Consider the following 72,089-nt stretch of genomic DNA (forward strand, 5'->3'; position numbering starts at 1 on the left):
ATTTTATACCTGTCGTGTAATAAACTATTTACACTTGCAAGATTAAAAAAATTATATAGATTTTTGGCTGCATAAGGATGCCAAATAAGACCTTAGTAAAACTTTAGCAAAATTAAAAATATGACTAACCGACGGATACCTTTAATAAGAATTATATTATTTACAATAAAATAATAAAAGTGCAAAATAACTTAATGCTTAAAGATAAAAAGGATGCGATTTCAAAAGAGGCGTTTATTGTGTTTTTCCATACATTTGTAACATATACAGAATGGCACAAAAATTATGGCACAAACAACATAAAAAATAAATAACACTTTGTTCAATAAAAAAATGCAAAATTTCTTTGGTTTGTCAACTATTACAAAGTTTTAAGTGCTTGAACTTTTTTGAAAATATAAATGACAGAAGATTTACCAGTCCTTTGATCACAATAAATACAGTTTTAAGGCTTCTTGCGGTGCAAAATTTTGAATTATTTCATTTTAAAATTGTGACTTTTAACACAGGTCCTTATGGAAGAACTCACAATAATGTTCATTGTACAAAAATTAATCGACGAATGAGCTGCAACAATGTTTTCATCATGAAGAAAGTTTAAAACAGATTCTGTTTATTCTATTTTATTACATTAGCGTCATACAAATTGCCTAATTTACGATATTTTTAGAGCATTTTATTACACTTACGTCATACAAATTGCCTAGTTGACTAGGTGACTAGTCACGTGACGGCCGGACTACTTTCAAAAAGTTATTTTTGGATATAATTTTTGAAATTTATATATTTCGAAATCATCAATATTTATATAAACTGAAATATGGAATGATAAAAAATTATTTTGTGAATATTCTTAGAAACATCAATCTACTAAAGCGTAATAAGATCCGTCATTAGAGAAGAAAACAAAAATATGAAAAGTTCATTAAACGCGACATTATGAATCGTATCTATTATAATATAGGCAATTTGTATTACTTCACAGCTAAAAAAATTGCCTATATGAGTAAAACAGAGTTGAAAAAAAATTACCAAAGAATAAAATTGGAATTAAAAAATGAATTTCTAATTTTCTTTTATGATTTTATTAAACCCGAATGTGAGGCTGCGAGTAGTTTCAGCTATAGTATTTAATTAACTAGAAATATAATTTTATCAATACTAAAAAATAATTTGTAAATTGATCCGAAAGTGATTTGAATATCCACCCCCTAAATTTTTTATTACAGATCTGATATTAATTTTTAATTATTAATTAGTTGAAATTCAACTAATGAACAGCAGAAATATACTTTTTGATTAAAAAATGTTGTAAACCAATGTAATTCTAAGTAGAAATAAAAAAAATATGTTTTCAATAAAATTTTGTGTTTTAATTGTTTTAAATATTGTTGAATTTTCATGGACATTTAATTCATTGGATGTAAGACGGTAAGTTCTGAAATTTTTTTTAAGCCTTTGAGCAAATTAATCATAAATTATGAGATACTTTATATAAATCCATGAATTACCTTAAGTCTATATATTGATGTTATTTATAGCCCAAAATTTGTAACGACTGATGGAAATTTAGATATAATTGGTGCATGGGATCGAAATATTACATTTAAATCATCTGGATCTGGTTATATTAATATCAATGGAGAAAATTTATTACAAGTTACTCATATGGTAAGAATATTTCGCAAAAAGTTATTAGATTAGATTTGAATTTTTGCAAAAGAATTTAAAAAATGTTACATCTCAGTATCTTTAGTAGTTTTTACATGAAACACATAAGTCACTAAACTAAGAAGAGATATGCTTTTATGCAAATATTATTCGTAAATCTTAATTAACAATAAATTGTTGAGAAAATGAAATGGCTTTACGAATTATATTTAACACCTTATTGTACTTGTTGAATAGATTAATAAAAAATTATATTTAGGCATACAATGCATCATTAACGATAAATCGATTGAAGTCATCATACTTGGATCGTATTGATGCCGAGATCAAACGATTATCCGCTATAGTAGAAAATAATAATGGATCATCGATAAATTCGAATATCTCTCCAACTTCACCGTTATTTTCTGTAAGTGTTGTTTCCATCGATATTTGTTAATTTTGGACCGAATTCTGATTTTATTTTTAAATTAATATTTATAGCCAACACTAATGAATCGTCGAATTATTGCATTACGACGTCGAATTGCCAAGCTCGAAGTGGACTTTGCTACATTAAAATCGAATATAGAAAAAGATGAATGTGTTAGCAATCCATGTCGAAATGGAGGACGATGTCAAGATTTATTTAATAATTTTCTATGTTGGTGTCCAGATAATTGGGAGGTATTATTTCTCTTTCGTAATTTCTACTGTTCTGTGGCTAAGCTAGAGGATCCTCGAGAGATGGACGGAATAAGACTTCTTTCGAATGATAAATTTCTTCAATATTTCCCATAATTTTATCGATTTTTAAAAGTTTATATAAGACAAAGTCAGGTTGATTTTAGATTTTGATCCAAAAAGGGTACATAATAATTTTGGATTTCGATAAAAAAAAGGATACCTAATGAAACATGTGTACGAATGAACATACTTTAACTTCAATATAAACATATAAATACCGGTTTTAATAACTATCGCTTATAATGACCAAAATTTTTGATATGTTAAATGTCCGTCAAAACTGCGATTTTGACTTTGGAAACAAAAAACTTTTTTTGTCGGCTTGTGGAGTTATTTAGCGACGTCACGAACTTGTAGACTTATTTTAAGTGTTTTTAAGAAGTGACTTCGAAATATAATGGAAATAATTTTTTAGGGTCCACAATGTGATGTAGACGTAAATGAGTGTACGAAATTTATTGGAACTGATTTAGGATGCCAGAATGGTGGAACTTGCATTAATAAGGCAGGATCTTATGAGTATGTAATATGCCAAAAATATATTTGAAATTGTGGAGAAATTAAAGGAAATTATATTAGAACTTTCTAGCGTAGTGTAAAATTAACGAAAATTTAAATTTAGAGAATCCTTTGGGATGTATTGGGATGATTCAAAAGAAATATAGATCTCGCCTCCTGTTTTAGACACCTTTTTTCTTTAGGAAACTTTCTAGGGTTCCGAAGGGCAACCACCGGGTTCCTATTACTAGTACTGTGATATCACCGCAATAGTTAAACAGCTGAAAGTTTTACTAATGCCGCTAAAATTAATAATGAAAACACCATGGGGTAGTGGTCGGGGATGGGCCACCCCAGGACAGCCACTCTAGCCTAGCCTAACCTACCTCAAATTTCCATTGATAAACAAGTTTTTCATCTTAGATAGTGAATGTTCCGGACTTTTTCTCCACATTTTAAAGTTTGATTCTATAAATGATTGGCAAAATTATTAACATAATTTTTTGCCATGTATAGATGTATTTGCCCACCAGGATGGTATGGTTTACATTGTACCCGTAAAACAAATGACTGTGATTCAGCATCATCCCAAGAACTATGTGGCAATGGTGTTTGCGTATCCCAGAAAACTGGTTACACCTGTATATGTAATCCAGGATGGAAAACCGATGGTGTACATCCAGCTTGTACGGTTGATATTGATGAATGCGCTGGTGATCATCCACATTGTTCAGTATCACCGCTTGTTAAATGTGTTAATGTTCCTGGTAAATATTATTGCGGTTCATGTCCTGCAGGATACACTGGAACAGGATATTATTGTACGGATGTTGATGAATGTTTACAAAATAATGGAGGATGTAGTATGTTGCCACAGGTGCAATGTATAAATACACTCGGATCCAGTTATTGTGGACCTTGTCCTCCGGGATATCAAGGCGATGGTAGAACATGTACCCAAAATAATGTTGGTATATGTGGAGTGAATAATGGGGGTTGCTCAAAATTGGCAACGTGTGTGGCATTGCCTCGTAAGTAATTTTTTTGTTAAAGGGGGAGTAAACTTACCTTGGCAATCGTACTAGCTTAATATAAAATTTTATTTCGAGTATCGTGGTATTTATTATTGTCTCAATTGGAAAAAAGTCAACAAAAATTCATTCTTATATAAATTGAAACTGGATTTTTTATTTATTTTAGAAATAAGCCCGACTGCCGTACAATGTTCTTGCCCCTTTAATTATGTGGGTAATGGAATCGGTGAAAATGGTTGTGTTTTAAAAGCAAATGCAATTAATATGACAACGGGTCCGTGTGCAACGAGCCCATGTGGTCGAAATGGAAATTGTAAAGTGAAAAATAATGATTATGAATGTACTTGCATCAATTTTTATACGGGACGTAATTGTGACATCCTTGATTCATGTACCCTGTATAATTCACCATGTAAAAATGGTGGATCTTGTCGGAATACAATATTTGGATGGGCATGCGATTGTGATACGTTATATTATGGACAACGTTGTGAATACCAGAAAGAAGGTAAATCCATCCGTACTGGAAATAAATATATTCTAGAACTCAGAATACTTAGTTTGAAATTCAGAAAAATGTGAAAAAAAACTACCTCCGAAAGAAATATTCTGAGTTCTCCTAGAAGACTTTTTCAGAATTAATCAGAGATATTATGAAAAAGTTAAATAAAATAAGAGTAAGACTTTTTCGTTACTGTGGGCCAGATCTGGAGAATACGGTGCTTGCAGAAGCAATTTCAAGCCCAATTCATGCAATTTGCGTGGTAATCTGTGGTTTGTATTGTCTTGTATATCGAGGTAGTTCCTACTTCCAAGAATAGTATTTGGGATTGTAATAAATTATGAATCAACGATAGCATGTTTTACGAGAAAGATTAGTGCCAGCGCCTTTAATTTCTTAAGATTTCCGACCCAGATTTGGTCCAAAATTCCTTTTTTTAGAGTGGGCTACAAAAAGTTTCACAGAAAACCATTTTAATAACTAATCTTGCGGGGTTCTTTAAGGGAATAAATCGACATGGAATGTAACAATCAATCCTGCTTACTTTTAAAATAAATGTGATTTTTCCGTAGAATGCGGTGGATACATAACCAAAGAAAGTGGTAGAATTGACTATCCAGAAAATCGTACTAGCTACGACAGTAATATGAGTTGTGCTTGGACAATTGCTACAACTGCTGAAAAAGTTTTAAATATAACATTTACCAAATTCGATCTAGAAAAAGGATCTGGTTCGACTTGTTTATATGATTGGCTTCAGGTAATATAAATACAAAAAGCAAGCTTTTTTGTTTAACAGCTACATTGAAATAATGTCATATTGTTTTTGAAAGATCCACGATGGTCAAAATTCAGCTGCACATAATCTTGGTCGATATTGTGGTTCAAAACTACCCGGTACTAATGGACATATTCAAACAACCGGTAATAAGGTATATTTATGGTTTCGATCTGATTCACGGACTAATAAGGCAGGTTTCTCATTAACATGGTCATCCAAAACTAGTTCATGTCACGGATTTTACCTTAGTAATTCACATGGAACACTTAAATCACCTGGTAGTCCTGGAAAATATCCACCGAATCGGGATTGTGATTATATTGTTGCAGCACAAAGAGATAAACGAATTAAGTTTAATTTCTTCATTATGGATTTGGGTGATAATCCTGATTGCAATTCGGATTATCTGGAGGTGAGTTTATATGTGTATAAATTTTTGTCGGGATTGATTAACTACAAAACAAGCTATTAGCTTCAAACGATTCACTCTGTATATAATCATTCTGTGCTTATTTTCCAGATATATGATGGTTGGACCAAAAATGATCCCCTCCTTGCGAAATACTGCAAAACTTACAATACACCTCCGGAAGTAATAATGACATCTGGTCGTGTAGCATATCTTCATTTTCATTCTGATAAAGAGGGCAGCTATAATGGTTTTCAAATTACATATTCTGTGGAACCAGGAATACCCGGATGTGGCGGACTATATACAAAACCCACGGGCGAGTTAAGGAATCCACCGTTTCAAGAGACTTCTCTAACAATGAATATCGAATGTGAATATTTAATACGAGTTGCGAATGGATCTCGAATTAAGTTGACATACTTGGAAATGAATTTAAAAGAATCCAGTACATGCGCATATGATTATATTGAAATACGTGAAGGTCCTAATAAATACCCCGAGCAGAAAAATTTTATCACGAAATACTGTGGTAAAAATATACCGCCAACATGGTAAGCAAAGAATCATAATATTCAAGGTCTAAAAAAGTCTTATTTAGAGTTTTGTCAGCAATCTTTATTTTTATCACCATGAAGTTACCCAGTAAACAATATGACGTCTTAGTGAGTGCTTAAAGAGATCTTATTTACGATTTGGACGTCACTAATTGTGTTCGGAATGAACACTTCAAGGCGTCTTAAAGACGTCGAATGCTTCGATTTAAGAACTGTTTACAACTTGGGCAAGAACTCTTTTTACTGACATCTTAAGGCAAAGTCTTCTTATTTAAGACTAATTAATATAGGATAGGATCCTTTGTAGTGAACAATTTATATCACAAATTAAAAACTATTTGTTTTATTGACGTTTAAAATATTTCACTACAATCATTGATTCACAAGAGCTTGCACTAATTTTGATTGTTAACTTGATTAAAATGAACTTATATATTGTATTGTAGTTAACTTGAAGAGTCTGAATTGTTATCTGACTGTATCGCACGCTGTGCGTCGTTTATATAGTTACAGTCAATTATTACCGTAGAGTCTAGCAAACTCTAGAACATTCACGTGTAATCTATTGCATATATTTTACTTGTATATGTTTTCTATCTCTGTTTGAGTAATATAAAACGATAAGTTTTTTTTCTTTTTAGAATTGTCTAGAATTCTAGACAATTCTATAGTATTTCAAAATTACATTTGTTTTTAAGAAAGTTCTAGAGTATGGTTGACTAACCATAGCGAAAAAGTAATTAAGAAAGATATGAATACAACGTGTATTCATAGTCGAAGGTTGTTGCTGTTACCACAGTTGTCCTACAACTTAAAATTTGAGGTATTACTTTTCGACAGAATTAAACCACTTTTTTCACAGACTAAGAGTAAGGCCTAATATTAAATCTCAAAGTTTCAGAAATTTTGATCTTAACGCCTATATAAGTTCCCAATTTTGATCAATTTACGTTAAAATGACAAACTTTAGCATTAATTATCTCGCGTTCTAAACAGTCAAAATTTTTGAAACTTTGTGATACATCATTCATAATTCCCATTGAATGACCAAGCCTTTATATATAATAATATTCTTTCTTCGTAAATAACTCCAGAACCGCAAATTTTTTCTGATATAGGACGAGTACAAGCAATGAAGTGGTAGTAAGATTTCATTCGGATTTCATAAGTATGGATGACGCACGTAATTTTGGCTATCGAATTCGTTATGATACAGTTTGTGGTGGAATATTTAACGATCTAAATGGTGTAATTATATCACCAAACTATCCAAATGATGCATGGAAAATGAAAACATGTGAATATTTGATTTCTGTTCCGATATCGTCAGCCATTAAATTAAGTTTTGTACAATTTAATATTGGTTATAATACATCAGGACAACGTGTTCAACTTCCCCCAAGAATATTTCCACCAAGAATATTTCCACGAATTGTACCAACAGGTAGAATTGTTGGACCGCCAACAAATCGAATAGAAAGTTCTTCACCTACTTGTTCGAAATTTGGAATGAGTGTATGTGATTTTTATTATTTTTTTTATACAAAATATTGAGAATTTAAAGTGGGTTAGTTAAACATTCTTAGAAAATAAAATTATCTTAAAAGAGAGCTATTTTTAAAGAAGCGCCACGTATTGGGACATTTTTTATTATTTCGGATCGATCCGTGAAAATCACATCTTTCAGGCATGTAAAAAACAGAAAATCTTAGTTTTTTTCCGGGGTTTTTTTTAACCATTTTCGGGGACATTGCATTGGAAAAGTTGAAGTTTTCCGATTGTTCTTAGAATTTATATCAGTATGTTTATCAGCTTCAAATATGGGTCTCATTTTTCTAGAATTGTTTTTCAGAACACTGCAAGACTAAATTAGACTATTGGCAGAAAATATTTCCACCTAGGTTATTCCACTTTCGGAAATCTCTCAGGGTACTAATAAATTATAAAAAAATATTTCTAATATTTAGAGTTTTTTTTGGCCTTTGCAGGTATATGATGGTGATAGCAACAAAGCCTTAAAAATCGGTGATTATTGTGGAAGTATTTCCGATGTTCCATATTCAATAACATCAACACATAATCATTTATTTATTGAGTATAGAAATCAGGGTGCACCATTTGGAAGTCGAGGAAGTATAGGACCCATTAATTTTCGATTAAATTATACAACGATTAATTTAGGCTGTGGCGGTATTTTAAAAGAGAATATTGGTGTTGTGAAATCACCGAATAATTTAGCGGGATATCCAACAAATACCGTTTGTAAATGGTTAATAATGGCACCACCTGGATTTATTGTACAATTAACATGGGTCAATTTTGATTTGGAGCAAAGCTATAATTGCTCGGCAGATTATGTTGTAAGTTTTGTTAGATGATTTTAGGGGCTTATTTATTTTTTGCAATTTGAATCAATTTTATGGCCTTAAGGATGTATGAGCATGACAACAATGTTTGATTTAAAGGCTCAAAATTTGTTTGTAGGTAGTCTTTTACTCAAAGAATATGTGGTTAAAATTTCAGCTTAGGTATCCGTGCAAATTTTTAAGAAAAAAGTCATTAAAAATCGATATAAAATACATTGGCTCTTATGGAGGAATCTCAAAAAACGACATATTTTGGAAGTTTTTGATAATTTTCATTTGGAATGAATGAAAACAAATTAAAAAAAAAACTTTTTAATAGAAAGTAAACATATTAGCAATGAATTAGAAAAGAAAAAAACTAAGTGTCACCGTCCATATAAGGGATGTAAGAGCAGGGTAGATTTAGAGTTGAAATTATTTTTATCTTATTTTCAACTTTGATGATGAATTTTGTTATAACTTCATGAATGTAGACGAAAAATAAGAATAAAATTTTTCGATATGTGTCTTGCTTTTCGAAATATCGAAAGCTGAATAATTAAACAAAATTTTCAATTTTCGATATTTTGAAAATTACGCCAGGTATTGAAAAATTTTATTCTTACTTTTGGTCTTATATATCGTCAAGTTAGAATATAATTTATCATCAAAATTGAAAATATATATTTTTTAAATTTGTGCCCCCACTACCGTGCTCATACATCCTTAATAATTACGCAATTTTTATGTATTTTTTACAGCGTGTGTACGATGAAACAATTATTCCCGGTAAAAGTAAGCCACTTGGAACCTATTGTGGAAAGAAATTACCACCGTTAATTGTATCCACCACAAATGTTTTGCATATTGAATTCAAATCGGATACATCGAAAACGGCAGAAGGATTTATTGCGAATTATGTGATGCGTGATGAATCGAAAATATGTGGTCGACCATATTTTGCATCATATGGAGCATTTTCAAGTCCTGGCTATCCTGATGGTTATCCAAGGAATAAAGATTGTGCATGGACAATCACTGTTCCCAATGGTCTACAAATTATGTTAAATATAACCGATTTTGAAATTGAACAGCATTTAGATTGTCGTTTTGATTTTTTGGAAATTCGGTTAGTATTTTTGTCACATACCTAAAAATCGTGAAAGCCGTTTCCGAGATATATATATATATATATATATATATATATATATATATATATATATATATATATATATAATACAAAATCGGCTTATTTGAACTATACAAATTCTAAAGGACTTTTAGACAAGACAGAAAGATTTGATTTTGGGCATTCAACGGGAAATTGCTTGAAACGTACGTTAAAAATACGTAGATCTTCAACTTTTTCATTGCAGCCACCCGGAAAATCGTAAAAACCTCCCCAAAATTACGATTTTCTGTCCTATACATGCTAGAAAGACTGGATTTTCACCAAACGACTCGAAGTCAAGTCAATTTAACAGAATAGCTCGAAAAATTTCATTACCCACAACGCAACCCCCAGGAAAATTGGAAAAACACTCCCAAAATACCTCTTTTCTTATTAACAGGGTGCTTTTTTAAGTTAACATATGCTTGAAACTCGAAAAATAACTTTTATGGATAAAAATGTTGTATGTATAGGCGCACATCTAACGCAGACATAAAACTTGATCTAGGTTTTTAAACTTAATGAAAAGCTCACTTTACTCCATAACTGGTAATCGATAGACGAACACTTTTTTGAAAATTATGTTATTGATTAAAAAGTGTAGAATGGAAAATTATAATATAATTTATTTTTTCTAGAAATGGTGGATATGAGACATCACCATTAATTGGAAAATTTTGTGGGAAAAACATTCCAAAAATAATAACATCACATTCGAATGAATTGTGGATACATTTTAAGAGTGACGCCTCGCGTAGTGCTAAAGGTTTTAGTCTTACATGGGATGGTACAACAACTGGTTGTGGAGGATCATTGACAGCAGCCAATGGTCACATAACATCACCAAATTATCCGAAACCGTATGGACGGAGTACCGATTGCTTTTGGAAGATAATCACAAGTGCTGGTTCATTGTTACAAATTACATTCTTTGATATTGATTTGGAACCAAGTGCATATTGTAGATTGGACTATGTTGAAGTAAGAATTTAGTTTTTTTAAGTTATACTTCTAGCCCTGGATCCCCTGGCAGAAATATTTCCGAGGATTGAAGTTATATTATAAACTGATGTGGCAGATATTTTGGTCAAGTTTTAAGCTGTCGCACCGAGATATTTCGAAAGTATAACTCAAAACGAACAAATTAAAAAAAAAAAGTAATTCCGCAATAAGGGTAAACTTTTATTGACTTTATATACTAACAAGTGAAAACAAACAATTGATTGAGTAAAGTGTTGAAATACCATGCATAGTCAGTGTTGATTTCTTTATCACATAACACATACAAACATGTGACACATACATAACTGATAATCAAGTATAGTACATATTATAAAATTTACGCCTAATTTGCGCCCTCACGGGTAAACAGTGATGTTTACGAAAAAATGTTTCAAACAAAAGTTGTTTAATTTTTGATAAGGAACATTTTTTACATTTAAACTTTTGTTCTATCTCTAACGGTTTACAAGATGGGTCCTACGGACCCAAGACCCAATTGACCTATGATGCTCATTTACGAACTTGACCTCACTTTTTACGTCCTGAGTACGCTGTAAAAATTTCAGTTCGATATCTTTTTCGTTTTTGAGTTAGCGTGTCCACAGACGGACGGACGGACGGACAACCGGAAATGGACTAATTAGGTGATTTTATATTAACACCTATGGCAAAATTTTTTTCCTAGAATCATTATTTTTAAGCGTTACAAACTTGGGACTAAACTTAATATACTATGTATATTTCGTATAGATATACATGGTATAAAAATAGGTGTGACAGACTTTTCTGCCACGAAAAGTCTCTTTCACAATAGTTCTCTGCCACGATAGGATAAACCCTGGCACACCTAGTATATATTGTACCTATCGTTAAATAGCATTGATTCATTTGCGAAATTTCGAAATTCGTGAAAGTGCAATTTTACTGGCAATAATGTAAATAATGTTTTTTTTTTTCAATTTAGATCCACAATGGACTCCACTTAACAAATAATCCAATTGGTAAATACTGTAATAGTTTGAATGTTCCAGCAGTGATTACTTCAAAAACTAATGAATTATTTGTTAAATTCCGTTCGGATGCAAGCTATGAAGGTCATGGCTTTAATTTAAAATATTCAACAGGTAATTTGTTTGCCATCCTAGCACGTTGAGAATTCTCCGAAAAAAGTATACAATCCACGGCCAGAACGTTGGATACCCTGGAGTGTGTGTTTGATATAAAACGCAGCCCTTTATATTAAACAGACCAGTAAATCCAACTTTCTGGCCTAAGTTGCGTTTCTGAGTCAATGTTTTGACTTTCAATCAAAAATTTTGGTAATGTTCAAAATGTAAAGAAAAAGATTTCGAGTTTTCAAAATTTGTAGAAGAAACAACGTTCTCAGTAATTGTTGTACCTTAGCATTTTCATGAAAAATCATTACGAAATTCGAAAAGGGAAACAATTAGAATAAGTGTTCTCGTAACACCCCTTCTCTAAATTGGATTCTATATAATGTGCTTATTTATTTACAGTATGTAACAATGTCATTAAAGGACATAAAGGTGTCTTGGAAAGTCCAAATTATCCAAATGAGTATCCATTTCGTGTGGAATGTGTATGGAAAATCAGTGTACCCAGCGGCAATAAAATTAATATTACTTTTACACACTTCGATTTAGAAGAATTACATTCGCATAGTACAAAATGTGCAAACGTTGATTATTTAGAAATCAAAGAGACTGGTGAATCAGATCAAAAGGAAATTGATATCGTAGAATCGAAAAAATTATGTGGCAAAGAATTACCAGATCCGATAACCAGTTCGTATAATAATGTTTATATACGTTTTAAAAGTGATGCAGCAGTTGGAGGAACTGGTTTCCGATTAGAATGGGTTATAGAAGGTTTGTGTTCATATTTGTCCTTAGAGCGTTTACAGGGTGTAATAAGATAGATATTCTACTATATGTTTGAAAAAGTACTTCAAAATGTTAATTTTTTTTAGTAAAAAGCCACAAAAAATATATATTTCGGCAAAATAAACACGCTTTCTTGACATAAAGTTAGATGAAGTTTTAAACCATTTTAAATTCTAGCTAAAACATCGTCAGCCATTTTGGTGACGTAATATTGGTAAAAACAACAGTCGTGTATGTAATTATTATATGTATATAAATAAAGTTGATGGTAACATAACCTACAATTACTATGAAAGTCATCAACAAATTAATAAATAATGCATATTATTTTTGCCTATATGATGTCACATTATGACGGCTCGTGTTTTAGGTCACGAGATATACATCGTGTTTACTCTAGAAATGTTATAAACATATTATTATATCTATCCATAATCTTGTAAACAAATTATTTCAGGTTGTGGTGGAGAACTTACACATCCACAAGGCAGTATAATATCACCAAACTATCCAAAATATTATCCCTTAAATACAGTTTGCGAATGGGTAATTAAAGTCGATCCTGATTCAAGTGTTCAGCTAACAATACATGAATTGGAAATTGAAAGAATCTACAGCTGTGATTTTGATAATCTTGCGGTAAATTTCTTATATTTATGTTTCTTTTTGTGGTTTCAAAATAATATATACATACTATCCAAACTCAACTGTAGTGATAGACTAATTGCGTATTTTATGTCAGTTCTTTAAATACACAAACACTGTTGAGAGTCAATTCATAGCTGTAATGACTGACTAATAATATGTATAATTTTTTTATACACATTAATCAGACGTTCAGGTTGGATGAGCGGGCTCGCCATTGAATCGCATATTTAATGTTTTGGTGTTTAACTTATCTTTTTGTTTGAGTTATTCGTTGCGTATTGTCATATATGGTATATTAATTTAAGTTCTCACACAATGATTTCTTCATTTATGTAATAATATTGCCTATAAAATTACTAATCATAATGAAACGATTAGAGATTACAATATTTTATTTTCAGATATATAATGGTCCAGATGATACTGCTCCACAGTTAACAAAATTATGTGCAACAAAGAAAAATGTGACTTTAACTAGTTCGGGTAACTTAATGTATGTAAAATTCACCAGTGATGCTTCATTCCAAGGAAAAGGATTTAATATAACTTATAAAAAAGTACCAATCAGTAAGTAACATTTAGAACTCCAAACTCTAGAACATATGCTTTTATAAAGAAAAATTCGCTAAAATCTCTGGCAAAGTCAAGCTGATAACTGCCTTCAAACACCTCTCTTTTACATTCATTTGGAATAATGTCCTAAAGAAACTCGCGCATTCGAGGAGAGATTAAGTCGCAATTCAGTGAACTTTTTTTAATAAAAAATACTCCTACTCTAGTTGTTCTCTACTTCTAGATAAAAAATTTGGAAGACTAAGAATTTAGACCTTTATAAACATTGAGCCTTTTTTTATATTCTTTTAAAACTACGATTTCCCAAATTTTCGACCGGGATTACCTTTCAATACAAAATGTACGAGATACACAATAAAAATGTATTTCTTTAGACAATTCCATTCGCAAATGCTTCGAGGAACTGAACCGAATAGACTGAATAAAACAGCCAGACTGATTTGCGCACCGCGCCACTCTGTGGATAAAAGAAATTGAGCAGGAGACTTGTTAGCACGAGAAGGGTCGTCTCAAACACTCCTTTCATCTGAGAAAGTGGTGTTTCATATATCGTTCCCATAGCAACATGAGAAGAGAAAGAGTCGTTAAGACAAGCCAATTTTGATTACTGGGATATTACGTAGGGCATGCGACCGACCGGTCATAACTACAGCTAGGGCATTATTTCTGGTTGAAACTCACTGTCAATTGAACTACCATCGTCATAATTTGGGGTTCTCAGATGATACCAATTATAGGAAATGTATGGAGGACGATGAAACCACCATACAAGTTATTTGCTTCATCTGCAGGAATCTGCAGATAGTCAGGCTTAAAGTATTTGGGTCCGAAACCTTGGATCCATTAGTCTTGGGAGCAACTCATTCGGAGAAGGTGTTGACTTTTTGTGTGGCGTTATTATTACTTTTATTCTATTCTTAGATCACATGCAATGTTTATCTGATTTTCTATTTACATAGGATGTGGTGGTTTATTTACGGCTAATGAAGGAGTAATTACATCCAGAAATTATCCAAAGAATTATGATAATAACGATGATTGTTATTGGCTGATTTCTTTACCAAAAACATATTTAATACGCTTAGCATTTGATGATTTTGATATTGAAAAGCAACGAAATTGTACACAAGATTATGTAAATGTTTACGATGGTAACTCAACGACAGCGCCTTTATTATTAAACCATTGTGGCAACACGTTACCAGATCCAGTTACATATATTTCTACTGATAATACAATGTTAATTCATATGTCCACAGATGGATTATTTTCAGCAAAAGGTTTTAAGGCTAATTATACAATTGTAAGTAGTTGATAATTAAATTTGGATATTTGATTGGTTGTCCAGCAAAAATTCCAAGCTAAAAATTAACATTTCAAAAAATTTAAAAATTCCCCTACAAAAATTTCGAATACAGAACCGCACTTGAAACATTTTGAAGAACACTCTCCATTAAATAATCTTATTCCTTTAAGCCTTCTCCAAACTGAACCAATTTTGAGGATCATGGTCTATATTATAGTTGTTCCAGATATGGATCCGTTTAGGCACTACGATGCCACAGGCAGACAGACAGACATACACACAGACACACGCTTAGCGGTCAAACTTGTAACAACCTTTTTTTTTTTGATAGCAAAATAAATTTCATAACAATTTCAATTTATGTAAGACCTGGGCTCGATTTCGCCTGGAATGCGCTGGATTCGTTAGGGAAATAAAAAACTGCACTTTGGATAATTTTTTGGGATGACCAGAAAATTTAAACAATCATGAAAATAATATTGAAAATAATGCTTTTACTACAAAATATTTTTGTAATTTAGTATTTTCATGGACAATTATTTGGAATCGGTCCCTCCCTTCGCTAGGGAAGGTTGCCATTTCGGTCGAAGAATACAGCTTACGAAATACTCGAACAAAACCATTTTCATGAACCTTGGTCGTTCCTAAATTCTTTTACAAACGCGCTTTCGTATAATGCATTAATTTCCTTGTATCGAAATGAAACGAATCACATTTTAAAACTTCATTTTTTTGTACCATAATAAAATTTACCTGATCCAGTTTTTATTTTTAGCAATGTGGAGCACATATTGTTACGGATTCATCAGGAATAATTGACTTTACTGAACCAGGAGGAAATACTTTTGGAGAAAATTGTACTTGGACTATAGAATCAAAAAATCCAGGTAAAAACTACCTGTTGGGAAATCAACTTTCCCTTTTAACGTTTTATGATTTTAATAACTGCTCTTTGTTTTCCTAGGAGGTCATATTTCATTAACAATCACTCATTTAGATTTACGAGATGATTATAGCTTCGATGATGGAGAAGATAATTCGTTACATATTTATAATGGATTAGATAATACGTCAGCTTTAATTGGTTCTTATAAAAATCATAAAATACCGCCTACAATCGTTAGCGAAGGATCAGCTTTACATTTGTATTTGCCACTAACTTATAGTACAACTGTTTTTGTAGCATCATATTCTGCGCTCAGTACAGGTAATCATGTTCAAATAAAAACATTAGGGAGAAATTAGGATAAAACCAGGTATATGGCCCTTGTGGAAATAAATCTGTTCTGGAACTCTGAAAGGTCTTTCTAGGAGAACTCAGAATATGTTTTCGAAGGAATCTCAATTTTTTACCATTTTCTGTCATTGAATGACTGATTAAAAATTTATTTGATATTTTCAGACTTTTTCAGAGATAAATTTACTTCACATATTCTTTTTCTGAATTTCAAATTATATATTCTGAGTTCCAGAACAGATTTATTGCCGCAAGGGTTCAGACGTCAAATCCAGAAAAATGATCAACTAAAATCAAAATAAAAACAATTTCTTTTTATGTAAAATCATGTTTTATTAGCTTGCGGAGGTGAATTAACATCTTTAGAAGGTGAATTTGGTTCGGTGGGATATCCGAAAAATTATCCAAATGATATGGATTGCGTATGGCAATTTCATCCTGCAGAAGGGAATCAAGTTTCTGTAACATTTCAATCATTTGATTTGGATGACTCAGAGAATTGTAACGAAGATTTTGTGGAAATACGTGAAGGTTCACCAACTGCAAAAGTAATACAAGTGTTATGTGGTCATAAAGAGTTAAGTGCGCCAATAAAAGCATCAAAACTATGGATTCGTTTTAGAAGTGATAGTGAAGGAACACAAAAAGGATTTTTAGCCTTCTATACGCTAGGTAATGATTCATTTTCTAGAATTGTATAATACAACCAGAGAAAAGAGTGAGGTCTTTCATATTATTGTTCTGGATGGGTCTAAGAAAAGATTGCACGGTACAGGCCTGTGTAGTAAGAGAACATTTTATTCAGTCAAAATGTGATATTCAGTCACTATTTTTCAATAGGCTAATTCTGCAAGCCATATTGGGCGAGGCTAATCGGTTTAGCCGACCTTCAGACATTGTCGAACTAAGGTATGGCGATGAGAGGTTGAAAAGGAGCGTTCATTCGTTGCTGTTGTCACAGACAATACTGCCAGAACTCGAAATATATGGTAGAAGTTTGGACACGCATCTTCATTGCAAATATCATGTGGTTTGAGTGAATTTTTGACGCCCTGTCCGGCAATACGTTTTCGTCAAAGTGGAACTTCGTCGATTCAAATGTTTCAGAAATAGCGCAAGAGTCTTCATCAAAACTTTTATTTTCTTGGGAAAGAGACAAGCTAAATTTTATAAAATATTGGACGGTAGATGGATTGTGATACGGATATTATCTTCAACTAAATCAGTCTGTACATTCGAATGTTGAGTCTATTTTGACGCGAATATAGGCTTATTTAATTCCATGTCGTATTCATTGCAGATTTCCTTCACGAATTAGAAAATTGATCTGAACTCTTTTCCAGCGTTAACTCGGAACACTTTCTCTCAGTGTGAGGGGGGAGATGCTGTCTTTAAGCATAATAAATCAGGGTACAGTTTACTTTCCCGCTTTTGGGATTATAAAGAAGGCAGCGAGTTTAGCGGGTGTTCTTGTCACTTTTTATTGTAAATTCATAATTTTTTCCCCAGAATTTGGTAATGAGAACATAACAGGAACAGAAGGTCGTATACAATCACCATACTATCCAAATTATTACAAAGAATCACAAGAATTAACATGGAAAGTTACCGTTCGAATGTTTAATGTAATACTATTTCGATTTGATGATTTTGCATTCAATTCGTGGGATGATTCTGGCTGTACGGACTCATATTATGGCTTTAAAATATATGATGGTGATAATGATCAAGCAGAACTATTATTAGCGGAATGTAACCGAAATAGTCCACCGGGACCAGTAGTTACAACAAGAAATGTGGCATTTATAAAATTAGTTACAGCTTCCGATTATTGGCGTGGATCATTGTTTGATTTAAAATGGAATGCAATTAGTAGAAGGGATGTATCCAATTATATTACACAGCCAAAAGGTATGTATGACGGACATTCAAAGAATACTTTTAGAAAGTTCTACTATCAAAAAAAAAAAAGGATCGATTATTAAATGGACATGTCAGCGTACAATGTTCTTTGAAAGTAGAATTATTTAAAAGTAAAAATATTAAGTACTTATAAATGTTTGAGATTATAATTATTGGGCCAAAATCTGATTTCAATACGAATGACTCAATTTAGGCCTGGTTGTTATTTCTTCGGTGAGGTTGAGAGTTATTTGTCTCTGCTGAATCTCACTTCTCAAAATATGCCACATTAATAAAGTTTAATTTTTCTTTTAAGCTGCTAATTGTGGATCTGACGAAGTGGTGAATTTAGATTTAGTAAACAATATTACAATTCAATCACCAGGATATCCGTTAGGCTACGATAATAAATTATTATGCACCTGGACATTTACAACAAATTCAAATAATCATGTGGCATTGCAATTTTTGGATATGGATTTAGAAGTTCAACCAAATTGTATTTCAGATTCAGTTACGGTTTATACTTGTAAGTTTCTCTAAGTCTAAAATCTAGCATAAGTCTCTTTTCAATATAATCATATGCATTAATTATATTGTCCATATTTATTGAATGAATTCTTTGCATACTAAAAATAATGATTTTATATAGAAAATAAATATACTTATAGGTTATGTACCAGTAAGAATGCATTCAATAAAAATTATAAATTAAAATATTACATATAATAATTTAATAAAGAATGTAAAAACAAAGTTTTTCTTTTTTTCTAGCATCAGAGAATACAGGTGAAGAACCAAAAACGCTTGGAAAGTATTGTTTGCAAAATGCAACAAATATTAAAGCGATTGAAGGACAAAATTTAATGAAAATTGAATTTAAGACAAATGCATACTACAATAAAACTGGATTTAAAGCACGACTATTTTCAGGTAATAAAATTATAAAAAAAAATTTTACAATTATATTTAACTTTATCGATGGGTTTTTGCAGTTTGTGGTGGTCAAATAAATGGAAGATATGGTACAATTAAAGTGGATATGGATGAATTTGTAAAAGCTCATCCTCGTTATTCGGGCTACCCAGAAAATGTAAGTTAGAGAAACGACTTCAAAGAATAAAACATGAAATTACAATTTTTTGTATGTGTTTATTTCAAGTCAGTTTTTAATTTTTTTTTGTACTCTCACAAAAAGCAAATAAACTTTTAATTTTTCTATACATTTTTCTCTTTTCTCTAAAATAGTTCTATAATTGCAATTGGAATATAACTGTACGACCTGGAAGGCGAATCAAAGTGGCATTTGTACAATTTCATAAAAATGGAACAAGGGCTGATGATGAGTGCCATAATTTTGTGATGGTAGGTGTTTTCTTAAAATTGTATACCAAAGTAACTGTATTAAAATGTTTTATTTATTTATTTAACAGCTAAAAAATGGTTTAGCAAATGATGCACCATTGTTGGGAATAGGAAAATATTGCGAGGCGGATAAAACTTCAGCAGACATACCAGAAACATCTGGAAATACATTGGCAATACGATATAAAGGACATTTCCCATATTCAAATCTGGTAAGTTATATTGAGAACTAGCCAACTGAAGCCGGAAGTAAGGCCGAAATTATAGTATAAATGTTATACGGAGTTATGGGTTGGCTTAAATTGTTTCAAATTTAATATACTTTCAAGAAAATTTTTCATTTTTTCACGGACTATGACGATTATGAAGATAGCAAAACTTTTTTATGCTTGCAAAACGTAGTTTCACATTCTTCTAAGGAGTCCAAATAACATACCAAAAAAGTAGCTTTACATCGCGTTTTGCGATTTTATTTATTATTTTGTAAGATTTAACTGGCGTATTTTTACTCGAATTTGAAGTGGCAAGATTAAAAAGAGACTTTTATGACCTGTGTGACTACCTTTGATGTCATGACCAAAATGACCAGTTACCCCAATTTTATAATTTATAATAACATTAATAACAACAAAAAATTTATTGTAGAATTTCCGTTTGCGATACTCAGAAATTTCTCAATCATGTGGCGATACAATTGTATTATCGAAATGGAACAATGTAACAAATATCTCATCACCAAATTATCCAGAAATACCACATCCATACACAGAATGTGAATGGATCATACGAGCACCGCCTGGTGAAGCCTTGTCCATTAATTTCCTAGAACGTGTAGATATCACATACAGTACGGATTGTTCGAAAGCTGGTATTGAAGTGCGCGACGGAGCTTCGATTCGATCACCATTACTTTTCTTACATTGTCGCTATCATCGACCATCTACGCAATTTTCAACAAGTAATGTATTGTACGTACGATTTTATACGAATGTACCAGAACCGAAAAATGGATTTAAGGCAGAAATAGCTATTGGTAAGTATTGAAGTCCATTTTGTCTTCATAGAACCCCGAACGACATAGCCAACGTAAAGAATGTGTTAAAATATTGCTTTCTAGAGGGAGTAAGTTATGAAGGTTGATGGTCTGTATAATTTTTGGAAGATTTACCACCTATCTATGCTCAAAAGTAGTTACTGGATTGAAGTAAATACTAATGATATTCTTATTTCAAGTAAATATTTCTTCAGCCACCCTTGTGGAAATAAATCTGCTCTGGAAATCAGAATACTTAGTTTGAAATTCAGAAAGAGAATATGTGAAGTAAAACTAGCTTCGAAAAAGTCTGAAAATATTCAATAAATTATTAATCAATCATTTAATGACAGAGGATGGTAATAGATTGAGACTCTTTCGAAAGAAATATTCTGTGTTCTCCTAGAAGACTTTTTCAGAATTTATCCGAGATTTAGCTACTGTGTTCAGACTAACATATCTTCTTGCATCTAGGACTTTTTATTCAGCGTAATTCCTAGATACCTGTTTACGTTTGAATCGGAGACGAAATTTTCTTGGAGCGGAAGATATTTACTTGAGTGCTCACTTAATCCTGTTTTTTTGTGATATGAAAATCACATGCATTTCTTCAATTTTTTGTTTGTTTGTTTTTTAGCAACATGCGGTGGAACAATTCTTCCTACACATAATTTCACCATCACATCACCAAATTATCCAATAATGGGAAGTCTAACGAAAGATTTACAATGTACATGGAAAATAATTGTACCCCTATATCGGGGTATTCAAATTACGTTCAATGATATCAGTTTACCCAAAGCTCAAAATTGTTCCAGGACAGCTCATCTTAATTTTACTGAAACGGGTAAGTTGTGGGGTTATTTCTATTGAATGTATCGCAAGTATTTTTTTTATACATAAATGTATTTGTTTGATTTTAGATTTAGAAACATATCATTTGGGAACAGTTTGTGGATCTACTAATAAGAATACAACAATTACATCATATTCGAATCATATGACGGTTACATTTACTGCTGGTGGCAAACCAGTGAACTACTTTAAAGGGTTTAGCTTCAATATAACACCCACTTATCTTAAAGGTAAAAATAGACGAAACCTCGAAAAAAATTAACGGAATCTAGGATTTTGGAATAATATTGTAACGTTCTACCCCCCGCACGTAAACACCACTAGGTGCATTCTTTGAAAACTTTGCGATATTTTAATGTTTAATACAAAGGTACATTAATTATTCCACACAAAATAAATTTACCAAATCTTGATCTCCAAATAAAATTACAATAACTCGTTTTGTGTTTGCAAATTTTTCCTAAAATTTTCGTCTGATAACTCACTGTAAATTATTTTCAAAATATTCTCAAAATTCATGGTGAGCTGAATCGATTAAAAAGTCGGATTTTATTTTTAGATTGTGGTGGTAAATTATCTGGTCCCGAAGGTGTATTCGAATCACCTAATTATGGAGTAGCTAGACGACGATCACAAGTATGCAAATGGTATATAACAGCACCAGAAGGTCGTCGAATTACAATACAAGTTGTTGATTTTGAAAAAGTTGGCTCACGTACCGGATCAACTGATGTGGGATTATCTGTAAGTGTGAGAAACTAATAATAAATCCGTCAACACATCAAAGATGAAGAACTGTTTTTAGTGTCAATTTTATAACTCCGATTTTTACTTATTTGCTTTGCAGTTCTTTAATCGAGATCGTGAAAATTATATAAAACTCGTGAAATCAGATATATTCACGCCAAATATAACGGTTGAAGCGTCACGAAATTATGTATTCGTGTATTATTGGAGCTTTACAAAGGATCCCCATAGAGGATTCCAAGCAAAATGGACTTCAAATGAACCAACAAGTAAGGATTATAACGATATTTGTCTAAACATTTTACTTTTTGACAATATTCATTTCATACAATATTTTTAATCTATACATATAAAAATAAATCTTTTATTTCTTTGGTCATCGCATCACGCATGGACCGATTGAGGTATTATTTATTATTATTCAAATATTGTGAATAGGTATTTATTAGAACTATATGCGAGCGCACCGAACTCCACTGCCGAAGAACTGCATAATCGATTATTCGACAGTCAAATCTTGTAAGATGTTACTAATATAATTTTTGTTTCTACTATCTAGTATGTGTTGGATCACTGAACGGTAATTCTGGAACAATTTACGAACCCTCACATCATAACCGTCTTTACACAAGATTCAAAGTGTATTATTGTGAGTGGCAACATAAATCCACAAATCCAGAGCAAGAAACTATAGCAATTACTGTGCAAAAATTAGATATGCTAGGAACGCCTCCATCAAAATGTTCTTATGCTGGTAATGTTTTGAAAATTTTCGATGAAAATGGTGGTTATACTAATCCCCTACAAGAATTTTGTGCTACTCTAACACAACCAGAAACAGTTCGATCACCGTACAAGTTGACAACCTTAGCGGTAATTTTTAGAAATCACTATAGCCTTTCACGAACATTTTTTCTACAATTAGGCGAAAGAAGTGCTGTTTTACTGTCACGGGCCTCAAGGCTACTATATGAATAATTGACTGACTCTTTTTGGAAAATTTTCCAATAAATAACATTTTTTTTCAAAACAATCTTAATGTTTCCCTGCATGCTTTTGCATCATAGATATCCTTTTTGGTAGGGAAAGGAGTTCGTGATAGGTTATAGTTTCTATAAAATGTATTCTTTTTATCAATTTCTTATAATTTTGATTATTAGGTCAGTCAAAGTAATCAACAATTCAATTATACAGTTACTTATAAAGTATATAAATGTGGGGGCGAAATCAGTAATCCAGGTGTTACTATGGACATGCATGGGGACAAACAGATTCCTAGTGATATGTCCGAATGTGTCTGGACTGTACAGTATGCCGAAGGAGCTAGAATTCGAGTAAGTTTACACCTTAGTGAAAATATTCAAACATTGAACAAAAGTATTTTTGCTACTAGGGGAAAGTGTTGTATCTAGAATCTACATTGAACCTTATCATAATGTACCATGAGTCACACTCAAATGTACCTAGAATTAACTCCAACATGTATATGAATGAAATAAAAAAAAAACCTTACAAGTTTAGGTTTCAAGCATTCTCATCTTTTTGCGCCTAGTAACAGTTTCTAGCAGTATTTTTATTGACCCAAAGTAAAAAAGATTTCCATTTTTCCACTTATGTTTGGTAAAGTCATAAAAACTAACAATAAAATTTTAAAATTGAATACGACATACATATTACCATACATCAATGGTACATTATGTTGTTAGATTCAAGGTACATGACCTAGCATATTTTAAACTTTAAATCATCAAAATGTAACGTTTTGTTTAAAACTGGAATATGGTATAACGTTATTCAATGGCTATAGCTTGTAAAGCAAAATATTTTACTTTTTTCACAATAAAATTTTATTTTTAGTTCATTCAAAAACAAAACCACATTGACAACTAGTCTTTAGCCTATCGACATCCAAATGAAAGACTCTTTTTCAAAACAAATGCTGTTCTGTAGCTAGGAACGTCTGTGGCGAAACCAATAAATGATTCAAAGTACATTTGATTCTAGGTCTTTTACTCCGAAATTAAAAATTGACACCAAAGCTTCTTTGCTAATGACTTTTTCGAATTTAAGTTCTGACTCAATAGGTCAGTCAACGCACGTTAGGCGTGGTTTACAGAGCTTATTTCGAGAGGCGATTCACTTTATTTACGACCTATATTATTTATTATATGTTTATTTTATTTAGCTAACATTTTTGAGTATGAATCTGGACGAAAATTGTGCAACTGAATATGTAAGTATTAAAAATGGTAATCGTCATAATAGTCCAGAAATTGGTAAATTTTGTGGAAAGAAAATACCAGATGTTATTATATCACAATCGAATAAATTATGGATTGAATTTCATTCGAATAATACATCAAAAGATCGTTCAAAACCAGGTTATGGTTTGAAAATGGATGAAATAGCAGATGGTATGTTTTAGAAGACCCTTGTGAAAAACTTTCTCTGCCAAAACTGAAAATAAGTCCGAGTAACAATTTTTAAGTTATTTCCTTTTTCTTAAAAAGTTTTAAAAAGTCTTATAAACTCGGAATAACTTTTAATTTGACGTAAAACGTCAGAGAATTCGAAGATTTCGGACCCATCCGGAAGTTACTTATTCAGAGTTAAAAGACTTTTTAAATACTTTAAAAAAGTGGTTTTTAAAAATTTGTGCGGCTGTAAAAAGAATTATTTAAGAGTTTATCTGACTTATTTATTCGCTCAACTCTACCTCTCCGCCCTCCTTAAATTTTCAGAATTGATTTAGGCTTAGCCCAACTTTATATTTTAAAAAATCAATCCTTTTATCCAAAATTGCCCTGGCGCTTGTACATGCTTCAAAACTCCAATTGTTAATTATTAATTCCGATCAATCTTAACAATCACCATTTTGCTAAATTCAGGATGTGGTGGAGTCTATCATTCCGATGAAATGATCATAAAATCACCAAATCATCCAAAAGCGTATCCACCCAACACGGATTGTACATGGGAGGTTCGAGCTACCGAAGGTAATACTGTTGGTTTGATTTCTATTGATGCGTTCCAAATTGAAGAAACACAAAATTGTGCTAATGATTTCCTAGAGGTAAATAATGACTTATAATAGGATGGATACTTATCAAAAGTATTAAAGGAACATTTTAAAAACATAAAATTTCAAACAAAAACGAAAACAAACAATTGACTGAATTAACTGTTGAAATAATCTGTATAGAAAGTGTTGAATTATTGAAGTGAAAACTTCTTTAGCGGCGTTGTACACTTTTTTTGTCCTGATCGAAAATTCGTAAGACTATGTCACAGTCAGTACAAAGGTTCGCGTCCGATCACCGAAGTTAAGCAACATTGAGCACAGTCAGTACTTGGATGGGTGACCGCTTAGGAACACTATGCGGTTGCCTTTTTATTAAAAATATAATTTTGTTTTGTTTTTTTTTTTTAAGTCAAAATTTCTTTAACGGCATTGTACACTTTTTGGTAATGAATAAAAAATGTTCGTTCATGAAATTGTCATGTTTGTGTACGATAGCCCAATAAATAAATATTGTATTCTACCACATAAATGATAGTACTTTTATACTGATAATTAAAGCAACTCGTGCAAAATTATTCTGCCGGCACTCCCGGAGTGCAACACGTCCTTTTTTTTTAGTATCTGAATGACCGATAACTTTGATCGGTATTTTCCAAAACTGACATAGCCACACGGACTTCACACTATACAATACATACGAAGCGAACCACTTACAATGTATACTCGCCAATAGACCAGAATGAGTTATATTTTGTAGTTAGTATTAGGAAGATCGATTTTTTGCCCCTGAAACCCTCTGAATACTAAACTTCATGAAAATCGTTGAAGCCATTTTCGAGATTATAGATTTTTTTTTGGTTAAAAAATTTCCTTAAATACTTTTGACGAGTATTATAAGTTCAAAATATCTTGTAAAATAAATTTTTGTGACGTATTTAGGTTTGGGATTATGTTAATGACGATTGGAAACATCTTGGACGATTTTGTGGTCGAGATTTCAAAACCCAAAATTCAACTTCGAATCGAATGAAAATACGTTTTCGATCGAATAATAAAACTCAAGGAACTGGTTTTCAGGTAAGATCAATTTAGATGGTAATTTCAAATTTGTTTTGACTTCTTCAGATACACATATATCCTGACAAAAACTGTAACATTCTTACCCGTCCCATTCACAAGCTCGCGGAGTATTCTCACCGACTTTACTCGCCAAAATTAGACGAAGTGCAAGTGTTATAACACAGCTTTTGAACTGAAATACACAAGTGTCCCTGCTGGAAAAAATATTTGAAGAATAAGTATTAGCTAGTCTTAGAAACGCTGAAAAAGTTTTTGGAACTCTGAATAACTCTAAATTTCTCAACGTTTTTGGGCAGTCCAATTCAAAGTTATACAGACTTATTAACTCTGAATTAGACAATCAAAAAACGTTGTTCAGAGTTATTCAGAGTTCCTAAGACTTTTTTAGAGTTTCTAAGACTTATTAAGACTTATTCTTTCTTCAAATATTTCTTCCATCAGGGTAGAATTGGACAGTACAACAAAAGCTAAAACTATCGTCATTTTGAGAGAAGAAACTTTTTTGCATATAATCTCATTCTCTTTTTAGCTTAAATGGAATGCCAATTGTGGTGGAGTATTCCGTGTGACACCAATGACACAAAGAATTGTAAGTCCTGGATATCCCAAAAAAGGATATGAAAACTTGCAAGTATGCAATTATACATTAATTGCAAAGCATAATGAAGATATTAATTTAGAATTTACGGATTTCTCTCTTGAAGCTGGAAGTAAGTACAGCTTAACAATGAATTTTAAGGGGTTATTAAATATAAAAAATGGTACAAGAATTGGCGACGCTACGAATAAAATTATTTTAAAACACCTGAATTATGGCTATTGTTTATTGAAAGTGGGAGGGAATGAAGCACGCCTAGCACCTTAAAGGAATTTGTTTGTTTGAAGTTGGCAGAACCCCGGTGGGTCTGAAAAAGTCTTAGGAACTCTGAATAAATCTGAATTTCTCAATGGTTTTGAACTGTCTAATTCAGAGTTAATAAGTCTAAATAACTCTGAATTAGATAGTCCAAAAACGTTCAAAAATTCCGAGTTCCTATGACTTTTTCAAAGTTTTTAAGACTTATTCTTTCTTCAAATATTTCTTCCACCAGGGCAGATACTTCGTTCTATATATTTTGCATAGGACAAAGTGAGAGGGACAACGAGACCCACTTCTACTTTCATAACGCAACCTTAAGTTCAATAAGAGAACGTAGAAAACGTTGCCAGATCGAGTACCAAAGAATGCACTGAGATTATTTCAGGATGACATTTTTCAAAATATTTTTCAGGAGACCAATGTAATTTTGATAATGTTACAATATTTTCAAAACGATGGCTGGCAAGTGGTTTCAAAAAGGATTGGGGTACCTACTGTGGGGAGAAAAAACCACCACAATTGAATCTTAAAACTTATGTGGAAATTATTTTCCGAACTGATGTTTGGATAACAAGACGAGGTTTTGCATTCCAATTTTCAACTAGTAGTAAGAATATTTTTTTACTTTAGACCACAAATATCGAATTTTTGCTATATTTTTAATTTTTTTTAAGCTTGTGGAGCTACAATTACACAACCAACAACTATTTCGAGTCCAAAGGACAGAGAACGGAAGACTCATTATGCGCATGATTCAAATTGTTATTGGAATATTACAGCCCCTCCAGATAAATTAATTAATTTACGGTAAGTAAAACTAATAAGCCGGAGGTTAGTCATTTTGTTTAGGTATGTCTGGCTATCTTTCTTTACTTATATGACGTAAAAAAATAAACTATTGCGTAATCAACACTGTCTTTACATGGTATTTCAACAATTAACTCAGACAATTGTTTGTTTTCACTTGTTTTTTTATAGATTCCAGAAATTTGATCTTGAATTTAGTACAATGTGCCGTTTTGATTATATGAATGTTTACGATGGAAATGTTGCTGATGAAAAATATCTGCTCAAAAAATTATGTGGATCTTTGAAGTATCCGATCGTACGTTCAACACAAAATCATATGTTGATTCAATTCCATTCAGATAGTAGCAGCAGTTTTGGTGGATTCGAGGCAGAAATTCTTTTTACTTATGGTATGCTATAATATTCCAAATTGAAAAAAATTTCTGTCAACTCTGATAAAAAAATCCGATTCATGAATCGGAAATTACCAATTCAACCAATCGGAATGAATAGGATTCAATTGTAAAAAAACTATCGATTCATTCCGATTCATTCCAATTGAAACCAACAAAAATTTTGAATCGAAATTTAATTGAAATAAATCGGGTTTAATTGGAAAATAATTTCCAATTCATTCCGATTGAATTCCGATTTAATCCAATAAAACTAATAGGTAATTTCTAATTGGTTGCAATTCATGAAGGGGATCGAATTGGAAACTTCATACTTCATGGGAGTTCTATTGAATTGAATTGGAATGAATTGGAAATCTAATCAGAATTCTATTGGACTTTTTTATCAGGGAAAGTTCTGAGATAACAAGCATAAAAAAAATACAGTCGAATTGAAAACCTTCTCCTTTTTTGAAGTCGGTTAGAAAAATAGCTGGCCACGAATTCGTAAAATAGCTTCTCGAGATTTCAGTCATTTTGAAATACTATCAAATACTACACATAGCTCTTGACCAATTAATGCATGTCGATTAAGAGATAAAAACGTGTTCTAGGACCCAGTCAAGGTTGTGGCGGAGAGATTGATTTATTGAAAAATCATGCATCAATATTAACGCTTAACACTGCGTTAAAGGATTCAAATGGAATGTATCTACCATTTTTGGATTGCCATTGGAGTATTAAAGCACCTGCTGGATATGTTATCAAAGTTGAATTTACTTCGGTACATATATCAATTTGTCCAACGGTCCAAGATGCAGAAACAGCTGCCTTAAAGAATAAAACAAGCACAGCTGATAAGAAATGTACTTGTGATTTTATACAATTAAATGATGGTCCGAGTGATGCTGCGGACATGATTTACAAACATTGTGGGCACACGTTACCAAATACCGTTACCACATCCACGAATCATGCATGGCTACGATTTGTATCTGATGGTGATGTGGCCAGTACTGGATTTGTGGTGAATTTAAGTCTTGAGAAATGTAAGTAATTAAATTTTAGCTCAAATAATCAACAATTTCTTTCCAAAGTCAAACACTAAAAAAAAACAAAGATGTAGTGGGACACCCGGTAAAAAATTTCCATTTTTAGTATCTCTTAACTGTAAAACCCAATGCCAGACGTCTTCAAGACATAGAAACAGATCCAAGCATGCCAGATATTTTTGTTTGTCCACGTTTCAAATTTTACTAAATTCTCATTAATGTTCCGGCCGTTATGTTTCAGCAATTTGTGGTGATCCAATTCTGTACGTGACAGATGAAGCAAAAACTTTAACATCACCAAATTATCCAAATAATTATCCAGCAAACGTACGATGTATGTGGTATTTAGTGTCTAACGATTCCATGAATCGTTTCGATGTCCATTTCGAAATGTTAGAGCTCGAGAATGCAGATACAGATGGATATTGCTCAAACGATCGATTAGAAATCACTGATAAAGTCAATTTAAATGTACGTATTTAATATTTTCGGTATTTATAGGAATGAAGGTGTCTTGATCTTAAATGCAACACATTGTATATTTTGACGATTATTTTGTAGACTCGTGCATTTATAGCCGAAGGATCTGGTACAAAAATCTTTAATGGCGGCTATTTCCATCGATTAGATTCTGTGTTTTATCGAACAAGATTACCAACCCAACGTTATATTGTGTGCAGTTCCAGTCTTCCATTGGATTATTATTCAGGCGTGAATAATGTACAAATAACATTCATTAGTAATGCTGCAATCGAGAAAAAAGGATTTAAAATGACATACCGTCAAATTGGTAAGGATCATATTATTTACTCTAGTAAGTTTTTTTCTGTCCTGCCTTTATCTTCCTAATTCCTTTATCAAATTCCATGATTCATATCTCATTTTCAAGTTTATTATGTCTAGGTTTCACGAAAAATATACTCATGGTTTAGAAATGTACCGCTTAGAAAAAACACGCTAGACAAATAATTAGAACGAAGTTTATTAGGCAAACATGTTAGTTTTTACAGATTCTCTCCTAGTATTCTTGAAATATGATACTCAAAACATTATTAGGCAAACATGTTAGTTTTTACAGATGCTCTCCTAATATTCTAGACATGTAATAATCAAAACATTATTAGGCGAACATGTTCTCCTAATATTAGTCTATATGTCTATAAAGTGACCTATAATAAGGTTCCAATTAAAATCGGTAGATAGAGTCTTCCTCAGGTATGATTGCCGAATTGCAAATTAATTTGGATGTATTTCTTATTGCAGGTTGTAATCGTAATTTTACAGCTGAACAGGGTCGTATTTACATTCAAAAAATATTACAACAAAATTGTGTTATCACAATCACCGCCCCCAAAAATTATACAATATCATTATACTTCCAAACATTCTTTATATTTGATATCGGTAATTGCTCATATTCTGGACTGTCGGTAAGTATTCCTTATTTCTACCAAAAATTGAAAGTGAAAATTGTTAACAATCAATCGTAAATTTGTGTTAGATTCTAGATGGTTTGGATAAAAACAGTAAAGAATTAATGCGTATGTGTGGATTACGAAATCCAAATTCATTACATTCAACTGGCAATGCCTTAACATTAAATTTATGGAATAAACGATTAAATAAAGTCGATACATTGGATATTATGTACACGACAACCGATCAAGGTAAATTATGAGCTAGAAGAGTATTTTTAGATAGTAAGCATTGCGAAGCAAGACATGAGAAAATGTTGTAGGGCAACTGTGGTAACAGCAACAACTTTCTTAAAAACAAATGTAATTTTGAAATACTATAGAATTATCTAGAATTCTAGACAATTCTAAAAAGAAAAAAACAATATCTTTTTATATATTACTCAAACAGAGATAGAAAACATATACAAGTAAAATATATGCAATAGATTTCACGTGAATGTTCTAGAATTTGCTAGACTCTACGGTAATAATCGACTGTAACTATTTAAAGGACGCACAGCGTGCGATACGCTCAGATAACAATACAGACTCTTCAAGTTAACTACAGTACAATATATAAGTTCATTTTAATCAAGTTAACAATCAAAATTAGTGCAAGCTCTTGTAGTGAAATATGTTAAACGTCAATAAAACAAATAGTTTTTTTTGGTGATATAAATTTTTCACTACAATGTTACGATTTGGTAATTTTCTGAATGTTTAGAAAGAAAATTGTTGAAGAATTAAAGGCGCCTTTCAATCTTGAACATAAATTAATTTCGAAAGAAAATAATTAATTACTAGAATATTTTTTGGAGAGTCCGTTTGTTTCGACTCTAAAACCACTTAAAGTTCACTAGCGCCCCCTCGAGGCTGAACTTTAACAAAACTATTCAAATCAAAAGGCAATCTCTTTTTAAAAATGAATAGGTCTATTACAAAACTTTACATTCAAAAAGACAAAGAAGAATGACATTTAAATTAACTCACAGACTTATATTAATTTAAACCATAGACGTATATTTATTTATAAAGAACATAAAAATAAACTAAATGCTTCATTTATAAACCATAAAAATAATTAACTAACAGAAGAGCAGGATTCGAAAATGAATATATATTTATATTTTTCCCTGAATTTTATTCGTATCTGTTTATAGGTCCTGGTTGTGGTGGAAAATTATTTAACTATGGTGGAAAATTTACAAGTCCAAATTATCCAAATGTTTATAATAAAACTGGTACATGTGTTTGGGAAGTTTCAACACCTCAAGGCACTTTGATTTCATTACAGTTTGTTAACATGAATTTAGGTATTTACCTTTTAAAATTATTCAATAAAAAATCAGTATCGTGTAGAGTTCCCCCAAATATGCAATCACGGATTAGTCACGTAAATGGTACAAGCCCCACGAATTTGAGAACCTCGAGCAACTACTTTCTACGAGGGACCCTAGATAAATTTAAGTAGGCTAAAAAAAAATAAAAACAACCCCGCGCTGGCCTTCATCCGGTACATATGACTTATGATGTAAGAGATCCGCGAGTTACGAAGGTAGTAGTTCAATCGACAATGTTCTGTCAAGAGTCTCGCCACCCTTCTCAACTGTGTTCTAGTGCGTTTCAACCGACCACAGTCAAAAAGCCTAGCAGCGACTATCCATTTAAAATGACTTTGCCCATTTTTCATTCTTTCGTAGTCGGTATTGATAACGGGGAGTTGCAGCCTGCCAACTGGCGATAATAATTCGTACTAACTAGACTCCCACTTTACTTACCATTTAACAGTAGAGATCGAAAATTTTTTTACTAAAATGTGCTGAACAAGCCCAATAACTTTGTATCTCCCGTACCGAATTTGTTACACCGAAACCATTCATAGTAGCAAATTTCGCTAGACCTCTAAATATATTCTGTAAATCATCTTTTGAGAGACAAAACTTTTCTATAAATACAATTTTTGCAGGTTCAAAACAAACATGTGAAACTGATTATGTGGAAGTACTTGTTCGAAACGAACAATTAGATATGGATCGACGATTTGCTCGATATTGTGGTGGGGATACACCGGCTCCACGTAATATTTTAGATTTTGATACAAACACAGTGATTGTAAAATATACAACAAGTACTAAAAATGTTGGAACTGGTTGGGAGGCCATGTTTATGAGTAAAACACGTGATTAAACTTCAACGATTCAAACCAAAAACCTGTAATTCTGCTGGTGTTACTTATCGTATTTAAGCATTATGTTTATTGTTATAATAAATTTAATAACTTATTGAATTGTAAAATTGATTGTTTTGTTTTTTTTTGTAAATTTTTTCAAATAAATATATTAATTTGTTGCAACAATTAATTTCTAAAGCTTTTTATTTTTAATCTTCGAGGGATTTAACAATGTACCTCCTTAAATATGGTTGCTGTTAACGACAAAAAAGACAAACGACAAGTTAAAAAAAAATTATGCGACAAATCATGTTGAATTTCAACAAAAAAAAAAAAAAACTTAACAAAAAGAAAACCAACTTCAAAAGAAAAACTTTTCCAAAACAACTTAATATGCATTAAAAAGTAAAAAAATAACGATAATATAATGTAGTTAAAATTATTGTTATTTTTGGAGTCGGTGTCAGCCAAGGAAACAACTCTGACAGAACAGTTTGATACATTATCTTGGCTGACACCGACTCCAAAAATAACAATAATTTTAACTACATTATATTATCGTTATTTTTTTACTTTTTAGTGCATATTAGTTTATTTTGGAAAAGATTTTCTTTTGAAGTCGGTTTTCTTTTTGTTAAAAATTTTTTTTATTTTGTGATTTTTAGTGAATCTGAAGCACACTAACTAATTTGTCAATAAATAAAGAATTATCGAAATCCGTTGGCGTGATATTGAGTCCTATTGTCGTGCATACTTACTGCAAATTTAAGACTTTTATGGTTTTCTCATGGATGCCGTTGTCAAAACTGAAACAAAATGAAATGGGACCAAACGGAAAGCACCAGCTTTCAAACAGATAAAGAATCATCAAAATCGGTTCACCCAGTCGAAAACTATGAGGTAACAAACATAAAGAAAAAAAAAACAGTCGAATTGATAACCTCCTCCATTTTTGTTTGAAGTCGGTTAAAAAAGGGGGTAAAGGAGGTAGGCTTCTGAGAGATCCACTTTTTTCTACGAAGTGTTTACATACTAATAAATAATTGTGGAAAATTTCAAAATTTTCATTTTTTATTTATTTATTTTATTATTATTTTTTTTTTTTTTATTTTATTTTTTTTTGAAGTTTCTGTTTTTTTTTTTTTTTTTTAAATATTTTTGTTATATTTCATAAATTTGTTTTTATTAAAATTGTAGCGAAAGTTTTATTTAATTTTTACTTTGAAATGTATATTTTTATTTTTTGTTGATGGCTTTAATGGCTTAATGGCCATTGCCAAAATATTTACTTGTTAGAAATAATAAACTCAACCATTACTCGCTCATTCGCTCACTCGCTCGCTCTGCACAGTGTGCACAGTGTGCTCAGTGTAGTTGTGTGCACTGTTGTGTAAACTTTAGTAAGCACCCTTCTTCTTGTTGAAGTTTTTCAAAATTTCTTCTTTTTTAAAGTTTTTCTTTGCTATGAACCCGTTTATGTTTATTTAAAGTACTCGATGTCTTAAAATTTTCATCACAAACATTACATGAAAATGGTCTGTCTTCACTATGAATCCGTTTGTGCTCACCTAAATTACTCTTTGAGTTAAATTTTTTATTACAAACATCACAGGAAAATGGTTTTTCTTCACTATGAATCCATTTATGTGTAACTAAATTATCTTTACGATGAAATGCTTTATCACAAATATCACAAGAAAATGATTTTTCTTTGCTGTGAATCAGTTTATGTTTAATTAAAGTACTTCGTTGTGTAAATACTTTGTCACAATAATCACATGAAAATGGTTTTTCCCCGGTATGAATTCGTTTATGTAGATTTAAAGTTTTTTTAATCTTAAATGTTTTATCACACACGTCACAAGAAAATGGTTTTTCACTCGAATGAATCCGTTGATGTTGAGCTAGCACACTTTGTGTAACGAATGATTTATTACAAATAACACAAGAAAATGGTTTTTCACCCGTATGAGTTCGAATATGTGCGATTAAAGTACTTTTAAGGCTGAATGCTTTATCACAAACCTCACATGAAAATGGTTTTTCACCGGTATGAATTCGTCTGTGTTCAACTAAAGTACTTCGTTGCGTGAATTTTCTATTACAAATATCACATGAAAATGGTTTTTCACCCGTATGAATTCGTTTATGATCAATAAAAGCACGTTGTGTTGCTAATTTTTTATCACAAATTTCACATGAAAATCGTTTTTCACCGGTATGAACACGTTTATGCTGAATTAAATTACTTTTTTGATTAAATGCTTTATCACAAATATCACAAGAAAATGGTTTTTCACCACTATGAATTAGTTTATGTATAATTAAACTACTTTGTTGAGAAAACACTTTGTCACAATAAACACACGAAAATGGTTTTTCATCACATTTTTCATCTTTAATAAATAATTCTGTATTTAATTGTTTTTCACTTTTAATATTTTCATAATTCACTTGGTTATCATTTTCATGAATCCATTCATTTTTCACTTGTATTTCTTCGATTGTAGCTGCATCGTTGCTGTTTTCTTGAATTTCATTTTTAATTTTGCGTCCATCTTGATTTTCCAATGTATCGCTGTCAATGTCAATGTCTTCAAATATTTCATTTTTAACAACTAATAATTCTATATTTAGTTCTTCTTCAACTTTAATATTTTCTTCTTTGATTTTTATATTTTCCATTTTTTTATGATTTCATTCTCAAACAGGAAAGTAATCCATACCATGTAGGTATGTTCAGTTGTTTGGACAATCTTAAGGTGTTCTTGGGATCTGACAAAAGGAGGCATGACACCTGGTTGTCAAAGTAGAAACTAATTTCAAGTTACAGCTTTTAGTGTTGAGCATTGAAAAGTTTGGAGTTGATTACTTTTTACAAGTTATAATTACAACAATAATAAATAATTGATAATAAAAAATAAATTATTTCGTCTGGAAAGTATTTACCTCAATTTAAAAGCACGAGAAGAGTAAAGTGTTGTGTGAAAAATTGCCCAAGTCGCTCCAATACGAATACAGATCTGAGTTTTCATAATTTGCCTCAAGCAGGTAAATATTACATGAAAGTTGAAAATTATTTTGGTAATTTTGAGAAAATTGATGTCTTAAAATTATGGCAGAAAACACTGCAGTTAAAAAATATCTTACCAAGTCAAAAAGTATGCTCACTTCATTAAAAAAAAAAAAAAAAAAAATTATGTCTAATCAAGTAATATGTTTAAATCTAAAAAGATTACTGTGTTTTGACATCAAGAATACTTGAAGAGATATTTATTTATCTATATCGATTTGATGAAGCTTTTCTTTTAAATTAGTTGTTTGTAAACAGTACGACTTTAAATTGAGCACATCTTCCTCACTTTCGACTTGATTTTTGCCACATTTAATCACATGACCTTTCAATAGTTTTTCAACTTCAGTAAAATTACGATTACTCGGTTTTGTTTGACCCCAACAACAAATTTCATTAATATTAATTATTCTCTTCTTGAAAAATTGCACAAAGAATATGTATTGCTATGTTATTTTTAAAATTTGTCACTTTATGTCAGCCATGTTTTTTTAGCCCCGCCCATATGTCAGATACCGCCCAATATAAAGGAGGTATTCTAATCCTGCAATGCATGATGGGGCTAGTGTCCAACGTTTTACATATTAACTGTCAACTTAAGTACTTTCATGCTTACTCCCATAATAATAATAAGTTAATTAGTAATATCATTTTAAGAAAAAACAATTTGTAATAATATTACAAAAATCTAAAGAATTTCTTTATACAAGTACGCATGAATGCACTTCGAGAACTAAAAACAACAAGATTATGGTACTCTGGTTACACCGTTATATCTTCAGCAAGAATGTGAAGCCGTACGTAAGAAAATAAATTTCTCAAAAACTTAAAAAAATTAAAAATTGATATTATTTTAAATGGTTTTTAAGAACTGTTTTTAGTGTAACTAAAATATTTAAGAAAATTTTTTTATTCTATTACCTAATTATTAAGGCTTATATAAATTACCCCTTGAAGGCTTCCTTTTTTAAGATGTAATTTCATGATGACGCTTGACGTTGGCTTTGAGCGACAAATTAGGATTTAAAACAAATATTTATTCTATATTTTTTTCAGGAATTAAGTTAAAAGATGTAGATATATTTATTTTATTTTTTTTGTTTATATTATCAATATGAGATTTCCATGTAAAATCTTTGTCCACAGTTCAACCTAAGAATCTTACGCATATAGGCAAGGCACGTTACAAGTAAACGACGAAATCTTCTATCAACTAAAATAAAATCTGGATCAATGGAAATGGGATGCCGGGCATAGTAACGGCAAGAATAGAAGCTGTCGTTTACGTTCTTGACATCGAAACACCAACTGTTCATAGAACAGTGAAAACGCATACCAATCAAATTAAGCGCTGATTTTGTTAATTATCTCGCAAAGTAGGCCTCAGATCCAAAATTGGTAAATAACTTTTTCCTTCGTCTTTATGAGCTTATTCTGTAGACCAACAATCTGCAATCAATAACAGAACACCCTGTATATGTACATGATTTTTGACAATTTAATTACAAAATTTTTTTTTATAACAAATAATAATAATGGGGTTTAACCTCTGTTCTTATGACATATGCCTGATCACAGAGATCACCCTCATCATTATTTGTTAACCTTTATTTTATTAAATTACATAGTTACAATTACATATTTGATGTGGGTGGAATCGGTTACTTCGTTCTTATACAAGCGACGACAATGTGATCAATTCTGCACCTCCATTAATTATAAATTGTTCACACTGCCGCTGTCTGAATTCGAACCCGCAACCTAAGTCTGATTGGTCAAACGGTCAGAGACGAACGCCTTAGACCGTTCGGCTATTTAGGTTCTTATTTTTTTTATACAAATGAGTACATTTTCCAACTTTAATTTAGCGATAACTGAAATCCTGTCATTTTCATAGGAACTTTTATTCGGAATGACTAACTTAAACTATCATTTCCTTAAAATTAGAAAAAGTTTGACCGAAATACAGATTACATCTAATTTGTGCGAGGTTCAGGTATTATGTAAATACATTACAAAATATTAATTTTCAATTCATTCATGTTATTCTCTGCTATGAATCCTCTGATGCCGCATTAAAGTACATTTTTGATGAAATGCTTTATCACAAACAGCACAAGAAAATGGTTTTTCACCTTTATGAATTCGTTCATGTACAATTAAATACTTTTTTAAACTAAATGATTTATTACAAATTGTACAAGAAAATGGTTTTTCTCCAGTATGAGTTCGTTCATGTTGAATTAAAACATGTTTATAATTAAATGTTTTATCACACATTTCACATGAAAATGATTTTTCACCAGTATGAATTCGTTCATGTACAATTAAATTGTGTTCATGAAGAAACCTTTTATTACAAATTTGACAGTAAAATGGTTTTTCTCCAGAATGAGTTCGTTTATGTGTTTTTAAACTACTTTGCTGAGTAAATGATTTATTACAAACGTCACAAGAAAATGGTTTTTCTCCAGAATGAGTTCGTTTATGTACAATTAACGCATGTTTATGAATAAATGCTTTATCACAATTTTCACATGAAAATGGTTTTTCACCAGTATGAGTTACTTGATGTTCAATTAACGCGCGTTTATAAATAAATGCTTTATGACAAATTACACAAGAAAATGGTTTTTCTCCGGTATGATATCGTTTATGAGTATTTAAATTGCTTTGCGTAATAAAAGTTTTATGACAAACTTCACAAGAAAATGGTTTTTCTCCAGAATGAGTCCGTTTATGTGTTGTTAAACTGCTTTGCTGGGTAAATGATTTCTTACAAATTTCACAAGAAAATGGTTTTTCTCCGGAATGAATTCGTTTATGTATAATTAAACTCTGTTTGCAAGTAAATGCTTTATTACAAATTTCGCATAAAAATTTCTTGTTTTCATTTTGAATTGATTGCTGTTCTAAATCATTTTCATCAAGTTTTTCATCCTTTATTATAAATTCTGCATTTAATTGATCTTCAAGTTCGTTCCCTTCGTGTTTAGTTGTAACATTTTCTTCATCTATTTCTTTTTTAATTGCTTCATGATCCTCCGTCTCTGTTTTAATATTTTCTTCTTTAATTGAATCACTTTCATCAAATATTTCATTTTTAATATTAATAAATAAAAAATGATTATTTACATCATCAAATGAATTATTTTCCATTATTTTTTTATTCGTTTTCGTTTCACTTAAATTAAAGTTCTTATATTTTCAAAGGGACCATTCATGGGACCATTCTCAATGTCTGTGATTGTAACCACAGATAATTAGTATCCGTTCACAAATTATAGTTTTTAATTTAAAACTGTCAGAGGCAGACAAAAAATAACATGGCGAACATTGTGAAGTACAGCCATAAAATTATTATTTTATTACTAATTACTCCAGAATTAATTAATTAAATATATTACATGACTGTGACTTTGATACTTTGATGTAAAACCGCCATAGTTGACCAAATTTCAAAAATATATTTTGAACAACTTACCACTGGGTGGGAGGTTGCGAGTTCTAACCTAGACAGCGGCAGTGTGAACAAAAATAGTTAATGGGACGGTAAATTGATCACACTGTCGTCGCTTGAATAACAACGAAGTAACCGACTCCATCCACATCGTGAAAAATGTAATTGTATATATATATTCGAATGTAATTGAAATAAATAAAGATTAAAAATAATGATGTGGTTGGCCTCTGCTAGAGACTTAAATGTCTGAGGATCGGAAGTAAAACCCCATTATTATTATATATCAGTCATTTACATCCATAGATTATAGTTTTTAATTTAAAACCGATTTACTCTACGATTTACTCTACGATTGGCTCTACACGTTATATTCGTGTAGGGTCATCTATTAATTTTGATAATAATTTATCCATTTCAATGGCTGTTGGGGAAACAATATTTTATATATTTTTAAATCAATAAACAATATGTCTTTTAAAATTCGTTTCGTTTGTATTCTCAATTTATTGCGTTTATTAACATTTTGTGGACTATTTGTGTAGTGACTTTATTTAAGTGTTTAGGCCGTTTTCATTGTGCCCCTGTTCATTAATTAGTTAGAGTAATTAAGTTTAAGTCGTTTTAAGTGTGTTTTTATTATTTTATGATGTTTTTTATGATATGTACTGAGTTTATTTTAGTATTGGGTTTTGTTAATCATGTTGATTACCTTTCGTTCGTGTTAATTTGTGATTAATATTGACTATTAACGAATGAAAATTAACTTAAATCAAAGTACCTAGTAAATAATTGTTATTATTAAAATAAATGCTATTTTTTCAAACATTGCAATAAATTATTATATCACTAATACTTGTTATTTTATTTAAAGAATTTCACTTTATTTTATTAGAAGACTAATTAAAATTAAAAAAATTATGAATAGAAATAATTCAAATACATAGTACCTAATTCCCGCCTTCTTTTATACCATGTATATATGAAATATACATAGTATATTAAGTTTCGTCCCAAGTTTGTAACGCTTAAAAATATTGATGCTACGAACAAAATTTTGGTATAGGTGTTCATAGAATCACCTAATTAATCCATTTTCGGTTGTCCGTCCGTCCGTCCGTCTGTGGACACGATAACTCAAAAACGAAAAAAGATATCGAGCTGAAATTTTTACAGCGTACTCAGGACGTAAAAGGACAGGTCAAGTTCGTAAATGAGCATCATAGGTCAATTGGGTCTTGGGTCCGTAGGACCCATCTTGTAAACCGTTAGAGATAGAACAAAAGTTTAAATGTAAAAAATGTTCCTTATAAAAAAATAAAAAACTTTTGTTTGAAACATTTTTTTGTAAACATCACTGTTTACCCACGAGGGCGTTAATTAGGTGCAAATTTAGTATGTATTAATATAGGAATATCAAAGTGAATATCTTTTGTTATTTACGTGACGCCAAAAAAACAAACGACTACGCATGAACACTTGCGCATTATATGAGAATATCAGTTAAATATGTCAGATATGTATGTATGTGAAATGTGACAGAGTTATCAACACTGCCTATACATGGTATTTCAACAATTAACTCAGTCAATTGTTTGTTTTCACTTGTGTTAAAATTAAATTCTGTTGAAATCATGATTTCATGGAGATCATAATAAAATTTGACGCTTTATTTTTTTTAAATTAATTCACTTTAAGTGCTTTTCTCCAGGGGGCTTTTTGGACAACATTTGATGTTCAGTAGAGTTGACTATCTTGACTATCACTCAGTAGATCTATTTAGTAATAAATTATAACCTGCTGTGGTTACATCTAAGAATTTTCTATTAATATAAACAAAATGGCGAGTAATACATTTCAAAACGTTAATACTGATTTATTTGTCAGTGAAGAACAAATAAATAGAAACAAATTAAACGAATTAAATACAGAAGTGATTATTAAAAATGAAATATTTGATGTGAGTGAAAGTGTTTCAATAGATTATAAAGAACCATTCAAAGGTGGACATGAAGGAATTAAAGACGAGAGAATACTTGAAGAAACTGTTATTAAAATGGAGAATGAACGAATTAAACTTGAACAACAATTAAATACTGAATTAATTATTAAAGATGAAATATTTAATGAAAATGATTTAGAATTTCATAATAGTGAAAATGAAGAAACATCTTTGACATGTGAAGTGTGTGATAAAACTTTTAATAAAAAACACCATTTAACTAGCCATAAACGAACTCATACTGATAAAAAACGTTTTTCATGTGAAGTGTGTGATAAATCATTTAATAGAAAAATCTATTTAATTCATCATGAACGAATTCATACAGGTGAAAAACCTTTTCCATGTGAAGAGTGTGATAAATCATTTAATAGAGAAAACACTTTAATTCAACATAAACGAACTCATACAGGTGAAAAACCTTATTCATGTGAAATGTGTGATAAAAAATTTACACAGACCAGTAATTTAATTCAACATAAACGAACTCATACAGGTGAAATACCATTTTCATGTGACATGTGTGATAAAACATTTAATTATAAAGGCAACTTAGTTAAACATAAACGAACTCATACAGGTGAAAAACGTTTTTCATGTGACATGTGTGATAAAACATTTACACAGATCAGTCATTTAATTCAACATAAACGAACTCATACAGGTGAAAAACCTTTTTCATGTGACATGTGTGATAAAACATTTACGTGCAATTCTAGATTAATTCATCATAAACGAATTCATACAGGTGAAAAACCTTTTTCATGTGACATGTGTGATAAAACATTTAATTATAAAGGCAACTTAGTTAAACATAAACGAACTCATACAGGTGAAAAACCTTATTCATGTGAAATATGTGATAAAACATTTACGCATAACGGTACTTTAACTACCCATAAACGAATTCATACTGGGGAAAAACCTTATTCATGTGAAATGTGTGATAAAACACTTACACAGACCAGTAATTTAATTCAACATAAACGAATTCATACAGGGGAAAAACCTTCCCCTGTAATCCCGTTTTCTTGTGATGTTTGTAGTAGAAATTTTAATAAAAAATGTAATTTAATTCTACATAAACGTATTCATAGCAGGGAAAAACTTAAGAAAAACATATACGAATAAAAAAATATAATATTTCGTAATCTTGTATATTATTTATTCTAGCAAGTTTTTTTCTGTCCTACTTCCTTATTTTCCTTATTCCTTTACCAAATTCCATGATTCTGCCCTCATTTTAAAGCTTATTGTGTCTAGATTTGGTGAAAAATATTAATCGCAGTACAGAAGGTTTTTAAAATGTTGATATATCAGCATCCAGACTACCCTGATATTAAAATCCAATTACTGAATTGGAAATTTCCAAAATACCTTTTCCAAAATAATATATTTTTATATTTATGTCCTATGATCCTGAGGGGGACGTAGGGCCTCAACAAATGCTCGCCAACGAACTCGATTCTGTGCCATGGACTTGACTTCTCCCCAGGATTTGCCTTCTTCAGTAATTTCTTGCACCAGCAGGGTTCTTCGCCAGGTATAACGTGGTCGGCCCACCCTTCTTTTTCCTTGGGGGTTCCACTCAAGTGCTTCTTTGGCAATGCTGTTGTTTCGCCTGAGTGTGTGACCAATCCAACCATATTTGCATTGCTTGATGGTGTGTGCTACTGGAGTTTGGTGACAGGTGTCCAACAGGTTTTCATTGGAAATCGTGTTGGGCCAATAAATGTTGAGGATGTGTCTGAGACAACTGTTGATAAAGACTTGCAGTTGTCTGGTGATGCTTTGCGAGACTTTCCAAGTTTGACATCCATACAAAAGAACACTTTTAACATTAGTCTCGAATATTTTCAATTTAGTGTGTCTTCTTCGTGAGTTGGTGTGATCTCCAGAACTTTTGTTCGAAACATTTTTTCGTAAACGTCGCTGTTTACCCGTGAGAGCGCATATTATGCGCAAATTGTGTGTGACATATATGAAAAAATATGTGTGTGACATATATGTATGTGTAATGTGATAAAGAAATCAACACTGTCTATACATGGTATTTCAACAATTAACTCAATCAATTGTTTGTTTTCACTTGTTATATTATAGAATGTTACGTATTTTCTTATTATAATTTGTTCTCGCAAAGTTGCTTGCAGTCCACGACCTTCGGGTGTATTGAACCTGTCATTTTGTCTCTAATAACTCCTATACCATGAAAATAGTTATTTACGGTAGATTTCCTTGATCTGCCTTTGGAAATCCCGGGTCGATTTTTGGAAGCATTTTATTCTTCACATAGACAAAACCCCTTTAAAGTTGATATTAACGATCTATTAATACGATCGTTGACATTGTTTTATTGTCATTACTTGTCGAATTGACGTCAGAGATCACGTGTGCGGTGGAGCCATAAATAATCGTTATAAATTTTTTCGAATATTGAGACTTCTTTGTCAATTTTGTTAGTGTTTTTATCGTTAAAATGTGTAATTTTCGAGTTACAAGTTCTAATAAGATTCAATTGGGAAAAAATTTCCGATTCATTCCAATTAATTCCATTTGGAATATAATGTATAATATATAAATTATTGAACAAATATACAATCACTCTGGTGTTTCTTGAGAGCGAATAAATCTTTCGCTTGCTGGTTTTATCTTCAGAGCGAATAAATAAGTCAGAAAAACTGTAAATAATACTTTTTACAGCCGCACAAATCTTTATACAACACTTTTTTAAAGTATCAACAAGTCTTAGTAACTCTTTTAGTTTAAATTTTATTAATTCTGAACAATTCTTCTGATAGAGTCGAAGAGAAAATTCGGGCTTTGAATAGCTATTTCCGTCAATATTAAAACAATAGTGATAAATTAAAAAAATTCATTTTAATTGTCTTTATCAAAATTGTTTATCAATTTATTGATAAAATATGATTTCTTTTTATTTAATGATATCGTAATTAATTATTGTTAGTGTACGTGAATTTTCTAATGACTGTGATCGCTGCAGCTGTACAAGTTTTATTCTAATCAAAGTGAAATTTGTGAAATCTTTTTGCAGAAATAGTGGACTAAAATTTTATTTAAAAATGACATCAGTTAAATCGTCTGAAGAGGTTTCAATATTTTTAAAATTTTGTGTTTTTAAACTGTGACTCCTTATAAAATAAAAACTTGTTTCTTTTTATCTGCCTTGAGATTATATTTTAATACAATCATCCTAGATTTTTATACGCCATTCTTGGGGGAGAAGCCTGCGCTGACTTTTTGGTTATGGTTTTCAGCGAAAAAAGTACCGAGAGAATTTTTGTGTTATAAAATTATTTCTAAAAAAGAGCCCTATGAATTTTTTGTGTAAGTCACCTACTAAACAATCTACTGGAAAGTTAGTACAAAATTAGAAACATATAATTTTGAAATTTTACGATGCTCACATTGCAAGAATTCCAAAACAGCAACGCATATATGAGTACTTTTACTCTCAAATAGCGTTGTTAATGTTTTAAAGGCGCATAAGCTGCTTTTAAATAACTCTGTATGCACCTTGTTCGGGAGTGCGCACTTTGCTGACCTCTGGCGCGAGAACAACGATTCATAGTAAACAATAGTTTGGGAAAATCTTATTGCCAATTATTATATACATACTTAAATCGTAAAAAAGGAAATTATTTGTGTCAAATTTTGCACTTTTCAACTTTTCAGTATATTGTTAAATATGTGAGTTATGCAAAAAACGCATGGGATCCTTTTTTCGCTAAAATCAATAATGTAGCAGTATTTGCAAAAAAATACATGCACCCCTTAAAAAAAAGATGGCGGCCTTCCCCCAAGGAGTAACATCCTGCCTTTTCAAATTTAAACTTATCTTTGACCATCGTAACTGTAATCAAAAAGTCTGGCTTTCCCTCCAAAAATCCTCGAAATTCCCAGCTCATACTAATCAGAATTAATTAAAAAATTTAAAAAAAAACCCACAATTATTTCAAAGTTTTTAGTTTACACTTCCGCCGACAGTCCTCAAGACATTTAATTTGTTTTGTTTATAGGTTTTGAATGATTATGTTTCAAAATTTATGAGATTAAAGGTGACTGCAAGTCCAGAATTACGTTACCGAATGTATGGATATTATATGCAAGCAACACAAGGCGACTGTTATGCACGTAAGTTTTAAGAGAATTTCCTCTCATGGTTCGGGAAATTGACGGAAAACTCTTTACGTGATTTTAATACTAGTCGAAAATATTGTTTTATCTACCCTTTTCCATTAAGGTTTGATTTCCAAATTGAAATGCTTTTCCACATGGACGTATCTCGAAACATTATCATCCCTTCAAAATTTGAAATTTTGTGTTAAAAAGCACAAACAATTGGAAAAAATTAAAAAAAAAAGAATGTGCGTGTACTTATGTAGGTACGCTTACAAAAAGTTTGACTTGTTCTGTAATAACAAATATAATAAATTATAAATAATGTAAGCAAATAATATATGCTCTCAGTTAACCTATCTATTGTGTTTCATAGATGATAATCTGTCATGTATCTATCTTTCTGTTTTGTGGGGGATATTTTGTCTAATTACTAACTTCATGGTGTTAAAAAATTATAACTAACTTCAACATGTAGTTCTCGCGTCATCCTGATAAGTGAGTTTCCTACCATTGTATAATTTTAATATTTTGTTTTCTTTTTTTGCAGCAAAACCACCAAAAACAGAAGTGGAGGCCCGACGAAAATGGAAAGCATGGAAATCAATGAAACATTTAACAAGAGCAGATGCAAAAAATCATTTTACAGAAAAAGTACGCGCTTTAGAACAATTAGAAATGATTCGAAGTAATTCTGGACAAAATTTTATTGAAACAAAAGATTTCAATTGAATTTCTATGGAACAAAAATGGAACTCATTTGAATGAAAATTTATTATCCAATTTATTTATTTGTTTTAAATTTATAATTTTAATCAATTAATTTTAATAAAAATATTTTATAAAAACTGTCTAGGATACAGAATTTTCACAAAGTATTGGACCACGATGGGCCTGGCCTAATCTAATAATAGATAATCTAAGATTTCATACGTTTGACCTCAGGTTCAAGAAGAAAAACCAGGTTTAAGGGAAAGAACTTAATGTCGTAGATATGTTATTCGTGTTTTATTTATTATCTCTATATATTATAAATGCGAAAGTAAGCGTGTTTGTTTGTTTGTTTGTTACGCTTTCACGCTAAAACTAGCGAATGGTTTTTAATGAAACTGTACAGCAATATAGCTAATACTTCAGAATAACACATGAGATATAATTTATAAAGATATATCAATATAAAAAAAAATTAAAAATTAATTTAATTTGACATTACCATAAATTACAGATTTCTGTAAAAGTAGTCATTTGACATTACCATAAATTACAGATTTCTGTAAAAGTAGTCATTTGACATTACCATAAATTACAGATTTCTGTAAAAATAGTCAATATAAAATATTTCACGGCCATCTTTGCTGATAGACTCAAGGAATAATTACGACTTTTATACTACTAAAAAAAAATATATTTTACCTGTGAAAAACACTCTTTACCATTATTTCGAGTGTTATAGAAAGGGGATAAGCGAGAGCAATCTTTATCAATCTTTACTTTTAAACCCAGCGAAGCGAGTGGGTATTCATCTAGTCTATAATAAATTGATATATTTGCCTATAAATAAATTTTTTTAAAAATAAATGTAAACCATTTTATATCTTCGTAACGTTTCCATTAAAAAGACATTAGGAAATAAATTAAAAATTATATTACTTCATAAACAATATTTATTAAAATATTATATTTCACAATTAATCATAAAAGTTTTTCTATATGAAAATCTATAGATTGTTCGCAAAAAAAAAATCAGTTCGAAATTGCTTTATTTCATTCGTAAACACTCGTGTCAATCGTTCCCGTATTTTTAGTTTTGTGATGAGAGATTTGCTCACACGTTCTGTATATACGTCAAATATTTCGCGCGTTAAATATTGTTTAACTTTGTAAATCATAGCCTCTACATAATTTTATATCAATTTATTTTTTAATGCATTACCTAATTAAAAATAGTTTGATTAGGTGATTATTGATGTTATTTTAACAATTTACTCAATCAATTGTTTGTTTTTAACTTCATTTTCAGGAAAATCAAACATGGAAAATTTTGATGATTCTGATGCAATATCTTTTAAGTTTTTATACCCTGTGTATATGTAATATATCAAGTTATACTAAATTTAGTCTCAAGTTTGTAATTCTTAAAAATATTGATTTTACGAACAAAATTTTGGTATAGGTATTCATAAAATCACCTAATTAGTCCATTTCCGGTTGTCCGTCTGTCTGTATGTAAACACGATAAATATCAAACGAAAAGAAATATAGAGCTGAAATTTTTTATAGCACTTTTATGCCCTGAGCATGCCGTTAGAGACAGAACAAAAGTTTAAATTTAAAAATTGTTCTGCATAAAAAAATAAACAACTTTTGTTTGAAACATTTTTTCGTAAACGTTACTGTTTATCCGTGAGGGCGCAAATTAGGACAAAACTTTGGTATCCATTAGGACAAAACTATAAATGATAGAGAGTTGAAAATTTGCAGGTATCTTCATTATCTATTTTCGTTGACCATCCTATATATTTATAAATTGATCAAACATCACAAAGGAAGTTAAATATCGTTATGGTTACCTTTAGTTTAAGAGAACACGAAATGCAAACTAGAATAGAAAAAAAATTATGGATTTGATTTGATAATAATAATGACAATATAATGTGATATTTATTGAAAAAGTGATTATATAAAAATCTTTTTTGGGAGTATAAAAACCTCTGCTTCGCACAATCATTTTGAATTTAGTTGAAATTTAGAAATAAAATAAAGACGTTAAAGAATTAATTTAGTATAAGATTAAACAAACAATTTAGGACAATAAAATGGGTATTTTAAGTAATACTGGTTTATTAGCAAGTACACTTCATCCAGTTCAACGATTTTCACAGGTCAGTTTTCTTAATTTTTTTTTAAATATTCTCTAAATAAGAGTAAGAACATTATCATTTGATAGGCAACTTTATTGACATATATAAAATGTAATTGCTATCAAAAATATAGCTGAACAATATTTATGATATGTGCTTGTTTACATTTATGGTAGTCCGGCAATTGTGTAGTTAACTAGGCAATTTGTATGGCGTAAATGTAATAAATTCCTCTAAAAATATCGTAAAAGCGTAAAAAACCAAAGTTTTTTTTTTTATGTTGTATAAACAGAATCTATGATAAATTTTAACCTATTAGTCATAATAGATTAAAAGGGGACACACTGTATACAGAGTATTTAAACAATTAATTCAGTTAGCTGTATCTTTAGTTGTATCTTCATTTTCAGACGAATACCGTACAATTACAAACATTAGTAAGACCAGCACCATTCATATTAAAACCTTTGGCTGGATTATATAATCCATATCCTGCATCATGCTCTTTATTATGCAATCATCCAACACCTACACTCCCTGTACCTGTCATCAAAACACGTATCGCTGGTTTACAATCCCTGGACGATGTAACAACCAACAATGCTACTCAACAATTACAACAACAACAACAACAATCGCATGACAATAATAATGTAAAATTTTCGACGATAATCAATAATAATAATTTAGATAATAGTTTACAAATTATACAAATTCATAATGGCGGTGAAGTTCCTGAAGAATTATTTCGTAAATATACGGAAACGGATTCACGACCGATGACACCCACTCCAACAATTATTAGTGCAACGACAACGGGTGTGAATCGACGATGTTTAACACCACAACCGTTACAGCGGCCAAAATTAATTGTGGATTTACGGCGGACACACAGTCAGGTATGTACCGATGGGAAAGCAAATAATTTCCTTCCAGATAAATTGTCTGGCAGGTTTTTATTGCAGGAATCGTCCAATGGGTTATTAAAAAAAGAAAAAAATCGCCAAGTGCTATTAAATTAGAGGGATGGAAATTCAAGATAGGGGTGAAAAAGCACTCCTTTTGATTTTTTCCCAAATATCTAGTAAACAAAGCAAAATTTCGATAAATTTTATATAAAACTTTTGATAGAGAATTAAATTTTCCATCGGATTAGTATTTTTTCAAAAATTAAACAATAATGTTTGATAACCTGAACAAGTTCCAACATCAGGTTGGAAAAATACAATCTCCCGCGTGTGACAGATGCGGAGAAAATTCAGAAGAAACATCGATCCATTTTCTCTGTTACTGCCCGGCGCTCATACAGCAGCGAAGGAAATGGTTTGGTCCGGCCATAGTCGAACCAGAAGAAATTAGGAAACTCAGCGCTAGGCAAATCCTGGGTTTCAGTACATCAGTTGGTTATAATAGCCACTGAAAAGCGTAGCGGGGATAGAGTACTAGGGTCTATTTGGCTAGGTGCTCTGAACCATTGCTTCGAGGCGCGATGCTCGAGCATGGCCCGCTAACCTCCATACCATACCATACCATAAACAATAATGTTTTCATGCCAAAACAGTTGAAAGGCAAAAAACTGGAGAAAAAAAAGACAAAATTTCTATTTTTTGTGGTTTTTTGCTTGTATTTGCCTTGAACAGAAATAGGTGTAGGTATTGCTGCAGATAAAAGAAAGTAGATAAAACTCCTATTAACTCCTATTAATTGATATGCTGAAAAAATTATAGGATAAAAATTGACCGAGATGTAGTTATTTAAACCTGGCCTTTTTCGTGATTCAGACGGTTTGTTAAGTCTGAAGTCCAAAAACGTTTAAAAATTTAGAGTTGTTTAGAGTTCCTAATACTTTTTTTAGGATTATCTTTTCTTCGAATTTTTTTTCTACCAGGGCGTTATGTATTTTATTGTAACGAGATTAATTGAAGAAACTTAGGAGAGCATTTGAAAAGAAGCTAGATTTTGAAAATAATTTTTCATTTTAGACATAGCAATCCTATAGATAAAACTGAACTTATTCTTTTTAGGAAACATTATCTTGGACAGTATATTCAGAACAATGCCGTTCCGAGGACAGTGATAAAAGTTCTAAATGTTCAACACCCCGTTCTGTAATCAATAATAAATCAGCGAAAAATATCAATCAAAAGAATTTATTGAGTCCACAAAAATCACATCGCTCACAAAATGGAACACCACGAACAGAAAAGAAATCACGTAAATCACCACGTAACGTTGGTGATGAGGGCCAACCTGCAGCTGCTCCAGCCACATCCTCACAAGGTGATTCACATGGTGATGATCAGTCAAATAACACTAGTAAAATTAGTAGTGCTGGCACGGATGACGGGAAAGATGACGACGACGATATGCCAAGACGTAGAGGTCGACGTCGTAAAGCACGCTCACGTGCCGGTACAGCGATTAAAACTGCTGATAAAGATCCGGAAACTCAAGTGGCGTCAATTCTTTTGGATTTGGATAGCAGTTGTGGTAAGTTCTCTGCTTCTTGAAGTAAAATTTCTTTGATTCTTCTTACCTGTCTTTTAGGGTCGATTCATAAATTTTTCGATAATTTTTCTTCTACCGTACGTGCTAAAAGAAAGTTATTAATATGTGGAAAATAGCCAGAAGTTTCCAAGTGTCAAAAAGACTCAAATATGTTTTTTTTTTTCAAGTGCATCCCATTTTAAATGTTTCGATACATTCAAACTTGCTGAAAACAATAAAAAAAAATCGAAATTCGAAAAACCTGGGCTCTATCAACGCATCGGGCTTAGAAAAATCTCGGGCTTAGAAAAAAAAAACTCAGTTTTTCGTCATAACCAAAATCTTTATGAAAAAAAAAGTGAAATACGAATTGTATTTTCACACGAACTTTCGAAATTTTGGCAACCGCAGAAAAACAATTCCACTTGATAATATATGTTGTAGGACACCGTCCTACAAAATTGACACAACTTTGACCTTTCGACAACCCCCGGAAAATCGGAAAAAACCCCAAAACTACGTTTTTCATTTCTATACATGCTAGAAAGATGGAACTTTCAACAATCGACTCGAAATAAAATTAAAGCAATAGAATAGTTGGTCATCGCAACCCTTCGGAAAATGAGATTGGGGATTAGATCCGCAGGACCCATCGTGTAAACCGTTAGAGATAAAATAAAAGTTTAAGCATAAAAAATGTTCTTTGTAAAAAACTAAACAACTTTTGTATAAAACCCGTGCGGGCGCAAATTAGGCAAAACTTGTTGTCCATTTTCTCCAAGTTAAAAATTTGTTGGTAGCTTGAACTAATGGTATTGTGAAAGATTCTTGAAAAACGAAGAAAAGTTCTAGAAAATACCTTTTTTTTGGGTATTTTCGAAAGTCAAAACAAGAGGATCGAAATTATTTTCTCTTGAGGGATTATTTTGTACTTTCCACTACATCTGCTTGAAACTGTCCCGACATATCAAAAGATGGCTTTCAAAATTTGATTCGTCTAGAATAAATGAATAATAAATTTTGCTGTTTTTGTAGATGAAGCTCTAAATAATGAAAATTCAACCGATAAAAATGAAGAAATTTCAATTACAATACCAAATTTAAACTTACCACGATTTTCATTGGATGTGGTGAATGATTCATTTTTAGATTTAGATGTTATCAAAATATTGCAACGTGAGCTAACACAAGAGATTATTGATGCTGAATTCGATACAAAGGTGCTATTAATTTAATAAAATTAAATCAAATAATATTCCAATTCAATTTCTCTGAATTTTAACATAAAATTTGTTAATTTTTGATTTCCAATAAAAAAACAAAAATTCATTAGAGCTAGTTCAAAATGGATTGAGTTAAAAATAATATTTGTAAAAAGATTATAATATGCAAAAAATATTTATGTCTCATTTTCCTGTATTTTTCCTTCCAAAAACTTTTCCTTTGAACTTCAACTTTAAAACCAAAGAATACAACTTTACATCCTTCACTTCCCTTAGGTACCCTCACTTACCTACCCTTTTGGTCACAATTTAATGGGATTTAATTTTTGGGTGCAGAACCTGAACTTTTTTGAAAACAAAATACAGTGTATGTTACTTGCTGACAATGAAGCATTCTGTAAGTGAAAGAATATTAAAAATCGGTTGAGTAGTGGATTTTCATACAAAATGTTACCCCCGATTTCACCCTTTTAGAGATAGAATTTCGCAAAATCATTTCATATCGAATGCTTACTTTATACAAATAATACACACTCCCAGTTTCAGGTCTCTACGATCAGCGGTTGAGACTGTGCGTTGATTCGTTAGTCAGTCAATCATTCAGGACAATGCATTTTATATGTATATACAAAAATGAAAAATTAATTCCCAATTTTAATCTTATTTTATGCTAGAAAACGAGAGAAAATGAGAAAATGTTATTAGCTACATAAATGATTACTACTATTTTGTTATCCGAAGCACAGTTTACGAGATATTTGATAAAAAGTGTTTTCCAAGATGAAGGCTGAAGTTCACACTTCCTCATCTCGCCACCTTGGGATTACAATCCGGAAACACCTCTGAATATATTTCAACAAGAAAATCTGTTTAGTAATATATTTCAGAAAATAGAGTACTTAGACTGTTATTGTCCTAATTAATTCGCTCCCGTAGTTACCATAACCCGTGGCTAAATTAATATTAGGAGAACATGTTTTATGTTTAAAGTATTAGGAGAGTATTTGTGAACATGTTTGCATAATAAACTTATTATTTCAATTTATGATATTTTTTTGTTTAAATTATATGTGTAGTGTGTTTTTTCCTAAGCGGTACAGTTTTAGACCGAGAGTATATTTTTCGTCAAACATAAATATAAAAAGCTTGAAAATGAGGGATTAATCATGGAATTTGATAAATGAATAAGGAAGATAAGAATAGGACAGAAAAAAACTTGCTAGACTAATAATATATAAAATGACAACTCAATCAATTTTGTACTAACTCTATCGTGAAGTGAATATTATTATAATTATATAAAATTATTTTATAGAAAAAACTAGCATTAGAAGAAGCATTTAGATGTTTATATGGTAAAAATTGTTTAACTAGTTCAAAATTAGATGAATATAAAGTATGCAATGCCAATATGGATTTATGGCTGAATCTACCACGAAATTATTCAGTGCGGAGTGCACGTTTTGAATTACCAATTGATAATGATGAATTTGAAAGTAATTTTATAATTTATTTATTTTTTATTTATTACTTAAACAGAAATATTTATTAATGAGTAAAAATATATCCAAATCAAGAATCCTCATATGATCATAATATTATTAGTCTTACTGTATAAAGTTATTTGTACTGATCGGTGATGAGTATGCAATAATAATCAACGATGGGCTTTATCGGCTTTCTAATGAAATATTCCTGTTTGGGGATTGTCTTAAACTATTTCGAATAAATTATAATTTAATCCGAAAAGTAGGCGAGGAAAAATCTGAAAAACTCATAATTCGAGAAATATATAAAATTATATGAAGTACAGGGGCGTAGCGGAGCACTATATCTTTATAGCCCCACCCTCCATTCGAAAATCATCTCTCAATCAATCAATTTTAATAAAAATAAAAATTATCTAGAAATTTTTTGTTTTACGGACTATATGGCGTCCTTTGTGAGTATAGCGCTCGGAGTGAGTAGCCGTGCGTGATTAGAGTCAACTAGGTAATTTTTATGAAGTAAATGGAAGAAAATGCTCTAAAAATATCGTAAACTAGGCAATTTGTGTAACGTGAATGTAAAAAATTGCTCTAAAAATATCGAAAAAGCATCAAAAACCAAAGTTTTTTTTATATTTCCTTTTTGAAAAGCGCCGTAGGGTAATGTTTTTTTTTGCATAAAATTTCTTCATGATGAAAACTTTTTTGAAGCTCGTATTCACCGATTAATTTTAGTACAATTAACATTATGAGTGAGTTCTTCCATAAAGTAATTCAAAATTTTATCCCGCAAGAAGCACCAAAACTGTGTTTATTGTGATCAAGTTACTTTGAACTATCATTTTCCGCAAAAAAAAAAAAAAAAAAAATGAAAATTCACCGTACTTCCTCAAACATCCGAACCACTTTCATTCGGATATATTGGTTTAGCTGCAGACTCAATGCCAGCTAGTACCCAATAATTAGAATTTGCGTTAAATTATTTGATCAAAAAAATTCAGAAGAAATATTTATAAATAAATACAAATATACCAAATATTTATAAATAAAACAATAAACCAAAAATTGAGGCTAATAAAATCAATGAATATTTTTAGGCTTAAAAATCCAAATAAATATATAATTAAATACTTTTGTAATAAAAAAGAGTAGTTAAAGTTTAATTTTTTTTAATTTTAAAGAGAAAGTAAAAAATTTATAACAAACAGACTGCTGCAAACTATATTGGAAAATTTTTATTTAAAAAAATAAATAAATAAGTAAAATCGGAGTGTACTTGTAAAAAAAAATAAAATTATAACGGTATTTCATTTACATACCGGTATAGAGTATGTAAGAAATAGTGCTGGCGCTATTCGTTGTGTGCGTAGTCATGGTAGGGACAATAAAATCGATGCCAGCGCTTCCAGTGAAAAATTTTGACGTTAAAGGAGGCTGTTATTACTATTTTGCAGTTCTTTACATGTTAATGTTATAGAAATGTCAAATTAAAATTATTGAAAAACACTAATTAATTAAACTTAATGCATTAAAAATTGTGAAAATAAGAAATCAAATTGCACAAATATTATTTTTCAAATGTAAATTATCATAATTATTTATTTAAATTTGTGAGACAATAATATTAAATGTTCAATGTAAGTCATAAATGCAATTCATACAATTATATATGCATCCATACAATTCTATAATTAAAGTAGTGTATCGTTACGATGGAAATGAAACTCACGGACGGAGCGAATAGTTCAATCATCTTAGTGTTACACCTCGAAATAAGCTGAATTTTTGTGCAAACCTTTATTTTTGACAGTATAAATGTTGTCTCAAAAGTCACACATGATCACGCAGGTGCGTCCTATATGTTCAAGGATTTGATATTCAAGGTCAAAGGTCTCGAAAATCAGTCTTTTGTGAATATCTCCTTTCTTCTCCCTTCAATCGTATTAACATTTATTATAAAAATTGTAGAAGTTAAAATTTTCTATAAATGTTGTTAAAACCTTTTTTTTTGTACATTGAACCGTTTTTAAAATAGAGGGCGTAGAAAATGATGCGCTCAGCTTAACTTATGTCAGTGCTGGGTCAATATTTATAAATAGAAGGCATTAAATAATTATCACTACATAGTATAAAACAAAGTCGCTTTCTCTGTCCCTATGTCCCTATGTCCCTTTGTATGCTTAAATCTTTGAAACTACGCAACGGATTTTGATGCGGTTCTTTTAATAGATAAAGTGATTCAAGGTTTATATGTATAATAACATCCATTAAATAGTGGAGAAGTACTGCTATTTTTGAAGTTTCTAAAGTGATGTCGTAAATAATTACATTTTTTCCGCATACATTGCAAACGCAGGCTGAACCCTACGAGTTTTATCAAAATAATGTACTAAGTATTGTACACATTGAAAAGGTCTACAGAAAAGTTGCACCCGTGCGAAGCCGGGGCGGTGCGAAGCCGGGGCAGGTCGCTAGTTTAAGTAATATTTAAGGAATAATTAAGGAAAAAAATCGCATAAAAGACTGGGATTCACGTATGGCAGTGTCTATTATACGGTTTTTTCACTTAATTATCGATTACTACTTAAATAATTATTTAATACTTTGATGCTGAGACAAAACTTGCACTATCAAAATAAAGGTTTGTGATTTTTTGAATTGCAAATTCACCGTTTTCGAGATATTAACAGTTTAATGTGAATGGCATCCAGTTTAGATTCGTGACCCATTTTTTTGCTTAATTTGTTGAAGGGAGAGATGTATACAAGTTTTTAGATCTTTTCCGAAAATAATTACTAAATATTTCTGTTTATTAATTCGAATTTAATGCTGCGAAAATGGCGCAAATAATGAAAAATGTTTTTGCATGTTTATTGAGCTAAAAGAAAGCATCCATTATTTTTCCGAATTAAAAAAATTTCCTTTATTATTTTCTAGGATTAACTCCATTGGAATACATTCAAAATTACGTAACCGTAACGGAAAAACGGAAAACATTATACAATTTTATTTTTAATCGTTACAAAGAGGACACCGACGATTGTAATGGACGATTTATCCTTGGAAAGGTTGTGAAAAATCAAATACCAAAATTATTACAAAATTGTAATTCTTCCTTTTTTTTTTTTAGAACATAATTCCTGGCTTAGGTGAGATAATGGGAAGACCATTAAATATGGAACAATCAAATTATATTCGTTATTTATTAAATTGGGATGATAATGAACTTTATAATTTTCGAATGTGGAGTTCGATTTGTGTTTTATGTGAACGATTATTTGCACATGAATACTGGCCATCGAATCCAATGGATAAAAGTGGAAATGAGGTAATGGAAAACATACGTTTATACAGGGTGGAACCATTTTAAACAAAATTTATATAGTTTGATGGTTATCATGTTTTTGATTTGATCTAGTTCCCCGAGTTGCGTTAATAGTCAATTTAGATCTTTAGCTTTCCGGAAAATATGTCATTATTACTTTTAATCGAAAGAAAACACCTTAGCTACCGAAAAATGCTTTAGTCAAAAGTTGTCAAGGGCAATAACGGACACTTTTTGACGTGAAATTTTAGTTTCAAGGTCTTATGGCCTTGAACCTCGAATGCTCTTGAAAATTTACTTGGGATTAAAAGTTATTAACACAGACGAATGACTTTTACTGTCCTTGATAACTTTTGTCTAAAAAAATTTAATAAATAGGCAACTTGTATTACGTATATGTTATACATGTATAAGCTTCTGTTTTTCATAGAAACATTTCTTTTTTTTTGTAGATGGAGCGAGTTGATTTTGAATCATTACCCAGAAAACTACTAACATTGAAAATTCATCCACAATTAGAAGAAATACTTTTGAAAATACGTAACACATAAAATCTGGGTAATTAAACTTAAAACATACAAACATTTCATGAGATTTAGATTAAATGGGGCAAAAAATATTTCTGTCAGGATAATTCCCCGACAAACCCAGTCCATATTGTAATTATCGTTAAATAGTATTGATTCATATGCGAAATTTCGAAATTCGTGTGAGTGTATTTTTACTGAGACGGGCTCCAGGATTATTAAAGAAAAAATCGATATATGCTACAATCTTACCAATTATCAATTTTCAATGATTCAGGTGCCTTAAATACCTTTTCAAAAATATTTGATTTTATTGCTCTGAATTAGAATCTAAGATGATTATGAAACATCTGATTATAATAAAACATTTACGACTTATGTATAATTATTTTTATTTTAGAAAAAAATTTTAAACAATTGTTTATTTGATGTATAATTCACTTGATTGTGTAATTGTGAATACTTGTGAAAAGAATCCCTATCCATATATATATTATAAATGTGAAAGTAAGGATGTTTGTTTGTTTGTTTGTTTATTACGCTCTCACGCAAAAACTAGCGAATGGATTTGAATGAAACTGTACAGCAATATAGCTTATACTTCAGAATAACACATGAGATATCACTACATATTATAAAACAAAGTCGCTTAATCTGTCCCTATGTCCCTATGTCCCTTTGTACGCTTAAATCTTTGAAACTACGCAACGAATTTTTTTTAATAGATAGAGTGATTCAAGAGGAAAGTTTTTATGTATAATACATCCATATTATAGTAGAGTAAGGGGTTGAAATAGGGGTTGAAAGGGATATGCTTCAAAAAATAAAAAAGTTGTGCATCGATTAAGCTCAAATATTGACACGATATAAACCAGCTTCAAAGATCTATTGTTTTTATCTACTTTTAACCTTCGGAGTGTAGAAAGGTGTAGCGAGAAAGTGGGAAGGAATTATCGAATATTTACAAATATACCTAAGTGGGGTAATAAAAGAGCACGACGTGTACATTACAAAACTGTTATCTCACGTAAGGAAATGTGGAGGGAAGGGTGCAAGTGGGGATGTTGCCCAGCAAAGCGGGTAGTTCACAGCTAGTAATTTATAAAGATATATTAATAAAAAATATAAAAAAAATTAAAAATTAATTTAATTTGACATTACCATAAATAACAGATTTCTGTAAAAGTAGTCATTTGACATTACCATAAATAACAGATTTCTGTAAAAGTAGTCATTTGACATTACCATAAATTACAGATTACTGTAAAAATAGTCAATATAAAATATTTCACGGTCATCTTTTCTGATATACTCAATGAATAATTACTATTACACATTTAAAAAAAATAGAAAACCATACATATATTTTACCTGTGTAAAACAATCCTTACCATTATTTCGAGTGTTATAGAAAGGGGATAATCGAGAGCAATCTTTATCAATATTTATTTTTAAACTCAGCGAAGCGGGTGGGTATCACTCTAGTATAAACATGATTAAATCGTTTTATGATTTTGTTATATTTTTTCAAAAAACTGTCATAGATATAAAAACTTTTATTTCTTTTACAATACTTTCCCGTTTTATTGAAATGTTATTATAATAATTATAATTATATTCTGGTACATTTTATTATATTTAATTAAGACAATTTAGTTTGTTGTTACATTATTTTAATATTCAATAAACGTTTTCATTTTCACTATATTTGAATATCAATTTTATTTATTTATTTATTTCTAATTAGTCTGGGGTCAATCGTTGCATTTGATGTCGTTTCAAAACGCTTTTTTCAAGAGTGTCTCTTGGATAATTATTTAAAAAACCTACTAAAACATTCTTTTCCGTGGATTTTTCTTTCAAGGAACTTATAGAAAACAAAGCAAAGAGTACACCGCTCGAAAATTTTAACCGTTCTCACATATAACTGCCAATTACTTTCTCTGACCCTAGACTATATCTAATGCTTTAGAATTAGATCGTTTAAATTTCTTTGTAAAATAAAATAGAAAAATAAAAATTTATATCGATGAAAGTTTTAATTTATAAATAAAAAGATTCCGACAATGACAATGACAAGGTCATAACACGGTCCAGTTTTATTTTATCTGTTCTGAATAGATATGAGATTTTAGATACCGCAATTTTTGTATAAAATGACAGCCAGCAAGAAAAAACATCTAAAATATGGAAAAATTCTGTTTTTTCGACATGCTTTAAAAAGTGGGGGAGTGATAAAATTAAAATTTCAACGCGATGCTTATTTGAAAAGTTACTAGATTTTAAATCCAGAATTGTCAATGGAAAGCAAATAGCTTGGTCCAAAAACTCTCGTAGCAGTAAAACTGTTCTTATCTCTGACCCTCCTCTGCGGTACATTTTTAGACCGTGAGTATATCTTTCAACAAACCTAGGCATAATAAGCTTGACAATGATGGGAGAATCATGGAATTTGATAAAGGAATAACGCAGATAAATATAGGACAGAAAAAGCTTGCTAGAGTAGTATTATAGAAGTATTCATATACATTATTGGTGATAAATTTAAAAAGAACAACCATCATGGTTTAGAACCATGATGGCTATGGTAAGTAAAGAACTTATAAGATGTATGAACTAAGAAGTAGATGCAGGTAGAAGGAGAAATGAATTAAATACTTTTATTAATATACTTTAATATAATAGCGAATTTCCGAAAGAAATGGAGCTATTGCTTTTGTACTGATGATGAAATTTAGAAAAAATTTTTTTCAAATGTTCATCGATCCTACCTAATATAGATGTTAAAATTGACCATCGTTAAAATTTATATATGTATGTATATATGTATCTAAACGATTATGTGACTCTAAACTCTTTAGCGGTCGCAATTTAAGTTCGATTAGAATAAAATTTGATATCAAGAATGATTTTGGTATTTCAATGGTCAATGTCTTTACGGAGAAAAATCGGCAGATAAACAAGGGTATGGTATGATATGGTATGGAGGATAGCGGGCCATGATCTAGCATCGCGCCTCGAAGCAATCGTTCAGAGCACCTAGCCAAATAGACCCTTGAACTCTATCCCCGCTATGCTTTTCAGTGGCTATTATAACCAACTGATGTACTGAAATCCAGGATCTGCCTAGCGCTGAGTTTCTTAATTTCTTCTGGTTCGACTATGGCCGACTATGGCCATTTCCTTCGCTGCTGTATGAGCGCCGGACAGTAACAGAGAAAGTGGATCGATGTTTCTTCTGAATTTTCTCCGCATCTGTCACACGCGGGAGATTGTCTTTTTCCAATCTGATGTTGGAACTTGTTCAGGTTATCATGCCCTGTGAGTAACTCTACGATGACTCGAATATCAGCTCTGTTTAATATCAAGATCTCCTCGGCTCTGTTACCGAGCGAGTTTCGTTCACCCAACAGGCTTTTCGCAGCTGGTTCATGCCTTTAATTGTTGGTTTTTCAGATTATCTCTTAATCTGTTAAGACCTTCTTGGTATGGTATCCTCGCAAGCTTTTCTTGAGTGGGTGGTTCCCATGGTGGTTTCCAAGGGGTGAGGAAAGGTTCCGCAAAGAACAAATTGGTTGTTGTTATGTATTTTTTGATTAGTTTTAGGCAAAAAAGTACTCTTGTGGTTTTTTCTCTAGACGCTTAGTTCACAAAATAATAATTTTTGGAAAACTAAAAATGCAATATTCGATTTAAAAAAAAATATGTGTTATTAACTTCCCAATGTAGAAAGTGGGAAGTTGTATTATGGGTCCCATTTTCAAAATCGAAATTGGCAACATATCTTTACGTTTCATGGTTGGTCCGTAGACATTTTTATCGTCTTCGATATCACATGAACAACATCGACTTTGTTTAGGTTTCGATCGATGCGTAATTTTATTCTGATAGATATCGCTTGAACAAAAAATTAAATCGACTTCATTGAGGTGTCGATCGAAACATATGAATGGCAATATGATCCGAAAAGAGTTTCATAGCATTCGATCGAGTCGTTTCGAGTCGGTGGAGTTTTTATTTTTTAAATTTTTATAACATTCTTATTATATTGGGAAGTTTTTGTGTGGATCTTAAGGGTCGCACCAAGGTCTATCCACGACTTGTTTTTGTTTAATTTCTGACGAAATTCGCTTAATCAACGCAGCTCTTGCGCTACGTATTTTATTTATTTTTTTAAATATATAAATAATAATAAAATAATATTTGTAAGTTACAAGTATAAAAAGAGTGTAATGACCTAATTGTTTTACATTGACAGTGAAGTATTTGTATGTTTATATCATCAAACTATTTACTAAACATAAAATACCTTTACAAATACATACTTTATTTTATTTATCTTTTGCATACAAGAAGTAAATACCTTCAGTGGTAGGTAGTGTTGTTTTTGTGTGAATAGATCGTATTAATTTATAGTGATTTGGGTCTCATCAAATTTGTGTATTTTACTTAACTATAAATATGATGCAAAATTAATTTTAGTGAAATTAAAAATAATTTTTCAAAAAAATATTGTATTTAAAAAAAAATTTGGAGTTTTTTTTTTTTGGTTTCTGGCTGGATTTTGTTGAGAAAAATGAAGGTAAAATAATTTAATTAATAAATTATCGATAAGTAGTAATTGTAGTAATAATTACATCTCATATCCGGCATATTTGGCATTTTGTGACTTTAAGGAGGATCCCTCACCAGTAATAGAAAAAAATAAATTAGTAGAAAATGTTCCAAATTTTTAGTATGTTGTAGTTAACGATACATATTATTAAATCCAAAAAAAATTTGGGTATCTTATCGATCAATTAAGAGAGTTTTTATTAATTAAAAATACACTAAATAACATACCATCCTCATATCATGCTATGTTATTTAGTGTATTTTTAATTAATTAATTACTCTCTTAATTTGCTTGAAATGATTTGGACCTCATTTTCAACTTTGATGATCAATTTTCTTTTAACTTCATGAATGTAGACGAAAAACAAGAATAAAATTTTTCGATATCTGCCTTGGTTTTTGAACTATCGAAAGCTAGGTATAATTAAAAACAAATTTCAATTTTCGATATTTTGAAAATTACTCCTGATATCGAAATATTGTATGTAAACATCCATTTACCATAAAACCAACATTAAATATATCTACTTTTGAAGTCATTTATTTATTTAAATAATCGGGCAATCCACCCTAAAATTTTCAGAATTTATTTAGACTCAGCCCAACTTCATATGAAAGAAAATTAAGCTTTTTATTTAAAATTGGTGTTCGTACACCCTTAAGTGGGTTAAATAAATCATTTTTAACCCTGAAAGATAGTTTTGGTCTCTTACAGGGGCGTAGCTACCGCCGTATCAGTCGTATCAATGATACGGAGCATCCGGGCTACAGAGGCCCATAACCTGTGTAATATGTAATTTGAATTGTTTGGGTAGCTCAATTTCTAGGAGGAAGTGAAAACTTATAACCAATCAATATTGATTTTAATTTAAAGCATGCATTTTTGTTTTTTTTTTGTGAAAAATTTTTACGCTTCAAGGCCCATTCAAAGAGAGCTTCACGCTACTGGTCTCTCTTATAAATTCTCTAATCAGAGAATTAAGGATGTTCATTTCTCACTTAAAATTAACTAAGCATAAAATTTTTTTATGAATGTCATTTATCATTAAAAAAAAAAAACAATTGAATTATTCATAACTCGCACATCACAAACATAATTTATAATTTAAAATAAATTAAGATTTTAATGACTTAATGTTTTATTAACCTATATTTTATGCTTTTTATATTTAATTACAATTTTATATAATTTCTTTTTAATTTTTCACTTTATATTTTCAATTAAAAATCTTAATCGAAATTACTTTTATATTAATATTATTAATTCGATTTTCCTAAATCGTACCAATACAAAATTATTAAAAACATATAAATTATGTTTATATGTAGAATTTTGATTAATTTTTTATACAATTTTTTATCCAATAAACAATTAAATTTATTTGTTTTTCCAAAACAAAAATTTTGATTTTTAAAATCAATATAGGTACCATTTTATGAAACCGATGGCAAAAATGCTACTTTTTGATAAACAACGAAAATATTAATAATAAAAATTATTATTTTGTCATTTTTAAAGTTAAGGTTGATTTTGTTGCGAAGGCGGGAATCGAACCCGCTACCCTAAGCATACCGTGGACGGAATTGGTTACGCCTTAACCAACTGAGCTAATAGGGCGACAACAAGTGAATTTATTTGCATAAATCTTAAAATTTTTTCAAGCATCTGTATTGATAATTAATACAATCTCTTTTGATAATTAATCAATTTTATTTTTAGAATTAAAATAAAATTGATTAATTAATTAATTACAAATCACTGTAGGTACACAGAGAGGTATTGAATATTATAAATAAATAAATAATAATAAAAATAAAAAAATATTTTTAATGATTAAATTCATGTTAAGAAAGTTGTTAAATTAAAAAACAGACATCTGTACAGGTTTGTTTCCAAGTTGTGTATTTATTGTTTGTGGTTTAATGTCACGAATTAATTTGGTATTTAAAATCTGATAATAAAAGATTATTGACTTCATTTTCTTTTTGTTATTTTAATTTTAATTACTTTTACAAGTTTAATTTTTTATATATTAAGTAAAAATTAAATTTATTATCACTTAGAAAGTAAGATGTACCTAGACATACTTACAAACACTACCGTTTTATTTTATACTAGCCAATATCCGTCCAATTCGCTGTTCATAGGGTGCTTATTATTGGTTTTTTGTAATTTTATATAAGGTGTTTACTTAAATTGGCTAGGTTTACGAAAAAAAGTTATTCTTTATAAAAATTCCCGCCTTCGAAAATATTAATAATCAGCTTTTCACTTTTGACATCGAATGTAATAATAATTAACAATTGCAAAAGAAGGGGACACCAGATTAAGCGATGCAGGGATAGTCTTGCGAGCCACTCATGAGGAATTTGGAAAAGTCGACTCGCCACTGATCGTAACAAGTGGAGGAATTTGGAGGAAGCTTTTGCTCTGCAGTGGGCTCGAAAAATGTGACCCACCACTTTGTATAACTGTGCAAAGTTTCAAATCAATACTGCTATAAATAATGAAAATATGAGGATGTCTTCATCTTAAATGCGGCACACTAATGACTGCTCTGCTTACAAAAGAATACTAATATGAATATCGAATGTCTCTTAATACAAAGATTGAAGCAGAATAAATGAATCATTCTGTACTTATGATGAATAATAATTTTTTTTTGCAAAATTATTTACATTTCTAGTTTACAATAAAAGTAGGTTTCAAATAGAAACAAGCACTTGATAAACATTAATGATTCTCTTATCATTGCTAATTGTAATGTCCGGGTACTACCTACACCGGTAGTGTGAATACTATTAGAGAACCATCTCCAAACATACAATGCTGGTACTCTGGAGATAGACAGGCATGCGGTGATTAATTCGATGACAACAAATCACGTATATTGTTCTATATTATTCTTGGAATTTAGAGATCTTATTCGTAATAAGAAGGAAAGTGAAATTAAGGTTGTTCAGTCGAGTATAATCGAATACTTACAGGTGTGCTCGGCTGAAACTCAATGTTAATGACTAGCTGTAGTTATACACAGTTTAGTTTATCACATGCCCTGCAAAAAATCCCAGTTATCAAAATAGGTTTGTCGTAACCTGATTCGATAAATTACGAAGCATCTTGCTATGGCAATGGCCTTACTTCTTTTCCTTTATCGACAGAGTAGCCCAGTTAAGTCTTTCTATGTTATACAGTGCCAGAGGCGAAGTATTCATAGACTATCTTTAATTGCAATCTTGACCCGTGAAGGGCCCAAAGTGGGGCTTAACTAACTGAGAAAATAGTCAGGCACCTCTCAGTAAAGCGAAGATTTCTGATTGAAAAACTGAACCATTGGAAAATAAACCAAAGAACAGAAACCAGTTGTGTCAGGCTACAACTTTATTTTAACTACTCATAAATAAAGCACAAGATTTTCCTCTCAACTTCATTAAAGTACTGTTCTTTTGTAGAACAGTAGATATCGGCATCTAATCTTCACTTGAAGGGCTTATCGTAGCTTGATTTGATAAAGTACGAAGCCTCTTGCTTTAAGAATGATTCGATCATTCTATCACTAGATTTTATTTTTCATATTTTCTCGATTCTTAAGGTAGTACAAGCACCAAGGCAAATTTAGACTTGTGGTTGAAATTATTTTTACCTTATTTTCAACTCTGATGATGAATTTTGTTATAACTTCATGAATGTAGAAGAAAAATAATTTTTTTTAAATTTCACCAACTAGTTTTAGAGGAATCTATGAAAACATATCATCAATTTACCGTTTTGCCGTAAAACCAATGTTAAAATTGGGCAACCGCCCCCTAAAATTTTCAGAATTGATTTAAGCTTATTCCAGTTACATATAAAAAAAAATCATACCTTTTATTCAAAATTGCCCTGACGCACGTATATCCTTAAGAAATAAAGTCGAATAATAAGATTTATAAGATTTGCTTCTCAATTTCATTGAAACAGTGATTACTCGTTTACTGAAACCTACAGCTATTCGCTGCGTGCGTGAGTTTACTTTCCATGGTAACGATACACTACTTTAATTATAGAATTGTATGGATGCATATATAATTGTATGGATTGCATTTAAGACTTACATTGAAAATTAAATATTATTGTCTCACAAATTTAAATAAATAATTATGATAATTTACATTTGAAAAATAATATTTGAGCAATTTGATTTCTTATTTTCACAATTTTTAATGCATTAAGTTTTATTAATTCGTGTTTTACAATAATTTTAATTTGACATTTTCTATAACATTAACATGTAAAGAACTGCAAATTAGTCATAACAGCCTCCTTTAACGCCAAAATTTTTCACTGGAAGCGCTGGCATCGATTTTATTGTCCCTACCATGACTACGCACACAACGAATATACATACTTTCGCAGTAAGGTATCTGTATCTAATCTTCGCATCTAAACTGTATCTTCCAAGGGAACGTTAAGAGAAAATTCAGTTTTTAAACCTGGCTCGATTGAAGCATTCAATTACCCAACTTATATAAAATCGAAAAAAAATAAAATAAATTGATATTCGCTTTTAAAAATGAAAGTTTTTTTTTTGCTTCAATTGATTGAATTCTAAATATTGATTGAAACAAATCGATCAATAAATCGATTTTACGGATAATATAAAACTTATTTATCCATATAAAATTAAATCATTAATTTTATATAATAATTAATAATAATTAGAGTGACTTATTTATGATATAGATGACTTATTAGGAATCATTAAAGGTTTGGCTTGAGTTACACATGTGTGATTCGCCACCCGCTTAAATAATAAACTGCAGTGACTCTAGCTAACAAGAAGTGACGACATATCAACTAAATAAATGAAAACCTACTTACCTAGTTGTATTATTCATTAATCAGTACTAAGTGTGTATGACTGTATGTGTTCTACTGATGAAGCTAACAAAATAAAAAACCCGGTTTTTTTTGCATTAACTAGCTTAAGTAAATATACAGGGTGGAACATTTATAGCTAGTAGCTTGTTTTGTAGTTCCAACCAATCAAAAAATAAGTTACAGGGTTTGATGGAGGATATCATGTTCTGACATCAGATTGGGTTTAGTTCTTTGGATTGATTTAATCGTCCATTTAGATCCTAAACAAGTGAAAACAAACAATTGACTGAGTTAATTGTTGAAATACCATGCATAGTCAGTGTTGATTTCTTTATCACATTACCCATACAAACATGTGACACATACATAACTGATAATCAAGTATAGTACATATTATAAAATTTCCGCCTAATTGACGCCCTCACGGGTAAACAGTGATGTTTACGAAAAAGTGTTTCAAACAAAAATTGCTTAATTTTTGATAAGGAACATTTTTTACATTTAAACTTTTGTTCTATCTCTAACGGTTTACAAGATGGGTCCTACGGAACCAAGACCCAATTGACCTATGATGCTCATTTACGAACTTGACCTCACTTTTTATGTCCTGAGTACGCTGTAAAAATTTCAGCTCGGAATCTTTTTTCGTTTTTTAGTTATCGTGTCCACAAACGGACGGACGAACGGACGGACAACCGGAAATGGACTAATTAGGTGATTTTATGAACACCTATGACAAAATTTTTTTCCTAGCATCATTATTTTTAAGCGTTACAAACTTGGGACTAAACTTAATATACTATGTATATTTCATATATACATGGTATAAAGAAACATGCTATTATTTTATTTAATCAAAAGAAAATACTCTGGGTTAGTAAGACACTAATAAGGTCATTCATCTGTGTTAGTAACTTTTAAGGCCAGATAAATTTTCAAGATCATTTGAAGATCAATATCGAATAGACTTGAAACTGATTTGAAACTAGAATTTCAAGTGAAAGTCATGGCCATAGGCGAATTTCGTCTATTGTTCTTGATAACTTTTGCCTAAAGCATTTTTCTGATACATTTTTAATTAACATTTCCTCGAAAGATTGCGATTTTCGAAAAAAAAAAAAAATTGAGTAAAAAATGTTAATTATTTTATGAGGATCAACTTTCTAATTTAAAGTGTTCTTCTATCTCGTACCGTTTGGGATCTAAGTAACTCGAAGAACTAACTCCAATTTGATATCAGAACATGATATCCCCCATCAATTTCTACAACTTTTGTTTAAGTTATTTTTTTTTGGGTTAACTATAAAACAACCTATTAGCCATTATTCGTTGTGTGCGTAGTCATGGTAGGGACAATAAAATCGATGCCATCGCTTCCAGTGAAAAATTTTGGCGTTAAAGTAGGCTGTTATTATTAATTTGCAGTTCTTTACATGTTAATGTTATAGAAAATGTCAAATTAAAATTATTGTAAAACACGAATTAATTAAACTTAATGCATTAAAAATTGTGAAAATAAGAAATCAAATTGCACAAATATTATTTTTTAAATGTAAATTATCATAATTATTTATTTAAATTTGTGAGACAATAATATTAAATTTTCAATGTAAGTCATAAATACAATCCATACAATTATATATGCATCCATACAATTCTATAATTAAAGTAGTGTATCGTTACCATGGAAACGAAACTCACGCACGGAGCGAATAGATTAAAGTGGTTCCACCCTGTATAAGTACGATACAATATACTTTACTTAGGAAACTACTTATGTTAAGTCCATTAAAAATATACACAAAAAATTCATTAAGCGAAAACGTTCAATTATTATTGTTTTGTTTTGATAAGCTTCTATGATTACCAAAATGGTTTGACCGGTTCACTAATCGTAACTTTACTTCAACATCGTCGATTTCTTTAAAGTTTAAACAACTATTTTTAGTCACTATTTTTGCATTAGTTTGCATAGTTTTTACAAGCAAGATTAAGATGCATGTAGTTTTCAAAAAAAATTTTAAAGTTTATACTTACTAAATTTACTATTCGCTCCGTGCGTAAGTTTCGTTTCCATGGTAACGGTATACTACTTTAATTATAGAACTGTATGGATGCATATATAATTGTATGGATTGCATTTATGACTTACATTGAAAATTTAATATTATTGTCTCACAAATTTAATTTACGATAATTTACATTTGAAAAATAATATTTGTGCAATTTGATTTCTTATTTTCACAATTTTAAATGCATTAAGTTTAATTAATTCGTGTTTTTCAATAATTTTAATTTGACATTTCTATAACATTAACATGTAAAGAATTGCAAATTAGTCATAACAGCCCCCTTTAACGCCAAAATTTTTCACTGGAAGCGCTGGCATCGATTTTATTGTCCCTTCCATGACTACGCACACAACGAATAAAGGCGATTCCATGAAAAAGTGTGCAATGAATGGAAAAAATTTAATTGTTTTTGATAGTAAGATGTCAACACATGTAGCACTTTTAGCTTTCAGTTTTTTATTCGCGCTCGATTGGAATAACTCAAGTTTTAATAGGAATATTTGAAAAAATCAAAAAGATTCTTAAACTAGAATTTACAATTTCGGGTTTTCTTTCGCTAAAAGCTCGCTTTCGACTTACAATCTAATAGCGGGTCGGACAAATCATAAAATTTAATACTTACAATCGTGCTAGCTTCGTTGCTATTACATAAAACGTATTTTTATGTTCATAACATTAAAATGCAGACTTATGGCTTTATTTGCTAATTTATGGACGTTTCAAACCAAGCGCTTTCCACTGACCTTATGCAATATCATTTTTGTTTCCAATTTTAACCATATCTTCAGTTTTATTGGTCGTATCAAGACGAATAAAAGAGATAAATATATGTTTTTTCAAGTCGAATAAAATGCTACTATAGTTTGCTAAATTGGTTCAATAGCTTAGGAGCTATGTACGTATAAACTATTAATTTGTTTATAACAAATTTTCCCGTACTCTCAGCGAATTCGGATTCAGCGGGTCAAAATACGTCGAAATACACTCCTTGTACAGCGAGACCTTTACAAAAAAAATCAGATTTTTATTTATATACATTGCCTTAATGTGCGATCAACCTTAACGTTAAAACAAACCCACATTATAATGTTTATATTTTTTTCTAACACGTACAAAAATGTGCTAATTATTTATAAACTAATTAATAACTATTATATTGATATTAATAATAATAAAAAAAACTAGATTGGAAATTGTAACAACTTTATTTGTAGTGAGCGCAACGCAACGACTATGATGATAATTGTCATTGTGTCATTGTCAAGTTTAATAATTTAAGTTTTTTTTTTTATTATAATTTTTTTTTAAAAAGGAAATCACCTGTATTTAATAACTCTAACATCAGAGTTACTTTACTTTAATTGTATAATACTTACACCATTATCTATAAACGTAATAATTATTTATTTATTTGTCCAAATAATATAATAATAATTATGTGATAATTATTTATAATCAATTCTTATACCATGTATATATGAAATATACATAGTATATTAAGTTTAGTCCTAAGTTTGTAACGCTTAAAAATAATGATGCTAGGAAAAAAATTTTGTCATAGGTGTTAATAAAATCACCTAATTAGTCCATTTCCGGTTGTCCATCCGTCTGTGGACACGATAACTCAAAAACGAAAAAAGATATCGAACTGAAATTTTTACAGCGTACTCAGGACGTAAAAAGTGAGGTCAAGTTCGTAAATGAGCATCATAGGTCAATTGGGTCTTGGGTCCGTAGGACCCATCTTGTAAACCGTTAGAGATAGAACAAAAGTTTAAATGTAAAAAATGTTCCTTATCAAAAATTAACTTTTGTTTGAAATATTTTTTCGTAAACATCACTGTTTACCCGTGAGGGCGCCAATTAGGCAGAAATTTTATAATATGTACTATACTTGATTATCAGTTATGTATGTGTCACATGTTTGTATGTGTAATGTGATTAAGAAATCAACACCGACTATGCATGATATTTCAACAATTAACTCAGTCAATTGTTTGTTTTCACTTGTTTTTTATACTAATTTGGATTTGTTTTACTTTAATCAATATAATAATGATAAAAGAGCTGGCAGCGTTACGAAATACTTCATTTTAAGAAGACTAGATTTTTTATATTATTTTAATTATTGAAGTTATAGGCTTTAACTACGTTTAGCAAGTAAAATTTTTTAATATTTGATGCCGGAATCGGGACTCGAAAAAATACATTATTTTGTGACTGTAATTTTAATTTATTTTAGTTTTATAATCAAAGAACGAAATTTTTCAGGCATAAATTCGGTTGCTATACAATCGTGCATCCCTCTTTAATAAACGCAAGATCTGCCTAATCAATACATAATTTTAATGTACGATCGAAGGTCGATTTTTGGCCGAAGTTGATCTAGAGATAATGATCTCTAGAAGTTGAATAAAGTAAAAAATTACCTTGAAATTTATTTCATAATAATAACACTAGGAACCTTCGGCTTTGGCCAAAAATCAGGCCAAAGCCGAAGCTTCGGTAGGACACTACCTAATTTCAATAAGAAAAGGGATATCCGAAATTCAGCCGTCTTAAAGTTGAGTCTAAACAACGTTGCGAGCTCCCGTACCATTAATACTTTAACATTTATGGCATTAATTATATTATTAATTCATAACTACTTTTTATGCTGTTCTAATTTTTTTAAATAAAAAAATTAAAGTAATTTAAAAATTATAAGGTGACTTCCCTGCGGAATTATTTTCTGTAACGAATTTCTTTAATTGTTCGTATAATAAGTAATAATTAAAGTTGCATCAATAATTAAAATTGCATTTAAACCGTGTAGCCAAAATGATAACTATTAAAGTACGAACACATTTAAATGTTTTCACTTGTTTCTG

The 72,089-nt window shown here is 30.6% G+C and overlaps 6 protein-coding genes across 6 annotated transcripts in view; 5 read left to right on the plus strand and 1 right to left on the minus strand.

Moving 5' to 3' along the window:
- The first annotated feature begins 1,346 nt into the window (after nt 1-1,346).
- LOC123290454 (cubilin-like) lies at nt 1,347-33,212 on the plus strand. The gene is made up of 49 exons (XM_044870644.1): nt 1,347-1,431; nt 1,542-1,671; nt 1,931-2,080; nt 2,155-2,337; nt 2,813-2,916; nt 3,412-3,926; nt 4,096-4,437; nt 5,004-5,191; nt 5,265-5,624; nt 5,733-6,175; nt 7,297-7,693; nt 8,167-8,538; nt 9,285-9,652; nt 10,333-10,675; nt 11,661-11,820; nt 12,214-12,585; nt 13,058-13,239; nt 13,650-13,815; nt 14,781-15,124; nt 15,903-16,014; nt 16,092-16,334; nt 16,704-17,036; nt 17,874-18,275; nt 18,583-18,795; nt 19,041-19,199; nt 19,262-19,359; nt 19,515-19,631; nt 19,700-19,843; nt 20,277-20,664; nt 21,302-21,511; nt 21,588-21,749; nt 22,079-22,263; nt 22,367-22,535; nt 22,826-23,139; nt 23,427-23,600; nt 24,452-24,680; nt 25,155-25,339; nt 26,228-26,365; nt 26,898-27,078; nt 27,640-27,834; nt 27,902-28,034; nt 28,206-28,426; nt 29,023-29,457; nt 29,702-29,931; nt 30,022-30,250; nt 30,724-30,890; nt 30,962-31,127; nt 32,078-32,230; nt 32,884-33,212. Exons 1-49 carry the CDS (start codon nt 1,349-1,351, stop codon nt 33,102-33,104), a joined length of 11,508 nt encoding a protein of 3,835 aa, XP_044726579.1. The 5' UTR covers nt 1,347-1,348; the 3' UTR covers nt 33,105-33,212.
- Nucleotides 33,213-34,288: 1,076 nt separating this feature from the next.
- On the minus strand, nt 34,289-39,605 carry LOC123306141 (zinc finger protein 271-like). Its single transcript, XM_044888037.1, has 4 exons — nt 39,587-39,605; nt 38,464-39,282; nt 35,520-35,750; nt 34,289-35,435 (listed from the first exon to the last, which is right to left on the minus strand). Exons 1-4 carry the CDS (start codon nt 39,603-39,605, stop codon nt 34,534-34,536), a joined length of 1,971 nt encoding a protein of 656 aa, XP_044743972.1. The 3' UTR covers nt 34,289-34,533.
- A 1,855-nt stretch (nt 39,606-41,460) lies between these two features.
- On the plus strand, nt 41,461-42,753 carry LOC123306142 (gastrula zinc finger protein XlCGF52.1-like). The gene is made up of 3 exons (XM_044888039.1): nt 41,461-41,467; nt 41,603-41,950; nt 42,035-42,753. Exons 1-3 carry the CDS (start codon nt 41,461-41,463, stop codon nt 42,751-42,753), a joined length of 1,074 nt encoding a protein of 357 aa, XP_044743974.1.
- Nucleotides 42,754-44,601: 1,848 nt separating this feature from the next.
- On the plus strand, nt 44,602-46,538 carry LOC123290532 (diazepam-binding inhibitor-like 5). The gene is made up of 3 exons (XM_044870756.1): nt 44,602-44,732; nt 45,663-45,777; nt 46,313-46,538. The coding sequence occupies exons 1-3, from the start codon at nt 44,706-44,708 to the stop codon at nt 46,492-46,494; spliced, it is 324 nt and encodes a 107-aa protein (XP_044726691.1). The 5' UTR covers nt 44,602-44,705; the 3' UTR covers nt 46,495-46,538.
- A 2,040-nt stretch (nt 46,539-48,578) lies between these two features.
- LOC123306144 lies at nt 48,579-57,696 on the plus strand. Its single transcript, XM_044888040.1, has 9 exons — nt 48,579-48,644; nt 49,034-49,190; nt 49,356-49,522; nt 50,648-51,113; nt 52,260-52,330; nt 53,649-53,829; nt 56,758-56,888; nt 56,951-57,148; nt 57,598-57,696. Exons 1-9 carry the CDS (start codon nt 48,579-48,581, stop codon nt 57,694-57,696), a joined length of 1,536 nt encoding a protein of 511 aa, XP_044743975.1.
- A 4,537-nt stretch (nt 57,697-62,233) lies between these two features.
- LOC123290476 (TPR-containing protein DDB_G0280363-like) overlaps nt 62,234-72,089 on the plus strand; it is a 21,938-nt gene continuing 12,082 nt past the window's right edge. The window contains exon 1 of the mRNA XM_044870685.1: nt 62,234-62,254. Coding sequence (XP_044726620.1) covers nt 62,249-62,254 — 6 coding nt within the window. The 5' untranslated portion in view covers nt 62,234-62,248. The remainder of the gene's footprint in view (nt 62,255-72,089) is intronic.

Source organism: Chrysoperla carnea, chromosome 1 (assembly GCF_905475395.1).
Source record: "Chrysoperla carnea chromosome 1, inChrCarn1.1, whole genome shotgun sequence".
Classification (NCBI taxonomy): Eukaryota; Metazoa; Arthropoda; class Insecta; order Neuroptera; family Chrysopidae; genus Chrysoperla; species Chrysoperla carnea.

Excerpts from the sequence above, each read along its gene's own strand:
- LOC123290454 (XM_044870644.1), top strand. The coding sequence starts at position 1,349 with ATGTTTTCAATAAAATTTTGTGTTTTAATTGTTTTAAATATTGTTGAA. Across the intron at positions 2,338-2,812 it reads GGTGTCCAGATAATTGGGAG|GGTCCACAATGTGATGTAGA; the intron begins GTATTATTTCTC and ends ATAATTTTTTAG. Across the intron at positions 5,625-5,732 it reads GCAATTCGGATTATCTGGAG|ATATATGATGGTTGGACCAA; the intron begins GTGAGTTTATAT and ends CTTATTTTCCAG.
- LOC123306141 (XM_044888037.1), bottom strand. Across the intron at positions 35,751-38,463 it reads ACATGAACGAATTCATACTG|AAGAAAATATTAAAGTTGAA; the intron begins GTGAAAAATCAT and ends TAAAAATCAAAG. Across the intron at positions 35,436-35,519 it reads GAATTATGAAAATATTAAAA|TGTTTTCTCAACAAAGTAGT; the intron begins GTGAAAAACAAT and ends ATTGTGACAAAG.
- LOC123306142 (XM_044888039.1), top strand. Across the intron at positions 41,951-42,034 it reads TCATGAACGAATTCATACAG|GTGAAAAACCTTATTCATGT; the intron begins GTGAAAAACCTT and ends GAACTCATACAG.
- LOC123290532 (XM_044870756.1), top strand. The coding sequence starts at position 44,706 with ATGACATCAGTTAAATCGTCTGAAGAG. Across the intron at positions 44,733-45,662 it reads CAGTTAAATCGTCTGAAGAG|GTTTTGAATGATTATGTTTC; the intron begins GTTTCAATATTT and ends TTTTGTTTATAG. Across the intron at positions 45,778-46,312 it reads ACAAGGCGACTGTTATGCAC|CAAAACCACCAAAAACAGAA; the intron begins GTAAGTTTTAAG and ends CTTTTTTTGCAG.
- LOC123306144 (XM_044888040.1), top strand. The coding sequence starts at position 48,579 with ATGGGTATTTTAAGTAATACTGGTTTATTAGCAAGTACACTTCATCCA. Across the intron at positions 53,830-56,757 it reads TGATAATGATGAATTTGAAA|GATTAACTCCATTGGAATAC; the intron begins GTAATTTTATAA and ends ATTATTTTCTAG. Across the intron at positions 57,149-57,597 it reads TGGATAAAAGTGGAAATGAG|ATGGAGCGAGTTGATTTTGA; the intron begins GTAATGGAAAAC and ends TTTTTTTTGTAG.